At 40.7% G+C, this 60,948-nt stretch overlaps 4 protein-coding genes, 1 non-coding gene and 1 pseudogene across 6 annotated transcripts; 3 read left to right on the forward strand and 3 right to left on the reverse strand.

Moving 5' to 3' along the window:
- Positions 1–3,078: 3,078 nt before the first annotated feature.
- LOC133908383 (protein EXECUTER 2, chloroplastic-like) lies at positions 3,079–6,785 on the forward strand (annotated as a pseudogene).
- Positions 6,786–6,943: 158 nt separating this feature from the next.
- TRNAE-CUC (transfer RNA glutamic acid (anticodon CUC)) lies at positions 6,944–7,016 on the reverse strand. The gene has a single exon. It is a non-coding gene; the product is annotated as a tRNA-Glu (tRNA).
- A 205-nt stretch (positions 7,017–7,221) lies between these two features.
- LOC133908391 (probable glycosyltransferase At3g07620) lies at positions 7,222–11,310 on the reverse strand. 2 transcript variants are annotated; one of them, XM_062350405.1, is made up of 8 exons: positions 10,889–11,310; positions 10,362–10,478; positions 10,072–10,110; positions 9,907–9,996; positions 9,684–9,814; positions 8,879–9,227; positions 7,719–8,702; positions 7,222–7,638 (listed from the first exon to the last, which is right to left on the reverse strand). In XM_062350405.1, the coding sequence occupies exons 1-7, from the start codon at positions 11,156–11,158 to the stop codon at positions 8,022–8,024; spliced, it is 1,677 nt and encodes a 558-aa protein (XP_062206389.1). In that variant the 5' UTR covers positions 11,159–11,310; the 3' UTR covers positions 7,222–7,638; positions 7,719–8,021. The 2 variants fall into 2 exon arrangements, with proteins under 2 accessions (XP_062206389.1, XP_062206379.1); XM_062350395.1 differs by having other exon boundaries at positions 9,684–9,817.
- Positions 11,311–33,196: 21,886 nt separating this feature from the next.
- LOC133887498 (RNA exonuclease 4-like) lies at positions 33,197–34,831 on the reverse strand. Its single transcript, XM_062327479.1, has 2 exons — positions 34,806–34,831; positions 33,197–34,294 (listed from the first exon to the last, which is right to left on the reverse strand). Exons 1-2 carry the CDS (start codon positions 34,829–34,831, stop codon positions 33,274–33,276), a joined length of 1,047 nt encoding a protein of 348 aa, XP_062183463.1. The 3' UTR covers positions 33,197–33,273.
- Positions 34,067–36,896, forward strand: LOC133887507 (large ribosomal subunit protein eL42z/eL42y-like). Its single transcript, XM_062327490.1, has 5 exons — positions 34,067–34,096; positions 36,182–36,340; positions 36,464–36,500; positions 36,711–36,748; positions 36,837–36,896. Exons 1-5 carry the CDS (start codon positions 34,067–34,069, stop codon positions 36,894–36,896), a joined length of 324 nt encoding a protein of 107 aa, XP_062183474.1.
- A 17,981-nt stretch (positions 36,897–54,877) lies between these two features.
- Positions 54,878–58,856, forward strand: LOC133908402 (serine/threonine/tyrosine-protein kinase HT1-like). Its single transcript, XM_062350417.1, has 3 exons — positions 54,878–55,785; positions 57,619–58,074; positions 58,203–58,856. Exons 1-3 carry the CDS (start codon positions 55,405–55,407, stop codon positions 58,476–58,478), a joined length of 1,113 nt encoding a protein of 370 aa, XP_062206401.1. The 5' UTR covers positions 54,878–55,404; the 3' UTR covers positions 58,479–58,856.
- Positions 58,857–60,948: the final 2,092 nt, after the last annotated feature.

Consider the following 60,948-nt stretch of genomic DNA (forward strand, 5'->3'; position numbering starts at 1 on the left):
GGTTATCTCCTTGTGTTGGATGTTGGCGGTCTTGCTTAGACCATATTAAGGAGCGGTTTGTGGAGCGACCACCCAGGTTAAACAGTACAACCACAAGCCTAATATGGGACGCGCCTAGCCAAGTAATTCGTTTTCTCTCAACTTGGTGAAGATCACTTGGTGGTGCAGGGACAGAAGGGTTACTTCTTGAAACCATAAGGTGCAAGAGGGGGCTTCTGAGGTGGAGGGGTACTCCACTTACGTACGGTGATGAAACCTCAGCGGATCGACATGTGCTGAGAGAGGCGTTAGGAAGGCTTTGTAGTGGAATCCTGGCTGCACACCTCGGGAGTGTGTAAGTGTTTGATCAACACAGGTAAAAAGGAGGACACATCTTGTGGGTAAAGTATACGACCTCTGCAGAGTGAAAACTGATATATCAGTCGTACTTATGGTTATGAGTAGCATGGACCCTCATATGATTAGCAGGTGTTTTAGTTGGGTTGGCTCATTGAGTTAAATGTTGGTTGATGTTGTTTGGCTTGGGTAAAGCCAGGAACAGTTGGTGGTAGATTTGTTTTACTAAGTTCTATTCCACTTAGAAAATAGGTTGCCTTTAAAATGGTTTGCAACTAAAATGGCTCTTATGCAAATAAACTTCGGGCTGAGCCTTTTCTTGACTTAAGCTCCATGTCATGCTTTCACACACTTGTGGAGTACGATATGTACTCATACTTACTATTTTCAATAATAAATGCTGCTCAGGAGATCAAGGAAGCTGAAGGCTATAATAAAGATGTTTCGTCCTAGGTCGCGTTGCCTCCAGTCGATTGCTTGTGATATGCCCAGAAGATCTATAGGAGTCCTCTTCTGTTCTTCCACTACTGCCTTGTAAACTCTGTCATTTATTTCAATATAGTTGTTTTATTCGATATAGAACTGTATATCACTTATAATGTCACCGCATATATGATGAAATTGATCCTGACATACATGTGGAATGCACCTGGTTATTCTTTTGAAAAACTGGGTGTGACATCACCAACCTAACAACATGATTCCTAGCACAAAACTCATATGAATCCTCTCTTTTTGCTTCAAAGCTCAAGAACTTGAGAACTCCGCAAACTTAGCTCCAAACTCGGAATTTATCCAACCAAAACGCGCATCCTTGACATGGGAGCCTAGGAGACTCACCCAAGATTCTTTGCCGAGCTTGGTGACCATCGGTGGAAGGTGGAAAAGCTCAGGAAGAGGAAGAATGTCGGTACTCCTCATGCTTCAACTAAGAACACCAAAAGACATCAAAACCGGCTCGAATCCTTGGGGAAAACGAAAATTAATTGGATGGATGACGAGCATAGGAGCTAAGGATCATATGAGTAACACATGCATACCTCGATTTCTTTTCTTGAGGTGGGATTTTGGGGAGGAGAGAGTGCTTGAGAGAGGGAGGGGGGCTCCTTTGGCTTGGCCGGTTGGAGAAGAGAGAGAGAGAGCTCGGGTGGGAGTGGGGGAGAGAGAGAGAGAGAGAGAGAGAGAGAGGGGCAGGTGGGCTACTGCCCAAGAGAGTGAGGGGTGGTTGGCCCAACGGGTGGGACTCATATATTAGAGAATATGTCCATTTCAACTGCGAATTTATTTCTTTTCTCTCTCGAATTACTTTCTCTCATCCAATTGACTCAAAATCAAATGCTTTAATGCTCCGAAACAAAATTACTCAAAATGAAACATAATGCTTATGAAATATGATTTTAATTACGTAATTACAACTTTGGGACGTGACAATTCCCTATCCCCATCCTCGTTTCCCCGCGGGCCCCGAATATATAGGCTTTACACACCCACCCTCAATTTAGTACCCAGCCTATAGAACTACCCTAAGTTAAATAACCTACAAGTCTATCTGTTCATGGGCTAAAAAATTGAACCTATCATCCCGTTACTCACTAACTCGCTCCCAGTCAGCTCGCACCAAGCCCAACCAACGTCACTCTTCGTCTGCTCAACTTTTAGCGGGGACGAGTTCCCCGTTGGGTCCCATTCCCCGTGCGGGGATGAAGATGGGCAAAAATAGTCCTCGTGAGCAGGGTGGAGATGAGGACAGAGATTTTTACTTCGTTCTGGGACGGGGATGGGGTGCTATTCCCTAATAGGGAATTCCCTATTGACATCTCTAGTTTGGAATCACATCCTATAATTTGTAGGTGGGGAGCGTGATTCGTGGGTAGAGGGACAACATAATCTTGGCCATTGATTGCAAAGTCTCTTTTGAAGGAAATGTGCAACAATGATTATAGAAAGCAAATTAACGAAAATCAATGATTTTTCAACGAATGAGAGGAGGATGGATGGACAACCCAATCTGGATCCTTGGATTCAGATACGAGGATTAGGGTGTTTTTCATGAACATTTGTTGGAGTGGATATAGGATTTCTAACAATTGATGACAAATCATTCTCGGCTATTGGATTCAATAAAACACCATCAAACAATCTCAATTATTAGATTAGTTGGTTATTGACATATCTGAAAGTCCTAATTATTCAGTATACATTTTTAGATGGACCTATGATTGTTTCATACGTGCTTCTATAGTTTAGATTAGATGATTCTGTGCTATCACTCTTTGTAAAGAGTATACGCAAAAATTTTGTGTCCATACGCTGCAACCGCAACTTCGTTGAAGTAAAAAAAACAATTAAATCCGTTTCTGTTTCGAAAAAACAGAAGGAAAAGACGGTAGCAACAGCGGACCCCGTTTGGCAGAGTGCGGGCCCCGCCCCTCGCGAGCCGCGCTCACTCGCTCGCTCGCCACTTCTCAAATCAAAGGCAGGTGAGGAGGTCTTCCTTGCTCACGGCGCCTCTCCTGAGAGACTTTTTTTATTTTTGGATTTTAAAAAAATTAGCAAAATTTTCTCATTAACTTTTATTTAATAAATTTCTTGTCAACTTATTTAGAAAACTTATCTAAGATAATTATTTGGACAATTTTTTCAAAAAAGTTACGGAGGATTTTTTTTAAAATGGAAAGATGGGAGGGACTATTTGAAAGTTGATATTTTTGTAGTCGGTGGTGCAGTGAATTAGAAATCCCTCTCTGCCTGCCGTGCCCACGACCGAGATCCCTAATTGCACCGTTGATCACTGACGAACCGAGCTCACGCGTGACGAAGTCATCGCGACTTCGACGTCAGCGGATCCCGTCCCCGTGCCCCACGCCCCGCACGCACCCCACCCCCATGTCCCCCGCGGCCACCGCGTGCGCCACGCCGGCGGCGGCGCGCCCGCCCCTCTCCGTCCCGACCCGCCGCTCGCCGCCGTCGGCCGCCCCCCTGCCGATATCCGCCGCCCAATCCCCCGCCCGCCGCGCCACCTGCTGCTTCTGCACCGCCGCCTCCGCGTCGCCCTCCACGTGGGACTGGACCCGATGGAGCCACCACTTCGACGATGTCGACCAAGCAGAGAGCTACGCCTCCCTCCTTAAGGTAATCGTAAATTCATCATCGCCGAGCTACTAATCGAACCAATCTAATGATCGCTCCTGCTCCGACCGCGCAGTTCCAGCTAGAGGAGGCGGTGGAGAACGAAGACTTTGCGGAGGCTGCCAAGCTCAAGAGGGCCATCCTTGAGGTCACCGGCAACGACGCCGTCGCCCACGTCTTGTCCGAGCTCAAGGTCCGTTACTGCTGCTGCTGCTTGACATACTGTTTCATCACTGATTTCGCCATTTTGGATTGAGATGTATCAGCTCTGATGTTCTATGTTCTAGCCCCCCCCCCCCCCCCCATTTTTGGATTGGGATGTATAACTGTAGGATTTGTTTTCTCTGATTTCTCTCTCTCTCTCTCTCTCTCTCTCTCTCTCTCTCTCAGAGCGCTATAGAAGAACAGCGGTATCAGGACGCGTCGAGGTTGACAAGGCTTGCCGGAACTAGCTTGGTAATTATTGAGTCTCTCATCACAGATTACTATTTCTCGGTGCCTTTCAATCTGCCGAGGTGCATTCAATGGTATAATTGTTAGCCATGTAAAGTTAGTTTTATCACCTGCCATGCTAAACAAACTATTTATATGTCATATCACCAGTCTCCTGCTAGCATCGTAATGGGCCTAATATCAAAGCATGACCGATGATAGTGCCCCTTGTCCTTTGATCATTCTAAACGAAAAAGGTATCACCATGGCTGAACCAAAATTGGCCAAAACCATCAATTGTCATTAAGAAAGACACTTTTGATGTGATCCCACAGGAATTGTTGTTGGAATGGAATGGATTCTAACCATTTCTGTTTCAGGTAGGTTGGTGGGTGGGATACGCTAAGGACACAGATGATTCCATTGGGAGAATTGTACGAATAAGCCCTGGTGTCGGGAGATATGTGGCTAAGAGCTATAGTCCAAGGTGTTTTTCTTGCAGTTTGTAACTTATCCTAAATCAGGAATTGTTGTTGGAATGGAATGGATTCTAACCATTTCTGTTTCAGGTAGGTTGGTGGGTGGGATACGCTAAGGACACAGATGATTCCATTGGGGAAATTGTACGGATAAGCCCTGGTGTTGGGAGATATGTGGCTAAGAGCTATAGTCCAAGGTGTTTTTCTTGCAGTTTGTAACTTATCCTAAATCAGGCAAGTGTCTAGATGTTCTGCAGTTACAACTCACCAAATACTCCTTTATGTGTAGGCAATTGGTCACTGCATCTTCAGGGACTCCACTATTTGAAATTTCCTCGTTAGAGATGACAATGAGACATATACAATGAAGGTGCACTGATGAAACTGATATTCATCTGTACTACAATCTTTATGCGCTAACCACATAAAAAATATATGTTATGCCCAGATTTGGTATTTGTATTCACGAAAAACTTAGACAGGTGGTACCCTTGCGACCAACAAAAGGAACTTCAAGTGCATCATCCATGTCATTAACAACTACAGAAGGTCCAACAAAAGTAGAGATTGAGAATTCTTCAGAAAGTAATCCTATATCTGATAGTTTTGCAGAGGAAGCAAATACAGATACTAGGTAAAAAGAAAATGAGAATGTTGAGGAGAAAGAACAAGATATTGGTGGCACCAAGGATAGTAGTGTTGAAGGATTGAAAAGTGTTTTGAATTTTCTCAAGTCTCGGATTCCCGAATTCAAAGTTCAAGTGATAAATGTAGATGTATCTGAGGAAACTGAACTAGCTGCAAATTCGTCAGAAGAATTAGTGCAAGATGATGTGAAGAGCACATCAGAAAACTCGTTGGAAGAGCCTGCCACTGAGGAGCTCCAGCAGGAAGATGTATCAGAAGAAGATATGGATGAAGAAAGTAAAAGTACGGAGGTGAAGCTTTTCATCAGTGGAATGGTTCACAAGAAAGAAGATGCTGGAGTAAAATCATATATTCGAGTTCCAGCTGAAATAAATAACATGGTAAAGGACTCCTTTGAACTGTACATTCCAGGGAAAGGTTCTGATCGAGATCTGGCTGAAACAAAGGCTGCAAAACAGAAAGTTGCAGATATGGCTGCTAAATTAGCATCAGAGCTTATGCCATTTGATGTTGCAAAAGCATTATGGGGCACAACCAAGAGTTCGTCAAAGGTACGAATGACATTGTTTTAGCTATATATGTCTGCAACTTTGAATATTTTGTGAATATGAGATACACTCAAGTATACCAATGTTTGTTCACTGTTGGGTGAAATCTTATCACCTCTTTACAAAAATCCTGAAAGTTTCTAAGCATTAAGGCCACTCATGCCATTCTAAAGGTGTTTATCCCTAGTTGCTAGATGTGCTAGTTTAGGAGCTTTTTAAGTCTTTATATGATGTACTTCTACATCAGTAATCTTGCATGCCTTCCAATATAAGCAAATGTAAGTGTGTTGCCCTGTATAAAAAAGTTAAAGCTGGGAGGCCCCAGGAACTGGCTGGACACGGGTTCCAACAACCTGATGGTTTCTGGATTTGTAACTTTTTTAACAAAACGACTAGTAATTGCTGTTAGCACCAATTAGTGTTCAACATCTTATTTCCTCCTTATATTTGGGTAATATCAGATGCTATGTGCTGCTAAGTTTTCAAACAGCACCTTCCAGTCACCAATTTCATCTTATCCCAATTTAGTATAGTCCGATACATCTGTTATAGTAACTATCCATTGCCACCCGTTCTTCAAACCATGTTACATTCTTGCAAGCAAGTTAACTGACAAATGACAGAATAACTGCAGATAAATAAAGAGGTTCAGGAGCTTTTAAGGCTCACATTAAGCAAGGCCCGAGTCAAGCTGACCGAGAATACAATTTTCAATCGGATCATTATGGACACTAACAGCACAGATCCATTTAACGGTGAAGTTTGCTCAGTTAAATTGATGACCTGTTTTTTTAATTAGTCTGACAGTTTGATTCCTGGCTACATGTAGGTTTCTATGTGGGAGCATTTAGTCCATATCGACCAGAAATTGTGCAGCTCCGTCGGAAGTTTGGACACTGGAACAGTACCGCCGACGTGGAGTTTTTCGAGTACGTTGAAGCAGTAATGTTGACTGGTGATCTGAGCGTCGTTTCAGAGTATAAGGGAAACCTGACCTCATTGGTCTAAATTAACGGAACCGAGTTGTCATATGATATACCATGTTATGCTCCTGACGAGCGATGACGCAGTATAGTTGTATTCGGTGTGAGCGTGACAGTGTTGCGAGTTTGTTCTTCGTTGTTGCTTTTAATAAATAATGTTCTGGTAAACAAACCCGTTCTGGTATTTTCGTGATGTTACAGATAAATAAAGTTTATGTTGAGTTGTGACTTATGACCCATCAACCGTTGTGTGTTCCAACTCTAATAATTCGGGCATGTTCCGTCCTAAATTTTGATGTCGAACTCTGGAAAGGCTAAGAATAAAGAATACGAGATGCCGGGAATCCCATAGTCCGTTAACCGGAAAAAGAAAAGAGTGCAAAAAAACTTCCGTTGCCGGGACTCGAACCCGGGTCTCTCGGGTGAGAGCCGAGTATCCTAACCAGCTAGACTACAACGGAATGCTGTACTGATGGAAGAGACTTACACTGATTAAATGGATTTCGTCCAACATACATGATCTGATAAATCGATGGATATGTTTTGGAGCACCAAAAGCTCACTGTACCATTCGGAGACATAACTTATTATGACCGTTTATTTAAGTTGAAATTTATATTAAAAATATAGATAAAAAATATAAAAAAATTTGAGAATCAACATATAAATAAATATTAGGTAAAAGAGATAAACATCTAGGATTAGCTATACATGCACAAAGGTATGCAGAGTTATATTTTCCGATATGTCTGTCTTGTTGCACCTGGAAGCTCAATGAACGCTGGGCGAGCGAATTTATGCGAGGATTAATCACAGTTGTCTGGGTCTAATTTCAGTGGACGGGAGGGATGTTCAGTGGATAATAAGCAATAACACGCTTTTAACGCACACTTGCAGCACAACTTGAACCGAACGGCGGCAGAGATCACGGGAGATGATGCATTTCGCCTAGCAAGGCACCAGTTTCCCCTCAAAAGGTGAAACAAAAAGCAAGTTGACACGCATTTACATTCTCGCAAAAACAAACTTCCCTCCTTTCGCCAGTTATAATGTTTCCAGATCTCAACGTCTTTTCTCATGCCCCTGTAAAACGGATGAACGAAATTTACGATCAATCATACAGAAAAGGAACATTCTTACATGAATACCAGGATGAGACCTACCTTCGCTTCTTCAGCTTTTCCTCCACAAGTATGCCAAACTGATCGATCAGGAAAATTAACAACAATGTGAAACTCACAAACTCTAAACCGGTTCTAAATCCAACTGTCTATTATCCACAGATTATGTCAGCTTCTCCTGTCAGATCGACATCTCCATTCAATGCCTAAGAGAGGAACCAAGCTGGAACAACCAGACTAAATCCAAATCAGACCACAACAGCTCATTCCTTCAGACCAAGGCCAAACCAGAAATGGATCAGCCAACAACCATCACATGCAATTCAGGCATGTGGACGACAGGTGCTACTCTACTTGGATCTGATTTACCCTACTAAACCAAATTGAGTGTAGTATCATGTGGAAAATGTCATACTTGACCGGATTTGCGTGCCATAGAAAATGCTTCTGCACCCTTTTCACATTTGACTGCATGGTTATGTATCGACTCTCAGGTATTGCCAACAGGATCTCCTTCAGCTTAGGTACATCTCTCTCCGGTACGACCACAGAGAATGTGCTCCAGTTGAGTACATCGTCGAATGGAAGCACAAAATTATCAGCAATTATCACAGGAACACACTCATAATATATTGCCTCAACTATTCTTGGACTGTTTACCTCGTATCCCATGGGACAAATACAGTACTTGCTCGACTTCATATGCTGAACATAATTCCTCCTCCTAGTGATTCGGTGTGGCAGCCGACTATATATTCTCATATCTGCATCCTTTCCTCCCCAATATTTGAGAAGTATAGGTCGAACTCGACCATGCATCTGCCCTGCAAAGAAGGTAAGGATAGTTCTCTGTGCAACTGGTTTTCCCCCAATATCTCTCAGAGGTCTTCTTGGTGATCTAAGAAATGTTTCTGGAAGGGATACATCTTTTCCACGGATGAAAACTCCTTCCGAGAGATCTGCATTACAGAGAGCCTTGATTGTGTTTTTCCGCAATTCATCGTGCAATTTGGTTGTGTATGGCCCCTGCAAGAGAAGACAAAGTCAAGAACAAAAACTAGCTTCTTTTTTATTATGTAAATCTCTGGTCTCCGACATAACCAAATAACTGATCAAAATGCAAGTAAAAATATGCTATTAACTAATATTTTTACTTTACATGACCATTCAAAGATGAAAAATATGCAAGGAAGGAAACATACCCAGTCATGGCAGGCAACCAAAAAATGATCAGCCCCTTTTGTCCTATTCCAATATGGGTACTTGGCAGAGATCATATCTATGTAACTTTTTATAAAGATCGACAGTGGCTCAATTGTATTCGAGCCAGTCACATAAAGATTGTGCTCCATTTGTCGAGAGCTATACGGGAGATAGAATAAATGGGCTCTTTTTGGGTCTCTCACAACAAAATTATGGTTCCCCTCCATCAATTTCATAAACCATCCCTCAGATGCATAAATGCCTTTCAACTCTGGAGAATGGAAAATAGGTTTGGCTCCATCATGATATATAAAAACCTTAAGAAGTCTCTCCATCAGTTCATAACTCCTGGAAGCATAAGTTAAAAGCTTTTAATAAGCCATCTTCTGAAGTGAAACAGGCAAGGAACAGTCCAACATAAAACAGTGGCATGATAAATTAGAAATAGAAGGTGTCGTATTAGGAACTTAAGTTATCATTGCGGCTTCCTTTATTTGGTATTTCTGGTCACATACTACAGAAAAGGAATGGTGGGGTGGAAAATTGCACGTCATAAATGGCAAAGCCAAGAAACGATGTACTCCAGTAAGATATACAAATCTAACTTGATAAAAGGGAAGAAACTACTCTACTGAGTGATTATTGTGTCGAGAAAATTAAAAACTCATCCTTTTTATTTACAAAAGGACAAATAAAAACACAATTTACGATATAATTGGTCATTAGGTTCTCGGCTAGGAATCATGAATCACATTAACACACCAATTGCTAGCCAGACAATGTGAAGCCAAACCAGCACCTTACCTTTTAAAGACGGATACATTCCGGAACAGGGGTGCATACAGATCAGGGTCATTGGATATCAATGGTGCATTAGCAATCTCTTTCTTTGCATATATAAGCTCTTCATCAGCTGCTGTTAACCAAAGTGGTGCCTGCTAAATTGACAAGCCAAGGAAGATTTTTACGGTTTTGACTCCAAACACTAGGAATTGAAATCATATCCTAAGAAAGGTAAAGCATCAACCTCTGATCTCAGAGGCAGAACAGATTTGTTATTCATGTCATGTTCACCATTGACATCAGAGCTCCTTGAAGGCAAACCACTAGAAATGGGCTTCACAAGTAAGGTGGTTAAGAAAAATAAACATTAGTTGCTACAGGACAAGTCTATCAAGCACAAGATATGTACCTTTTGGAGAAAAGGGGCCGATTCCTTCAGTGGATTTCCCTAAAGTATCAGTAACCTTTCATTAGAATTTAGAGGCCATTAGAGAACATATGGGTTCCTATTTGCACGAAAACATATCACAACATGCAAACAATTCAATATGTTTGTACTCCCAATAGATTCTGTTAGAAAGGAACTCATGCATAAGTGGACTACCTAGAGCAATTCACAACATGCAATGTCATTTCTCGAAGAAATGTTAAATTCTGCAGCGATGAATGCCATTATCTTGTCCACTCAAAAAAGAATACCTTTATCTCGGGATGTTCGGTTTCCTCCATTGAACCATCATCAAAATTCTCCGCAGGTGAAGGTGAAGGGACCAGAAATACGGAGGGGCCTGGTGCAATCCTAGATGACAAATTATCCTGCAAAACAAACGGTTTTTTTGTGCACTCATATCCAACTATAGCCCATTCTCCTATCCTAGATGCGTTCTGAGAACAGAAGATACTTTATAAATTTATTACTGAACTAAAACTCGTCCAAATTACCAAAAATTATTTTAAAAGTTACCACTATTAGATCAGGGTTCGCATCTAATGTACTCAAGACTTTAAAATATTGGCCACAAATTAGAGCATGGTGTCACATTTGCACTAGAAATTTCTCACAGGTTGGCCAAATTTCTCCAAGTAGATCAAAATTAACTGAATTTCGAAATAAGCGAAGAGAAACAAACGCCACTTAACCATAAAAAGGTCCCATTTTTCTTGCCAACCTCCATATTACGAACGCAGAAAACCTCAAATCATTACAACAGAAGCTCAGCGCGCACCTCGAGAAGGGAAAGAAGCGGCGCTTCGGCGGGCGACGGCGAGGAGTTGGCGTCCACGAAGCGCCCCGCCGCAGCCGCCTCTGCCTCCTCGCGGGTCCCGTCAGGTAGGGGTCCCACGGGGTAGGCACGCCGGCGGCTGGGGTCCTCCGTGGTCGGGGCGATAAGGAGGAGCGCGAGCGCCGCGACGGCGGCGCAGGCGACGACCACGCGGCGCCGGGAGAGGAGCTTGCGCGGAAACAGAGGCTGCAGGGAGGAGGGGTGGTGAGGCATTTCGGGGGCAGCGGCCGCTGGAGGCGGGGTACGGGCGGCGGGGTTGGGAGAAGAGCGTGGAGTGGAGTGGACGGCGAGGGGTTTCTCTATCGTTTGCGTGTGCGTCGGGGACTTGGGGAAAGAGATGGTTGAGCAATGATGGTGTTACCCTCGGTGCCACATGGTCAGTTTGTTCCTCATCCAAAATTCCCAGCTAACAATTTTTCTTTTATTATATGCAGGAAGCACATAATTGATCTTTTATGGATTTGTGATTTTTTTTCCTGGTAAGGTCAATTGGAACAAATTTAAAAAATTAATTATAAAAATACTTTACAACAAAATAAAATATTAGATTTGTTGAACCTACGAGAAAAAAATTATATGAGACTGTTTACAACCGCTATCCAATAATTGTTCACTAATTAACTGAGTAGTAAACACTTTCTGACTTTAAACTAGTGAAACTTTCAGCTCGAAATTCAAACTATTACTCTATTAGGACTTTCAAGTAGAACTAATACTTAATTATAACCAAATATTTAAACTTTCAATTCTAGATTTCAACTTCTAGGAAACACCGGGGAAAATATTCACTAGCTAGCTAACTAGTGTGATGCAACCACAATAATTTTTGACTCTTTATTCTAGATGTTTATGTGTCATATTGTTTTCATTTTAGATGTCGAGACCAGACAAAAAACAATATAATCTCTACTATGCATTGAGTCAGAAATCAGCCTTAATACATAATGATTTTATCGATGATAAATATTGCAATATCCATTAACTTAAATGTACATTCGTTATTACATCAGGGACCAACGAGGATCAAAAAAAGCAAATAAAACAATAGTGGAACTTACGTGAAGTCTTTAATTTTTCTGGGCAACTCCATAGGCAATCAACAAAGATCACACCTAGAATGTATGATCTTTCGCAAAGTCGTCAAAATCTTCCCTAGCTGAGCAGCATGAATTTTACAACAAGTGTGAGTACATATCGTACTCTGCAAGTTATGATAAAAATATGTATGTAGGCTTAAACAATAATGAAGTTGGCATGGGTCTCTTTACATAAAAGCATTCTTTATTTAGGAATAATCTTTAGTGAGTAATTGAATTAAATGAACATTATTCAAACCATCTTGACTTAGCCAAGGTTCCAACCACATTGGCCATAGCTCCCACCACTATGGTTAACCAAGCCAAATTGATTAACAAGTTAATTCTAAACATGTGTGGCATTCCTCGTTGCTCTTGACTGTGAGCATGACTGATTAATCAGTTTTACATTTTGCAGAAGTCATACACTTTACACACAAGTCGTGTCTTCATGTTTTATTGAGTATCCTTTGACCGACGGAAAACTCTTACACATTTATGATGTGTGCTCTAGAAATCCACTACAAGGCATTTGCAAAGCACTTCTTAACATATGTTTGACTGATAAGATTTCACCGTCATAGGAGTACATCCTCCACTCCAGAAGCCCCCTCCTGCACCAAATACTTTTGAAAAGTACATCATTTCGTCCCTACACCACCACCTAGTCTATACTATGTTGGGAAAACAACTAATTAATTAGCCATGTCAATCCCATACATAGCTTATGGTTATACTATTAAACTTAGTCTGGTCATACCATGAAATGGTCCTTAATTGACTTAAGCAAGACTACCACTAATCCAATCCATGCAACATGCACCAGTCTCCACCAATCACTTGCTCAAATCCTAACGAATGTTGCCAACAAAAATTATTTCACCAAATTTTATTATCATTACATAAGATCATTATCATATTTGGTTGAATATGATTACCAACATCCTAAGCAAGGCTAAGCATAAAACCACCCATCCATATATCCCATCATAACCATGGCAACCAGGAAAATCAGAAATATCTAAGGTATAGCCTAACTTATGTTTTTCGAAAGATTATTAGGATGTAAATTTTTTAAACAAAGACATTTCAAAAATATAGGTACAATATGTTCAAGTACAAATTGCCTTCCTGATGCTCAGCGGGGTCTTCGAGTTCATGGTCCTAAAATCCTTCAAGCTCCTTGGGACGTCAGCGTCTACGCATGCAAACAAGCGAAAAGACAAGTGAATAAACACCAAGAACCAATAAGAACCAAATACACTCAAAATTAACTTAATTAGATAGATTAAGATTTTTTATGAAAGAATTGATTAAATCGGAGTTAAGACAGACAAGATAGGGCTCCTAGAAGATTGAAACAGGGTAAAGGGATAAATGACATGAGATTCTAGATGAATATGAATTTTCTGGAATTTTTCGGAGTGATCTGGATTTTTCTAGAATTCATTGCATTTATTTAGAATAATTCTTCTAATGAAAAAATAAATATGATATTAACTGATTATTTACCAATTTCTAGATTTATCAGAATTATTTTTCTACTAGAATCTACTCTTACTGCATCAGCATGATGTCATTATAAGGTCAGCAGAGGAAAATAAAACAAAACTAAAAGGTTGAGCTTACTGGGCGACAATAGAGCTACAGACTAGGTGACACATGGATGAAAAAGGCCAACATGGCAGCTGAGGTGGTTGGGTGATGTGGTGGCTGATTGAGATTATGAAGGATTGAATCTAGAGCATCAATCTAACTTTGGACGGCGGAGATTTAAATAGTGGAACTGGTATTGATCTTCTAATCCTAATCATAGATATTAAACTAGACGATGGCTAGCAAACTTGGTACAACTCCGACACACAATTGACGGCGGTGACTTCCTCCTATAGTGGTGCGCTATCGAAGATGGGTGAAAACACACTGCAACAGTTGCAAAGCTCCAACGAGCGATGTATCACAATTGGGGACGGACGATGGTCTCATTTTGTGCAGAGATGGATGATGAGGTGACTTGCTTGAGTGTGGCAACGGTGAAGAACCATGGTGGGGTTTGGTGCTTGATGTAGGTTGTGTTCTTGCAGACTATTATGATAGAGGAGGGGTGGAAGGTGTTTGGTGTGCGATGGAAATGGCCCTGGGATGACTATTTATAACTGAGGGCGAGAGGGAACTTGTGCTCCGATCGCTTAGGGTTTGGTGGAGGCAAGATCGCTCTATCATGAGATGTATTCGTGTGTTTGAAAATGATTTGGTTAGGGATAAGAGGGGGAAATCAGTTGAGGAGAGCTTATCCGATCCATTTTGATGGCTTCTAGATGCTCTTCGTTCCCTATTCATCCAAGGTTTGGCATGTGATATGTTGTTGCTTGCTCGGATTTGGTGAGTGAAGATTTTGGCTCAAGGTTGAAGAAAAGCTCCCGGGGCGCGGGGCTTGTGGTGTGTGTGTGTGTATATAGAAAGAGGGGTACAACTAGCTGGGCTGATGACAGGGTTAGGTTCAACCTAGACAAGACAAGGAAAGACATGCACGGGGCTTTGTCGTAGAAGAGAGAAGCCGAGAGAGCCGACCCTGGGAGCGATGGCCTACTACTGGGGATGGCCGGGGGAAGAGAGAAGGGGGAATTGAATTTCAGCCCAATGGAGAAGTTTTGCATTTTCTTTTTCTTTATTCTTTTCCTTTTATCTTCTTTGTTGAATATTTCTCGATTAGATTTTCTACTGGATTAGTTAATTAATTAGTTTCCCATTAAAAAACTCAGAAAAAAAGTAAACCCTACAAACAATACTAGACAAAGACTAACACTGCAATAAAAAACTTAATACAATAATATTAGCCTAAGGTTTTTTCTCTGGTTATTCTAAGCCATTCTTAATTGATTATTTTTCGTCGTTGTTTCTCAATAATTTATTCAAGCTCAAATAATTTGGGAAAAAGGAAAATTGGGCTGTTACATAGAAAAATAGGAAGGATGGGTGGACCGTGTGTGTCACATGGTTCCAGTGTACCTGCATGTGGCCAAGCATGCCATGGCGTGTATACATGCAAAAGAGAAATCTGAGTTCCAATTGTACGTTGCCAGCAGAAGAAAATTGCCTGGAAAGAGATAAAGGTGAGCAAATCATATTTTGAGGAGATATTTTTAGAGGAAAACTTATAGATAAAGAAGAAAATGATTCAAATGAAAGAAGTATTCCCTGTTTATATTTCTACCGTGCAAGAAACATGATCTGTTGGCATACCATTACGCCCCGCAGCAAGACCAGGAAAATCTCGACGACCCTTTCTTTCTTTGCATGCTCTTGGGTGCGGACCGTGCGGTCCACCTGGCAGCTGAAGACAAATCTAAGGGAATAAAAATGACGGACCACAAGTTTTGTTTAATCAGGCAATGCATACCTAATTAAATGCCTATTTATCGGAGTTTCAACTTAAGAATTCTTAAGCTAGTTATTTTTAATTTTAAAAATTTATAGAGCTAGAGCTATAGCTATATTAAAGATGTTTAGATGAGTTATTTTATTTCTATTTTAATCTAAAAATAGAGAATTAAATCATTTTATCTTAGACTATATACGTAAGATGCAAAGATCTAACATATAGCTGGAGCTATAGCTTTGCCAAATAAAATCTAAGTGGTGTTTGGTTTAAAATCTATAACGCAAACACAAACGTAATCAGGAAATACTGGGATTGCTAAGAGAATGGCTGAAACCTGAATTTGTTTGGACCATGCTTGGAACTGTAATAGAAACGGGACACTCCATTGCTCAACTAGAGTTAGTCCATCACAGTCCATATGTCCTCGCAGGTCGGAGTTGCACCACCGCCGAGCGCGGCGCTCGCATCGCCACGACAAACAAAATTGCAACCACCAAGCATGTATAGGCTGTGCGAATTACTCTCTGGCGGTTGTCTCGTTGATGAGGTCACTCTTGCTGTCGGTGTTCTGCGGCGGCCGTTGCACGCACCGTCAGTGAGGAGCTTTTGCCATAGGGTTTGTCCGCACGTCAGCTGCTCTCACCATGGATGGGTTCGAGGCAGTGGGGGTGGGGTTAGAGGTGAGGATGGAGCAGAGGAGGAGCTCGATGGGGAGGCGAGAACACAAGGGCTGGGAAGGACGGGATTCGATTGCGGTCGATTTGGTGCGGAATGACATTTGAACTAGTCCGCTATCAGGTCCCCTCGGTAGATGATTACAGCAGATTCGGACCAAACATCAAACAACGTAATCGTTTTACGCTATAATCGGTTTGCATTACAAATACCCAAACCAAACACTATCTAAGTTGGATCATAATATGTTATTCCTATTGCACTATCTAAGTTGGATCATAATATGTTATTCCTATTGTTCTAGTGTGGTTACAATTATAGTTGGTTAGCGTCTTATCACTACTACAGAAACTATTTTTTTCAAGACAGTTAGATATCATTTCTACATACGATTTATATGACAAACCGCCTAATTAGTAGGTTGCGGCACCGTGCAGTTATGGATCGTCTATAGAAATAGCTCTATTTCTATAGACGTTTCACGTAAAAAAATGTCTATAGAAATGAAAATTTTCACAAGCGATTCATATAAGAAACTGTATGTGAAAATTAGGTGGTTCATTATGTAAACCATCTGTGATAATCTCTTTATAAACAGTACCTCATAGCGAGGAGCTCTATTCAGACAGAGAGCTCACTGTCCAAACAGTAGAGCTCAAAGACAGCCACGGATTTTGAAAACAAAGGGGAAATGTTTTGTTTTTTAATTCCTTGAAGGAGCCATCTAAGATAAAGATATCTCATCTCTAGCTAGCATCTTTTTGAAATTTAGATTTAAATTTAATGCTTAATTAGCATGATCAAAAGGTGATCGATGCTCAAAAGGTGATCGATACTGAAAAACTAGGTGCTCTACATAGTTACTTGGTAGAGACTCAATGTCAACTTAAGATGTGCTTCTCTCCATCCTTTTTCGTTGTCATAGTATACCTCTTGGTTCACATTATGAATGAGATAATTGTACAGGATCCTGTATTCTTACATCAGATGTATGTGTTTGAGCAGTATATGGGCATTTTTAATGGCTATGTATGGAATCGTGCTTACCTAGAGCGTTCTATGATCAAGGGCTATAGTACCGAGGAAGTTGTTGAGTATTGCATCGATTACATAAAAGATATTAAACCGATTGGTGTACCTGTATCTCGATATGAGGGGAGGTTGTCTGGGAGAGGGACCAAAGGAAAGAAAAGATTTATCGATCATGATTACAAAGCAGTGGAAGAAACACATTTTACCATCTTGCAACAGCTCCAGATAGTGACGTCGTATGTCGAGCAACACCTAAATGAGCTTCACACAGAAAATCAAGGCTGCTCATATGATTGGATTTTAAAAAAGCACAAACGTTGCTTCACCACATGGTCCAAGAATCAAAACCTTCCAGATGGTGAATATGTAGATAAAAAGAATAAAAATATTGGCTTGTTGCTCATCATATTTAGTTACGTCATGGCAAGCGTATGACATTAATGGGTACACATTTTATATTAAAGCAAAGGACAAGAAGAGCACGACCCAAAACAGCAGCGTTTGGATAGAAGCCTATGACACAACAACGGAAAAGATCATCTATTATGGGTTCATAGATGAAATCTGAGAACTCGACTATGGAGTGAATCTGCAGATCCACGTTTTTTGGTGGAAATGGGTCAAACACCCAAATGGTGTGGTGGTGGATAGTGATGAGTTTACAACTATCGACCTCAGCATTGTAGGCCACAAAGATGATTCGTGGGTACTCGTTGATCGCGTCGCACAAGTTTTCTATATAAATGACCCCGCGAATAAAAAGAAACACATAGTTGTTGACGAAAAATAAAGAATTATCGGAGTTGAGAATGTGGAGGATGAGGAAGCATACAATCAGTTCGACGATGTTCCACCTTTCGGAGATCCAGAAAAGATCAAACTTGTAGAAGCAACCCTCGATAGATCTATGATACCCTACATACACTTTGATGGTGTAGGAAAAATAATTCAAAATAAATAGTACCATATTAGGTAACTTAGTTTTCAATATGATTTTTATGTCATGCAATTTCTTTTCCAATGTGACATACATGTTATATAACTTAATACCGAGGGCATGTATAGAGTACTAAAATGCTTTAATTAATATATGAGATTGTATTAAAGATATGTACTAAATATATACATCTAGAATAATTTTGCCCAGGAAAATATAAAAAAACATATTTAAGACAATTTTCATAGGTGGTTCATTGAGTCAACTGCCTGTGGAAATGATTTCTACTGGCAGTTGACTTAAGAAATCGCATGTGAAAATACATTTTCATAGGCGGTTTCTTAAGCCAACCGCCTGTGAAAATCAGACTGTTGGCTTAAGAAACCACCTGTGAAAATGTATTTTCACAGACGGTTTCTTAATTCAACCGTATGTGGAAATGCATTCTATATATATAGTAGTGCGATACCCCTAAAACCACGGTCCCATTGACGAGCACATCGCCACGCGCTCACGCCGTCAAGCTGCCTCGTTTCGCAGCCATGCCCCTACGTCCTCCATTCCGCCGTCGAGCCCTCTCCCTCCGGCCACTATTCTATCATCGTCCGCTACCACCGACACCGTCCCGGAGTCCGAGCGTCGCGCCCCTTCCAGCATCGAACCCTAGTCCCCTCCTCCTAGCGGTGTGCCCTCTCCCTCCGGCCTCCGTTTCGCCGTCGTCTGCCACCGCCAACACCTATGCTGACGCCATCCCAGAGTTCGAGCTACGCGCCTCCCCTTCCCCGCGCTGGTAAGCTATCTTTCTCCCCTCCTCCCCTTCCCCACGCTAGTTCATTTCATATGTGAGAGATTTTGTATGTCTCTAGTTTGTTTCATATGTGAGATTGTGTATGTCTCTTTCTGTTCAGATGTGAGATTGTGTGTGTCTCTTAGTTCTTTCCATATGTGAGATATGTGATTGTAGCATGTGCAACCACAGTTTATGGCAAGGAGCACATAGCAAATGCTGACATGGTGTCAAGACCTGCAATGTGCAACAGTTCTCTTGTCATTACAATGGATTCATGTGATATAACACCGATCAGCAAATGGAGTACACACAAGTTTCTCTGGCAATTTAACCCATAAGGTATATACACATGGAGCAATTGTCATTATGATATTCAAAGTAGGCAAATAAACAAGCTATTCCTAAAAATTGGACAGTGAATTCACTCAAACATAATGCAAAGGCAATATATGTTAGCAAAGGGAGATGAGATAAGTGGGGGAAATAGTAAGAGATAGCAGCAGCTAGGCCAAATGCCTTCGCCATGCGATCCAGTGGTCGACTTTGCTTGGGCATGGGTGGTTCAGTTGAACCCCCAAAATTTTATTTGTTCTTTCAGAAAATAAGCTACACTTGTGATCGTTGTTAGATTTGTCATGTGTGAGATTTGCACATGCTGCAATATGTACCCTAATTTTAATTTCATTTTTTGTTGTAGAAAAAGATAGGTAAAGCTTTACCTTTATAATAGAAAACTTTAAGTTTTTGAAGTGGTTTAAATAATCACCGAGCATATGAATAGTTTTTTCATGACAATATTTTGTAAACGGAAAAGGTAATGAAGGGATAGGAAAACATGGCTATTTTTTTGTCAACTTTTGTCATCCTACCTATAATGAAGTGTAATTATGACATTTGTTATGATCGTATCATTCTTCTCCTTTTGATTGTGTTGGTGCTCAAATCAACTTACGATAGTCTGTTTCTCAACTTTCCAAATGAATAGTGCATTCAGTATGCACGTTTGTATTGTTATTCTTTGTGAGCATGCGTGTTCTAATATCTTCATATGATTATATGGAAAGATTTTTTTTTATATTCATGCACCCTAGACAAGATGTTGACATACAAATCAATTAGCAGTAGAGTGTGCCTATAGTGAAAGGCGTATGCACTAATCCTAATGATAAACACTATATTGATGTTACTTTTGGATAATGTACTAATAGAAAGACTTGGATAAACACTATATTGATTTTAAGGACATGCACGCTTTGTTCCGTCGCGATAAACTCGACATCAATCTCATAAGTGTGTGGTGCCAGTAAGTGCATATAATCTATCTCTATGTTCATATATCTATTAATATATGCTATAGAAACTAATAACTAGTAACTTGTTCTGTAGAATGCAATTTTAACGATACGGAAAAATTGAAGTTACCGATCGGATTTATTAATCCACAAAGAATTTCCCAGCGCAACTTGATCGTAAAGTTGAGAACTGATGACCCCCAGATTAAGAAGAAGAGTAACAAGAAGAAAGCAAGAGTCATAAAGAAATGACCACATCACACATGCTTGAAATGTCAACCTACGTAGTAAGAGCTATGCTAAAAATACAAGATAAGGACTACATCATAGCTCCCTATACCTTTAAGTAAGTGTGATACGTCAAGAACCTAACATAAATATTCAACTTAATTGGTCGATCAAGAACCTAACATAAAGATTTATGTAGCGATCATTTTATTTGTATAATGTTGATGCCGAAGTCGAGCAGACTCGTAGTCCTTGACTCAGCCGATCTCCCCTAAAAATCTTACCAAGATCTCATCGATGTTATACAGAGGTAAAGAAAATCCTCATCTGGAAATTTCTTATAAATTATTTATGAATTGATAATTACTTATTGGTATTTGAATAAGGTCTCCAAGTGGTACGTAACGAAAGGTGGGATACACGATATGGTCAAGCCGAATGCGATGATGGTCCATACATACTTTCTGGTAATAACACACTTCTAATGCTTGTATCTCACTATTTATGACTAAGAGTCTTATTGAACTAACAAATACATTGCATTTTTATTTGAAGTGCCCCAAAAAAGGTTTCGACATCATTCTTTGTGGCTATTATGTTTGCTAGTTTCTTATGGTAAACGGGAGGTACATAACGAAATCTGAGGACGTAAGTCATTATTGCACTTACATATTCTTATTTGGTTATGTTTTCATTGTCAGTAGTATTTTAGCTCTTTTAGTGTTTTTATATTAGGCATGGATGATCAAATGTGCTCACACCTCACTCAAAGATAAAGATATTCAAAACTTCCAACGTGACATGTGTCGGTTCATCATGCATAAAGTCATTCACAAGAGTGGCAGATTCTTTGATCTTGGAGGTGAATTGGCTAGTCATCCGAAGTTTTGTGAGTAGGAGATGAAAGAATACTTATGTTGAATATTTGGCTTGTGATGTAAAAATATTATATTTATTAATATTATTGTATTTGTGTTAAATATAAGACTCGTGTTGATTCAAATATTGTTAAAATCTGTGATGTTGAACTATGTCTTGAAAATATGTTGAAATCTAAATGGACTAAAATATATACTCATTATTAATTTTTAAATGAAATACATATCACAGACGAGTCCTTATGTCACCCGCTTATGGAAATCTATCTATCTATATGTAGATGCTAAAGTGTGTCACCTATAGAAATCTATTTTCACATGCGGTTCACTTAAGAAACCTCATGTGGTATTAGTTTTCATAGACGGTTGCTTAAATGAACCGCATGCGAAAATAGATTTTCGCAAATGGTTCTCTTAAGGTACCGCCTGTGAAAATCACATGCGGTTTATTTTACGTATGTAGAAATCGTTTATTTTCATAGGTCTTCGATCATAGATGGTTGCGCTAAACATCTACGAAAACCGGTTATGAACCGTCTCTGTAAATAGTTTTTATAGTAGTGTGTTAAGAATTGAACTTTTAGTCAGTCAAAAAATTATACATGTTTGTGTGTCTATCATGGCTAGAAAGCTTGGACAATGCGCCATGTAAAGGCCCGATTTTTGATAACTAATTAAATCACAGTGTTTGTTCCGGCTTTGCACCGTTAGGGTTGAGTCCTCTGTTATCGGGTTTGCAAATTTTTATTAAAAATTTGGCATTTTGTGGCTGGATCATGTTGTGCCGGATCATGTTCTGTTCAGAACCGTTTGTACATATCATTACATTGCTTTATCGACTAACACTATTACACAAAAGGACTGTTATAGTCGGTTCAAAAATATTTGTGTTCTAACTGTAATCAATCAATTAGAATAATCTCCAATTATCATAGTCGGTTTAAACACATAACTGACTGGGATGCCTGTTTTCCGAGAAAAAATCATGTAGGCATCTCTTCGGGCACGCGGCCATCTTGGATGAAATTAGAGTGTGATTGGTTGTTTATATAAGTCGTATATACAGGTTGAGTAGAGTTATATTTATTGAAAAAAAAATTATTTAGTTAGTTTTATCTGTCTGAGCAGACTAAGCTAAATCTTTATTTGGTTGCTCGAATCTAAGGCAGCATGAGCGGTATGAATGTGATTTTGTGGCACTGATACGTGAGTCCGCTTGCCTAAAACAATGTAGGAGGACAACCAAATATGTTTCTTACTGAGATTTTCGTTAGGCCAGATTACTCTTGTACATGCAACTAATCATACCCCCGCTTAGCTGGTGGTCGTGTGCCTTTCTCTCGCCCTCTTCATGCTCAAGATGGATGCCAGCCCTAACAAGTCCATGCGCGAGCTCACTGCCGAGCACCTCCATATCTCCGGGTATGCGGTGAGGATGCTCGAGCAACTCCTGTGCAGGGTCATCGCCCCCGTCGCGTGGGAGTTGAGGTGACCCAAGGCATGAGACATGATTGCTCCACTGGCAGAGTACAATAAAACGGGTCAGCTATGGGGATGGGGAGATGTAGATTTGTGTGTATGAGAGAGAAACTTGCGAGAAAGAGAGAGGAGAGAATGGGTGGAGATGGAAACAGTGGATGAGGGCGAAAGATGATAAGAATGGGGATTTCAGATTTCGCCTGCCTTTTCCAAAGTTTCGATCTCCCAGTAGTTGTGTCTCCACTATTTTCAGACGGTTCGCTGCCTAAGTCACGATTGTAATAATCATGTTATTTTAGTTGGTTCCTTACACTAACCTTAGGACATATCATCCTATGTTTACAAATACGGGGTAACTTTGACTTTTACTATTTACACTTTGACTAACTCTAATTTTTTTTAAATATTTAGTTGATTGATATAACATAAGTATCACTTGATATGCTATCAAAAGTACTTTCATAACATTATACACTTATAAATGTTTGCTCATGTATTTGTGAAAAAATCAATGGTCAAACTTTAAATAGTAAAGTAAAAGTTATCAATTATTTATAAATTGGTTCCTATAACACCTCGGATTTCTACAAATTCGGAGGCTACCATCTCTCATCTAAACTTACACTAAGTATGGAATTTATTAGAAATTTACACGGAGTTTTTCATGTATTAGTCGCTTTCCTGGACAAACAAGAATTTCACACAATTCACATACATTATATTTATGAGCAGAAAGTAAACATCACAACCCAATTTTAAATCCCGACACAACCCAATGACTCGATACGTCTCTAAGACCCAATACACATGACCAACTTATCCAATTAACCTTTTAACCAACCAACTAGCAAATATTGTTTCAAAGCTTTAAGGAATAAATTGATTATAGATGTGCGTGAGCTCCATCGTGATACTTACTCTGATCCCATGCCATACATATCGCGATCATTTGGTACTAAAAACCAAAAAAACACAAGTGTGAGTAAAAATTCTCAGCAAGTACAATATAGAACTAGAAGAACAAAACAGTGAATTAGGATTCAATAGAAAAGCATAATCGAGTGAAGTATTTCTTGTCTTTTGAAAAAAATCAAAAAATAGTAGTTTCCGTTTGAAACAAACAACATCTGAATACATCCTTAACATTTAATGCCAAGCAAATAGAGTCAACAATTACTCACGAGAATATGAATATAAGAAACAAACAACACATTTGGTTCTACCGGAATATGAATGATTTGAAAGGAATAACTTGAAACTTTTAATAGGAACATAGTCACATAACTTGAATCACATGAACACAAAAGAAATACAATTAATGAATAGACTTAATTGAAAGGTCCAAGAAAACATTCCACAAGGCAAACCATGTCATCACACAAGTTCGTCATACAGTTACTTTAACCTTGATGGAAACCCAGTGTCACATCGTCGGCACCGGAACTCTCCAAACCTGAAGAGCAAAGCTACACTTAGAAACTATCCTAAGATAACCTCAGGTGTAAGTAATGAATACCCGAACTAGTTTCTCAAGAAAACCCTAAAAACTCCAATCTTGTTTTATTCGAAAATTCGTCCAACTTTCTGCGTTGCTCGCTGTTTTGTTCGTATCTTTCAATTTGCTTAACCAATTGCGGAAAAAAAATGCATCTAGGAAATCTACAAGAAATTTACTACAACTTTACTATTATGGTTTTCGACAAAATCCTTCTCCAACTATATCAAAAACAGACAAACAAAGTACTGCATAGATTAAACTTAACTTGACAGCAGCACTGTTTTGACCTTTTCTCCTAAACTGCTTATACAAATTGAACAAGATCAGTTCCATTAGAAAGATATCGACGAGACCTACAACTTTGGTTTTAATCTTATGATCGAAATTAGCACCAATTAATCTCAGTCTTCAAATAGAAGTGCTGCACATAAATCAGATTAACAAATCCTGAACTTCGACACTATATCTTCAATCTAAGTTGATCTATCATCATCTAGGGACTAATTAGGATAAATCACCAATGAATTTTTGATGAGCCCGCAAAAATTCCCCTTTTTTTTTCTTTTCCTCTTTCTTCTTTTATCCGTTCTTCTTGTTCCATTGACCGACACTGTATCAATCAGCTACTGTATATTGCACAGTACAAACAGAACAGCAGCCTTCCTATCTCTTCCTTTCTTTCTGTTCTCAATCCTGTGCCGGCCCCTCTCTTTTCTTCCGGATCTGATTTGGCTCCCCAGCTCTAGGCATCCCGATCCTATATAGTGGAGAAAGCAATGTATTTTACTGTAGCAGTTAAAATAGTAAAATATGAGTATATGAACAACAATTTGCAGTGGAACTGTAGCCAAAATATTGCAGCAACAGTATTTTAGCGACGATTTTTACTGTTCACTGGTTACTGTAGTATCAGATCTGATCTATTGATTTTGATCTCACGGTTGAGAAGATGACCTAATACATTTTACTGTACCCTCTGCACTTGCTAATCCCGATCGGCAGGCCCTGCACGGCTGCGCCTAACTGCAGAAGGAACAGCCACCCGCAGCAGGGCTTCCTGCGGCAGCCACACTTGCAAAACGCAGCAAGAACAGCCACAAACACTGCAGGTCCGCCACACAACCATACAAGGGGCGACAGCGCAGGAGCCGGCGTGGCAGCAGGAGCAGGAGGCAACAGCGGCTCGCGGTAGGAGCAAAAACGACAATGGCTTTGGTGAAGAATTGGTAGCCGCCTCAACACGACAGGGACCGACTCTATTTTATGCAGGGTAGATTTTTTTTATCTAGGATATAACAGAGGATTCACATAATTAGTATATATCATACTCATGCCTCACGAATACACACGTATCCACGCTATAACCATACGTTGAAGACATATTAAAAGGTCTTAGATTCTTAGTGTATGAACATGAACATCCTACTTAACGCGTACATGTGTGTACCTTATATTGTGCTCAAAAGCAACTAGAGGATAAACCTTTGCTGAGACCCTGAGTTCAATCTGAGGGATCGAACTCGGGTGGCAGCGCTCAAACCCGAGCAGTTGACCAACCGAGCTATGGCTCGTTTTGGGTAGACCTAATTGTTCACGAGATGTGTTCTGTTTTTTTCTAGATTCAATGGTTTAAATTTTGACTCGCTATGTATTTATGTGGTGTCTAAAGAAGGCGTTTGAATAGTCAAGGATCATCCATCTAAGCTATGATTCAAAAAGTCAAAAAAATTTACATCCTCTTAGCTTTATCTGGCCACGGAACTATTTTCATAATATTTGCATTGAGTTTTCTATAATTGGGTATTACAGTTCCACTCTAGAATCGAGAGATAATACATTATCCAATTTGGCCATGTTTGAGGGCCTGAGCTAAGAAACCGATTATGTTAACGATATCTACAATTATTTTTTAAAAAAATTGATTGTGATAACGGTTTTGGAACTGGCTAGATTTACAGCTTTTTTATAGTGTAAGTAGATCATGACATCCTTCATATTTCATGAATCTTTGAGGTTTTATCTTTGGTACTATAGAGGATAATGACATCATTCACATAAAAATCATGAATTTTTATGTGTTGCTTTAGTACTATAAAAGATGGTGGACATTCGAGTGTTCCACCTTCCATCGTTGCAACAAACCACACAAAATGAGATGGTGATACCATTATCTGTTTATCGGTACCAATCCGGCATTGAAGGAGTAGTATATATATTGACGGAATGTTTGCATGGGGATCGATGTAGTACTGATATAGGAGTAACACTAATATAAGCATTAATCATACTGATTTTAGCTGACATAATAGTAACACTCATACTAATCTCGGCTAGAGCGAGATCAAGTGTGCTTGGGTGCATGGCCGCATACATACACACTCATGGATGCAACGATGCATCGTACTCGTAGATGAGTATATATGCATTGAATGAATCGGAATCCAATCCAGATAACTCTTTTGAGTCAAAGCTGCTACTAAAAAAAATAGTCATCAGTATCGACTTAAAAACATCATCGGTGACGATTTTTAAATCGACACTGATAATGAGTATCAATATCGGTTCATAAGAACGAACCGGCACTGATACTCAGACTATCAATGCCGTTCCATAAGAACGAACCAATACTGGTAGTTTGAGTATCAGTGCTGGCTAGTGTGACAAGTCGGCACTGATGCTTTTATAGGTATAAATAAATTATGAATATAATAATACTATTCAAAATTCGATTTCAAATTTATATTCAAATATATGTAAGCATTCATCATAAAAAGATATATACGCATAGATCATAAATAGTTCATCCAAATCCACATATAATCATGAGTTCATCAACATGCACACATAAATATTATCATAGTTCACATCATAGGTTAAACACATTGTAAATGCACTCATCTCAGATTCTACGGTGCACGTCGAATCATATATTCTTCATAGTTGGCATCTATGATATTAACTTCGTATATCTCTTTCAAATAGCATAGAGCATAAACGAACGCACTATCTTGAGCAAGAAAAGACAGATCCATCATAGTTCTATAAACAGCGAAAGCTCTTCCACTAAACTCGACATAAGCTTGATATCTACCTTTATGAACTCTTTTGACTTCCGGGTCAAACATTGTGAAACCTAGCCGCTTCATGACATAACGTAAGAGTGAACCCAAGAAAACATCCAAATGCATCATGTTGTTCTAGTAAAAATCCTACAGGCAAAGAGCATGAATATGAAGAGAAAATTTGATAATATATGAAACAATACTATAAACTTAAATTCGTGTCACCAACCATGTCAAGTGCATGTAACCGCGACATACTAATAGTCATTGAAGCCACATCCTCCACATTCTGCTCAAGCGCTTTCAATTTAAAATAGATGTAGTCAGGTAAATATACCTAACTTGATCCTCAATCTCTTGCAAAACCATTGCCACCGCATTTTTTTATCCACATGGATCTCAAGTGATTGGATGATAGAGACAATACTATTGATAGATTCTTCATTTGCCGATATTTGAAAACTAATTGATATCTTCCTTGTACCACTATCACCTATAATGGTAGTCACAACAGGTTGTGTATAATCCTCTATGTTAGCAATCATTCTATTTAACTAAACTAGAGGAGGAATCACTTATATCAATACATACATATCTTTAACAACTACACATTTTTCAATTATCAGTTGTCCAATCAAAATAGATGCGAGGTATACTGCACATTTTTCAATTATTGCTTTCGTTCTTCAACAAACTAAGGGCACAATTAAACTAATACTATTTAAAGATCATTAGTTCCTTCAACCACCAAATTGTCGTCTGATTACACAATAAAGTAACCACATTTCTTTATCGAATCGGAGCGACGGGAATGAGAACAATGGGGAGATGGTGTGAGAAACCATCCAAATAGTATTCCAATTAATCATCAGGATAATCATTTGCTTAATCATGACCATGATGATTAACCGGAATACCATCCCGGTAGTCCCGATACGTGTTTTGTGTACAAGATTGGAACACGTCTTTCCAACATATAGCATTACAACAAAGCTTAAGAAATAATGAGTAATTAAATTATATTACAAGTTCTTAAGCAATCAGCCATTTACAATAATTTATATCAAAAGAAATCTAGAAGGATAAATAACATATCACATCCTAACAAAAACTAGAAACTACGCAGTGAAAGATTAACATCTATGAACCAACAAAAGCGAGGTGAAGCCATATGCCCTTAGGCTCCACTGTAGTGAAAATGACCCTATTAGATCATGATTTGTGATCTTGGTGATTAATGACAACACAATCAATAGGATTAACATGTTTGTCAAGAATATATGTTAGTACGTCTCATGGATGTAATTTATAAAGAAGCCACCGAAACCGGAACAAAGTTTGATTGAATTAGAGAAATCCCGTGGAAAATGACTACACATGATAGTCCGGTGATGCCACAAGTGTACACACCAAAGCATTTTCCAAAAGGATGGAAAACTGAGCTAAAATGAGATTATACTAACCGGTAGGTCAGGTGATCAGAATCAGTGTACACTAGAGCATTTAACAGACGCTCTGTAACTGTCGAATACTGAAGATCAATACACAAGAATGTCCAGTGATAAAAAGACAATGCACACTGGAATGTTTTCCAGAACTTAGAGAAGATGAAGCTATATACACCAGATGGTCAGGTGATCAATGCTGTGTGCACCGAAGATTCACACCGGAGCATTTAAACATAGTGTGTGAAAAATCCTAAGAAGATGAAGCTATACACACCGGAAGGTCTGGTGATCAAAAGATCAATACACCAGATAGTTGAACAGTGAAAAAGTTGGATCGGTCAGGCTCAAGTATACACACCAGATAGTTCGATGATGGAGATAAAGTATACACCAAACAATCCAGTGTTCAGAAGTGGTTCTGAGTGGATTCTAACAGCTAGTTTCTGATATTGTACATACCGGATGGTCCGGTGCTTGTACTACTGTTGTCACCGGATCATCCGGTGTTTACAGTAAAGTTAAGCCGGTGGAGCAACGGCTAATTGGTGAGTTTGAGACTATAAATACCTACCCACTCGGCCATTTGAAGGTGCTAGAGTCTAGAGAATTCCATATACACTTGAGAAGACATCTAATCCATTAAAATACTAAAAGTGTTCGTCTAAGGCAATTACACACTATTAGAGAGTGATTAGTACTTATAAGTCTAGAGAGAAGTGTTGTTAGGTGTTGTAACCTAGAGAGTGGATCAAGGAGTGATCCAACTGTATACCAAGATGTACGTCGGTGTCTTGGAGTCATTGTGGCTCGCCGGTAACTTGTTAACCCTCTAACTTGGTATGGAGCAACAATAAGAAGATTGTACGAGGACGCGAAGGCTCTTGTCTTTGTGACTAAAGCTCCGAAGTGAAGACGACGCACAAGTGACCGGAAGAGAGGTTAGTGGTGAGACCTCGCCTTGGTGGCTCATTTTGCTTGAGGTCTTGTCTTAGTGACTTGGTAGCTCAAGAGTCGTGACCGAAAAAAACTTGACGACCGGAAGCATATCCTTTCTGGAGCTCTAACATGGACTAGAGGTGGCTTGTGTGTCACCGATATCATGAGATAAAAATCTCTTGTGCCGAGTTTGTCTCTCTAGCTTATTTAAGTTTCCGCATTTACATACTTGCAATTTACCTTACTAGAGTAAGTTGCAATCCTCTTGACCGATAGAGTAGACACACTAGATAAACCTAGAGCACATTTAGATAGAAATTAAGATATGTTTATTTTGTGGAGTTTTTAGAGCCATTTTTAAGTATCCTAATTCACCCCCTCTTAGGACGTCATTGTTCCTCACATCCATCCAAAAGTCTCGCCACACAAGTAGCTTGCACTACTCATTCCATCCACCTACATCGATAGGTATGAAGTAGCTAAACACGAGCTCCTTCTCACCGGTAGAACCTGAAAGAGCAGCGTGAATACGAAGATACTCGCAAGACTTAATCCATAATGGGTACATATAATTACCCAACTCCAAGTATTATGTATTGAGTCAGTACCAAGGAGTAGGCCACAAAGTTAAGTAAATTCATATGCGTAAGCAACCTAAATTTCTATGTGTGAGTATCTATACTTAACTCAAGGCATAGCTACCCTGCAACATCAACTTGCACATAAATGTAAAAGAAACCATCTCCTGTAATCAATAAACCTCAACGACCACACCCAACATACCATACCAATTAACCCAAATCTGGAAACTCTACGACCGATACGGATGAACAGAAGCATGCTCATGACCGAGAGCGCGGTAATTCGAATTGATTTTACACCCTGCAGTGGGTATAACTTTACCCATATGACCCGGGTCCATCCTCTTGACCCTCGAGACAGTCTTTCTTATACCCGGAACTACCCACTTGCACATACTCCTATGGCACTAGGGTTACAGCGAGCGTGTCCCGAGCACCTCCAGCAACTGCCCGCGACCTTGCTTCTCCTTTATTCTTCTTTCGTGTCATAGGGCCACAAGACAAGCAACAACACGATGTATGATACTCAGCTCATTTGTCAATTATCCGAATATTTAGTTGTACGAAAAGTGCTAAAGCCAACGGCACCGACGGATGGTGCTTAAACAATATAAGCGGTCTATGGTATTCGAGCTCCTCTCTCAACCTACCCCTAGCACCGCCCACACCTCGCCTTATCCTCACATCTCATACAACTCACATCAGTGTCATTGTGTTCGTAAACAATAAGTAAGCCTTAAGCTCGTGAACAACAGTTAAACCAATGCTCGACTTCTAAAAAAGTCAAGGACCTAAGCATTGCTAAGCCTATCAAATAAACTTGTAAGTTAGACATCAACAATGTTATCAAATCTACAAGATATAAATCATCAACAAGTCAAGGTAGAGGTAATACAAATCAACATAGGTTCTACCCATCTAAACCCGACAATGGACCCACTACTCATGTAAACATACATAAAGCGTAATTTATAAAGTTTTACAATACGAGATCCAAAATAGTAGATTGAGTATGCTTAGATGCTTGCCTTGCTACTCTGGCAGTTGTCTGATACTCCCGACGCAATACACATAGAACTCTGGTAGATTGGCGTCGCCTTCACCGATGACTAGGTTGAACGGGATGCGCTCGAGGAAGCCTTCGAGGAGTTCGAGAAAGTCCCCTCCATCGATCTCCGGTCGTCGTGGATGTCAAGGTGGTCTCTCCCTCTTTCTTGGTGTGGGTGAAGGAGTGAGTGAGAGTGAGAGTGTGAGAGAGAGTGAGTGTGAGAGAGTTGACTTATTTCCTTAAGTGAAGCCTATGCATTGTGGCAGTCAGATCGCGGGAAGCCCACGTGGCAAGCCCCATGGTGGTCATACCGCGGGGAATCCTGGTCAGACCGTGAGAGCGGTCTTGTGCTGAAAAAACTTGATTTTATTCCCCTTTTCTACTATTCTTCATCTCTAATGCATTTAGGGTTTTCCTAAAAGGCTCTAAACTACCTCCAAGTATTTTTGAAACATGTTTAAACTCATGTTATCAAACGAATATGTATAAACATAACGCCATGATGATTATGAATGCTTAATCACGTGTTTAGCGTTTTGGGATGCGACAACAACGTTGGCTCCAGGGACGGCGACATGGATGAGGACGATGGGGAGGCAGCGTCAGCTCTAGGGACAGCGACGACGGAGAGGCGGCGTCGACTTCGAGAACTGCGACGGGGATGAGGATAGCGGGGATGCGTTGTTGGCTCCGGGGATGGCGATGAAGGGGAGGCAACATCGGCTCCGGGGATGCTGACAACAGGGAGGCAGCGTTGGCTCCGGGGACGACGATGGGGATGAAGACGGTGGGGCTCTGGGGACGACGATGGGGAGGCAACGTCGACTCCAGGGAGGCAGCATCGACTTCGTGGACAACAACGTTGGTGAGATAGCGGGAATCGGTAGTCACACAAGGGAGGAATGGAGAGGCTATGGCTAAGTATTGCTTGTATAGGGATAGAGTATCAGTGTCGGATGTGATCTATACCGACACTAATACTAGAATCAGTGCTAGTTGTATAACCCAACCGGTACTTATAGTTGGACTATCAGTGTAGATTTTGAACCCCCAGGTGATACTGATAGTTGGCTATCAGTGGCAGTGTTAAACTCCAATCGGCATTGATAGTTGTACTATGAGTGTTGGTTTTTTCCTAGAACCGGTACTGATATTGTTTTTCTTTTTTTAACAGAATATTTTGTTGTATATCTAGGTCTGTAATTTATTTTACATTAGGGTTTATATTAGATATATAATTTGTGTAGTATTTAATTATTATTTTTATAGGAACTAATTTATTGTATATTTAGGTTTGTAATTTATTATATATTAGGTAATTAAAACTTTTTACTCAATAGAAATTAAGATATATTCTTAGTAGATACAAATTACATCTATAACTATCATATAACTGCTCAAGAAATGAATTATTATTTTGAAATCTCAGTGCTCAAACTCGAGCTTCGGTGAAGTATGAAGAAAGTGAAAATTAACTAGAGTATCTTCACATAGTATAAGAAATATACTTTTAAAGAGGGGCAGAAAAGGGTGGTCAGTGTCGAGAAAGTTTGGAGAAGAGGAAGATAACTTTTATATACAGTAGATTTATTAGTGCTGGTCCGTAATATAAATTATCTCTTATTATCCGTGTCGGCTCATGGTTACCAATTGTCACTGAAGTATCAGTACTAATTTGCTCTAAAAACCTACACTGATATCGACTATCAGTGTCGATTCAACCCAACTTGATCGTTTGATGGAGAGCAAAAAGTTATGAACTGGTACTGATACTTCATCAATATCGGTTCTATCGTAACAGATATTAATAGGTGGTATGAATGACTATTTCTATTGTAGGGAGCTGACGCAAGTATGACTGTTTTTATTGTAGCGAGCTGACGCACGCATGAGTCATGACTGAACGGTGCAGAATCCTATATCCATGCCGTCGTGCACTCATGCGACACGGCATGATGCGCTCTGGTTCTGTTGGAGCTAGCCAGCTTAGTCGTCGAGGCACCAGCAGTAGTAGTCCGGCGTGGAGATCTGGAGGAGCTCCTCGGGAGTCATGCGCTCCAGCTCCCGCTGCCTCCACGCCGGGAACGCCTGGTCCGCGCCGGCGGCGTCGGCGTCGTCCTTGGGGTGCGGCTGCGCGCGCATCCTGCGGTAAAGGCGCATGGCCGCGACGCAGCTGCCCTCGTAGGGGTCTTGGTGCCCCGTCTGGATGTCGTAGCCGAGGTACGTCTGCGTGAGGAACCTGAGCGAGTTGCTGAGCTTGCTCGTCTTCATCAGCGGCGGGTACGTGGCGGTGTCCCGCTTGAGGAAGGCCGGGTAGTCCATGCCGAGCGCATCGAGGTCGTGGTCCAGGCCGTGGCCGACCAGCACCCTGGCCCTGCCGCGGCTGGTCCGTACCTTCCACGGTTGTTCGCCGTTGAGCAGAAGGTCTTGCACCCGCCGCTGCGCCTGCTTCACCGTCATGCCGTCGCGGAGGTGCTCCGGCAGGATCCCCGTCATCTCGTACCGGTAGTGCGTCACCGGGATGAGGGGCTTGACGAAGGTCTCGAACAGGACGTTCTCCCGCTCGTCCACAACGCATACCCGCGCGCACACGTCCAGGGTACCGTCGCTCCCGGCGCCGACCATCTTGCAGCCCAGCGCGAGCGCGCCTCCTCCTTGCGGCGGTGGTTGGTGGTGCCGCGTGCTGATGTGCAGTCTGGACATGTGAATCGTCGAAGTGCGCGAGAACTGGCAACGGGTGCGGTGGGCTCTGAGCTCGGCGGCGGTGGGGAAGACGCCAATGCACAGCGTGCAGCCTTGCGCGGCGAAGGCGGTGGCGCAGTGGAAGGCCTTGGGCAGCGACGAGGCACCGACGCCGAGGTGGTCCCTGAGCGCCTCGAAGGAGCGACAGTGCTTGCCGCAGACGGCGCAGCGGGGGTCGTGCGCCGAGTGCCGCGCCGACCGCATGTGCTCCACCAGGTGCTCCATCCTGTTGAACTGCCGGAAGCATGCCGCGCACTTATGACGCCTGCGAGAAACAATAAGGATTAGTTAGACATGCATGCATGTTTAACGCATGTGTCAACGACAAATATGGCGGTTGCTAAACTTCATACGCCTGAAATTGGCCCTCTTTTCAGCCTACAAGTTCATCGGTTCATGGACTAAATATTTGAGCTCATCGTCCCACCAATCACTAACTCAACGCGCTCCCAGCTAATCCACATCGGGTATAACTGGCATCACTCTCTGTTTGCTCAATTTTTAGTAGTGATAGTTCCCATCAAGTCTCCATTCCCGCGTGAGGATAGGGATGGGTAAAAAATAGTTCTTGTGAGCGGGATAGGGATAGGAATTTTTCCTTCGTTCGGGGTCGGAATGGGCCCGATGGGGAATTCCCATTAACATCCCTAATCGGAATGCACTTTTGTTTTGGCGAGTCATTCAGAACATGCAGAGGCAGAAAGCAAAGCTGTGACCTGATCTGAGAGCAGGACAGAGAGGGCGAGAGAAGGGAGAGCAGTAACCATGCAACTCACCCATGAGCATCTGAAGAAGCAGCCATCGTCAGTTGGCCACCAACACACCTACCTGAACTACTCAACTGGCCGAGGCCGATCGATCGAGCTGTCGGTGAAGGCTGCACACTTCTGGTGCTTATTTATACGCACGCAGCAACCGGATGGAATAGGATTCTTTCTCGGAAGTGCATGGTGTCATTCTGATCTATCTATACATCGATCGATCAATGTTCCTTCGCTGCCAGCGACAACCACTGCGTGTTCGCTAGCTTTCTGCAGTGTGTGGCAGGTAAACATTGCTCTGATATATACATTGTCATGCTGCTATCTGCAACTGCACATCACGCTTTATATATTTTTCATGAGATGCTCAGTACCGGCATTATCGATGAAGTACTTCTTAACGCACCTTATCGGCTATCACTACACTTGTTTGTTCTTGTCAGTCTTTAGTTGCTGGCTGCAAAGGTATGAAATATATCTGGAAAAAAAAAAGTGCATGGTTGATTAAAAGAAATACAGTTGCTCTCTGCAGGATTTGGATTTCACATATAGCATCACAACCTTAATTCGTCTGCAACGTGTCACCATAATAACTCCGGTTGCCTTTTGTCAGTAATTCAGTCTTCACCACACCTTTGTTTTCTTCTCTCAAGTTGCAGACTGCATGCAAAACAGTTAGTGACAAGCACGATTTTTTTTTTCTCTCTTGAAAATATATGATAGCTGCGTATCTTTGTATTAAATAGAGATGAAAGAAACAGCCACAGTTCATTTAACAAAGATAAAAAAGAATTTCTTTTAATAGATTGCAAACGGCAAAGTTCAGTCACCTTTTGGGGTTGGGTTTTATAATCGTCTGCAACTGAAGCCTGCTTGTCCGGGAGATGCAATACAATCTGGGCTGGGAATGCAGCGAGCATGTAACCTCACTTGGTTTAGGAAGAGAAAAAAAAAAAGAGAGATTCCCCGGTCAAAATGAACGGTTTGAAAAAGGCAAGAACAGAGATGGATGGAGATATTCGAGGATTCAGATGCAATTCCCATCCGAAATCTTTCTGTCCGAAAGAAAGAAAGAAAGAAGGCAAAGAATACCCTTGTGACAAATCATTGGCTCGATACTTTGGGCCCGAGGGGATCGATCCACACGGGATGATATATTGTGAACATATCCGTGCCATGCGCTTTGGGGGTGTTGTGATGGATCTAGATGGAAACCGGGCGAGGATTCAGGATGCAAAGATATTTGATCGGATTGCAACGTGACGCAAGTACAAGCTTCAGTGAGCAATGTTATTCCTTGCTCATATGCTTATTCAGTATGTATTTCTGCTCATGTGTATCTTGATTCTTGACTCTTCTTTTTGGACTACATATGCATATTCATTCTGTAGGTGAACGTTCCGAAAACCAAGAAGACCTACTGCAAGAACAAGGACAAGGTAAGCCAGTACAAGAAGGGAAAGGGTAGTCTCTCTGCTGAGGGGAAGCATCGTTATGACCGCAAGCAGTCAGGATATGGAGGGCAGACGAAGCCTGTTTTCCACAAGAAGGTTTGATCGTGATTTCTCTAGTTTGGCAGACTGCCAGGGTAGCTGCAAGCTGCTTCGAGAATCCAACACATTGGGCATTTCATTACCTCTGGTTAAAAAAAAAAATACTTTGGTGGATTTCAGGCCAAGACAACAAAGAAGATTGTGCTGAAGCTGCAGTGCCAGAGGAACACGAAAATTTCATTATGACATGCAGATACATGGTTTATCAAGATCGTTCATTGAAGTTGAGATTCTTGTTGGAGGGATATGTGAAAAAAAACATGAAATGGATGAGAGAATCAACGGATTAACGAATATCATGTAAGAAAAATAGATGACCGAGATATACCTTGTGTGAGCAAGGATATATGAAATTGCATTTCCCAGCGCCAGAGCTGCAAGCTCTACTCTCAGCAAGTGATCAAGGTATTTCTGCCACTCGCTTGTCATCATTTTTCAGCTTTCCTCTGCATTTGGCGTCCTGAGGAATCTAACACTTCCATTGCAGCTTCAGAGGTGCAAGCACTTCAAAATCAGTGGAGACAAGAAGGGCAAAGGAACCTCTCTCTTCTGATGTAATCATAGGCATGTTGTCCCACTATCAAGTTGTGTGTCAGAAGTTACTATTTTTTCAAAACGACGGCATAAGACCTACCGATTTTATTATAGAAAAAGAGAGTTAATTTAGTTTATGAGAAAATTTGGACCCAAAAATCATACAACCGCACGGTTAATTAGGGAAAACCGGCCAATACCTTAACTTTGGGAACACCACGACCACCATAAACCAAGACGATGCACTACCACACACCCGAACAAACACAACCAATAGGGTCCGACGTGAGTCATCGTTGCCAAGGTTGTCGCGTTAGCAGCACAACAACTCCGACTTCCCACCAAGAACGACGACCTCAGACTCTATGTCGTCACGTCTCTGCCCACGACCACCACTGAAACACGCAAGAGTCCCGCTTCGTGCCATGATTGCCAAGCTCGTTGCCCACCTCACGACAAAGCAGCTCCGACTCCACCTTCGCCGACACAACCAAGCCTGTCAATTGTCCATCATGGACCTGAGATGCAGCTCCAAAGAGGCAAATCCTCGCTGCAACAAGCCCCTAACGAGGTTAGGTGTGTACAAACTTCGCCATCGATTGCAACCGCGTAGTACCCAAGTTGACAGCCACCATATCACAGTGAGGGTCCTCCAAGGCGATGCCTCCAAGAAGGATGTGATGCCAATGGCGCCGCCATCGTCGGTCCAAAGAATAGACTAGGTTTTCACCCGAAAGGGCCCATTGGGTGGGAAGGGAAGCCACATCGACAGAAGCCTCCATGGAGGGGATGATGCCCGAGGGTGTCATTGTCGTTGGTATTGGCAAAACCGGGCTAGGCTTTCGCCTTAGGCTCCCCCAGCCCACCTACTGTGAAGATAGCCCGTCAGCAGTTGTGTCGCCTCTGCTGCTCCCACCGTCAACACGAGAGCGCACCGTCCCACAGCCTCCCGCACACCAAAAGGCTCCCCGCAAGCCAGATCTGGGAGGAATAGGTAGGTCTAGCAAGGGGAGGAGCCCTAGCATCAGGGAGACGGGGGTGGCAACACAATCAGGGAGACCAGCAGTCGAAGTAGCATATGGCCAACATGCACAAGGTGGCCACGCATAAGGTCAAGCTCAGGGCCAACGCATAAGGTCAAGCTCAGGGCCATCGCTTCAAGGCGCCGAAACGCCGCCTGCACACACCTCATCGGCGGATTCCTAGCCATCTCCATGTAGAGCCACGTGGTGTGCTGCATGCGCCCTCCCTGGGCATGGACCCTGCTAGAGACCCAAGGCTGAGAGAGCACGGTCGTTGTCGAAGGCGAGCATATCGCGCATGGGTGGAGTGCCAACTGCATAGCCCAACCGAGTGTCGCAACTGCGCGCATCACCGCCAACCTCCTAGCGCCAGATCCATGTCGCACACGTGAAATGACCACGCCCTTGGGGGCCCTCATGCATCAGCAAAGAACACATTGAAATCCGGCTGCCACCGCATGACGGCCTAAACCCGCAGATCCGACCTCCAAAACTGCAAACCAGGCCAGACCTTGCGCCGATCTGCCGTATCTCGTTGGTGTTCAGCTGGAGGAGAGAGAGAGTAGAGCAGAGGGAGAGGGGGGAAGAGGGGAAGGGAGGAGCATCACGGCGGCCACCGCTTGGCGTTGTTGTCGACCACAGCTGCGTCTTCTGCCATCTCCAGCAGATGGGTGGCGGCACTGACCGCTCCAAGACACATCGGGGAGGGCCTCTTGCGGCGGTGGTGATGTCACCCCTGTGTCACCTCTCAGGAGACAATGCGGTAGGGGGGTTAATGAAATTGAAAGTTGGAGTTAATAACTATTAAGAATGTTTTATCTTGTTTTTCTCATGAGATGCATCAGATGGGCTTGTCTATCTGGAATAGTATATTGTACCCTATGTTTATCGTTTGCATCGGCTATTTTTGCAGATCCAGTTGGTAGTAGATCGGGAAATCCATGTTTATGCAGTTGCGTTCTGATCCTCTGTAATCTTGATTTATGGTGGTGATATGCGTAGAGTACTATATTAGTTTTGTGGACTTTTGGTGTGTGAGCCATTGTATTCCTTATTGAGCGAGTAACCAATGATTTCTAAGATCACTGTGAAGCATGTAAAGAGGGAGCAGAATTTAGTAGCACACTAGCTCGCTCAGCAATCCGAACATATATGTCATAAGTACAACATGACATGATCGGTTGTTAGCGTGCGTCGAGCAATTAATTGCTCATAATTGTAATCTAACTTTAAGTAACTAATAAAACTCTCTACTCAGAAAAAAACTAATAATTTATAAAGCTGCCTCTGGTGGTCATGATTCATGAATGAACTAGCTAGCGTACTTACAGGTAGAAACAGAGAGGTGATTAAATGATAAACCCTTTGAGAGTTGAGCATATTTTAAAGACAGTCGGTGTACTTTACTAAGAAAATGATCCAGTCTTAGAGGTCGCAGCTGTTAAAACATGGAGGTTTGGAATGTAGATGCCATAGTTGCATGGCAATGATATGTAGTTGCATGGCAATGATATGTATAGACATCCTTCGTTGCGATGTCTGAGGTTTATATAGCGATCATAACGTTATATAAGTTGTAGTTGGAAATTTGTCGTATAGACTTGTTCATCAACCCATCCTTCATGTGGCAAGTTTGCCACAGCTGCGGCTAAGATGTGTCAATCGTGGATGGGCTTCTCCCGGAAGGCCGGAAGAATGAATGGGTTGGAGGCCCATCGCACTGGGCTACTTGTCTGGAGTTCAGTTCAGCAGTACTCCAACAACACCCTGAAGCAAGTGATTCATACGAAGAATTTTTTATTTTTTAAATAAAAATTGCAAATATATTCATCCATTTTGAAATCTTGCAATTCTATCGATAGGCAATCTATCGCCGTTCTAACGGACGACAAATTTAAAAAAATGAAAATGCATTGTTCCAGTGTTTTCGAAATTCAAAACACTATCATCTAGCTCTCCAAAAATATTTAGACAAAAATATAACATGTACAATGAGAAAAAAGAAATATTTCAGGATCCCTGAAAGTTTTTTTAAAGCTAGACAATAGCATCTTTCACACCATATTATGTTTAAAAAAATATTCATAATCATTTTAATATTATTTTGAATTTTGAGATCAATGGAATGCAATATTTTTTAATATATCACTCATTGAAAGGGTGACAGGAACCAAGTTAAAAAAATAAAAATCCAGTGTTTCGTTGCTCTTAAAATTCAAAACAAACACATATATTTACAATTTCCGGATTTAAAAATAAAAAAAGGTCTCCATAAGAGGACGACAGCACATGAGTCAGTTTGATTCCGTCACACGACCCGATCACCCGATCGAGAAAGGGACGCGGAACATGCATGCCAGGACAAGTGAAGGCTCTCACAAATTGCATGCTGCTTGGATTAATCAAGCCGAGAAGCCAGCCCGTGAGCTCCCAACCTGTCAATGAAAGCCGCCGCCACCTCCTCCTCCTCCTTTTGTCCTGTCGTGCCGTGCCATCGTCTCGGTTCACAAGCAAAACTGAAACCTTGGAAGTGCTGCTGCTGGATGGAGCGATCGACCGAGCTGCAGCTAGCTTAATTAGGGCACGAGCAACGCTCCATGCTGCATGGTAGCGCCGTCAGGCCACGTAGGCTCGGATGCCACTTGGAGGAGAGAGTGAACGAGATGGTGTCAGAGAGAACTCTGCTCAGAGGTAGCACTCGCCTCACCTGACCGAGAGCAGTTCCAGAAGTTCCTGGCGGACGACGTGCAGCTTGGAGGTCTTAGGGCGTAGACCGCATAGTGTTAGTTCCATGGCTGCGTTGTTGGTTGTAGGACGTAATTGGTATCACGACTAGTAGCATTTCGTCTCGGTGTGCTGTCGCTTGGTGTTTAGGTCAAGTTGGAGTGAGAGTCGATATAACGTTGTACGCCCCTTCTTAATAAGATATGTATATTGCATGTCAGGAAAGAAAGATTTGATAGAGATAGATTTGAATATAGTGTTGCTCATTTATCTTTTCCAACAACCTGCACCGCCTGCTTGAGCTCATGAGGATACAAAAAGATTGCAGAGGGTCTTGTCATCCAACAAACCACAAGGGTGGGGCTCTCTGAAAAGCAAATTCTATGAAATCGATTCCTATGAAAAATTTTCTTCTCTATGATGACACATGTATCTTTCCTCTCTCTCTTCTTTAGTCTAGTTGTTGGATCAGAGAATATGTAGCTGAATCAGAGTCTCATGGAGATCTTTCATAAGAAGATCCTATAAAATTTACTTCTCGCTCTCCAGTGTTCCACCCATCTTCAAATCCATCGTCATCTCGATATGTCACCCAGCACCACCTGAATTGAATGAATAAATCGGTCATCCCATCAGCCAACCCAGCACTATGACTAGTATCATCTAGATATTTTGAAATACTAGCAACTGTTAAAATCAATATAGGATATAGTAATCTGAAGAAAAGAATATAGTATACCAAAAGAGAAATTTACATACACGATGATTGAATTTAGGTGGGCGTGTAACACGGAGATAGATGGTGTTAAGAAGATTATCGTATTCGACCAATGGAGGTGGCCGGTGTTGATGAGGTGGGTGTGAGCCGATGAGCAGAGGTAGCTAACACCCATTCATGGAGGTGATCGACATGTGACTGGAGTTGAAATTATTTCCTGTCGATCCGTGTAGATAGTAGTAAGGATCATGATTGGATTTTGAAAATAGACTGAGAGAAGAAAAGATATCATAATTGTTATAAATCTTGTTGTAGTTTTAAAAGAGAGGAAGACAAGGACACGATGTTGATTGGTTTTAGCCTTTCATTATATAATGATCATTTATCTTAATTTAAGTTTTATAAATAGAGCGACAGAATGAAAGAGAGCATATTGCAATTAAGAAGGTGATTAAGGATAACGTATGTGGAGTATGTTGATTGTTAATCGGATAATTGATTATGACTTTCCATACTATAAGAGATGGGAGGAGATGAAGGACTGACTTTAATTACAAATTATTTGATCGTATAAGATATATGGTGGAGATCGTTTGAATCTATTATAACTTGTTTATTTTATAATAGTATAGATAAAAAATTTTACTGACTTACTACGAGAATGCTGTATATGAAAATGACGGAAAGTTTCCATGTCGCAAACAAGAGCACGTGATTTTTTTTCTAAAAAAAAAAACAAGAGCGCATTCTAGAGCAGTGGCAAATCCATGGGCAAGAAGATACCGGGTACGTGTTGTTGTTCAATGTTTACTGTAGCTCGAAACTGTACTAGAACACACGTGGTGTCAAACTAACCATCTATCACAATCATGAATCATCAGTAATTATTAATTACTCTGCAGGATAATCACTGGATTTTAACTTCAAATTTCAACATACCGGCTCGCTTGCAGTGCCTTCTAGAACAGTTACGGTTGTGGCGCGTGAGTGAGCCGTTCAGTCCGTGAGCCTTCTCTAGTCTTTCTCCAAGGAAAGCATAGCGCACCGTCGATCTGTCAGTTTTTGTCTAACGAACATCGTACTGGTGCCTTGGATATTCTGCTCCTTAATTTCAGGGCATGTTTGCGTATCTGGATTCAAATATCTATGTTTTAGTTCAATTTTAAATTAGATCGTAAAAGTTTCTGCAGCAATCCTTTAGAGCATGTTTGCATATATAGGCATACATGGATTCGAATGCTTAGTATTTTGTCTAACAAACATCATACTGTGCATGTACGCTGCCATGGATATTGTGCTCCTTTAGTTCTTTACGGGATGTTCAAATGAATGGTGTTTCGTTGGAACGTATAATATTTTGGTTTAAATTTGAACTAAATTCTGAACTCTCCAAAGAAACACCACCGGTCCGGACAGGATCTTCGGGCATGTTTGTGAGGGTTTTTTTATTCAAATTCAAATATATAGAATTTTAAAAAATTCCTATAGTAACCCCTTAGAGCATGTCTGCATAGATGTACGTACTTAGATTTTAAATCCTCAGGATTTTATTTAACTTGGTACTAGATCTCGGAAATTCAAAGGACAATCCACTCCCAAACACCCCTCTTGGATTACTTTACCTTTCAATCACGTTTACATCATTAACCAGCCCTACTAGGAGCAGGAGGACTGCTTTGCAATTAGCACATTCATCTCCTCACGCATCGATCGCCACCGCATCCGACCATTCAAAGCATGGCCGGTCTTCTCGTGACCACGAGCATTACGGATCGCAAGACCATCAGCTGGCAATATCCATAGCATCGCTGAAAAGATCAAGCCGCGGTGCCTTGCACTTTGCTCTATCTTTTTTATGCAGCCGAAAGTGATCTGCATGATGTATACGTGATATGCAGAAGTCGGGATAGAACCTTTATATGGTTATATTGAGAAATTAAATTGAAATATGTTTTTATTTATATATGATGGGTGATTAATAAGATGTCGATTTAGTGTGTTGAGTTTTAGATTGTTTGGGTTTGATTTGAGCATTTTGATTATGGACTAACTAGAGTTGGAGTTAAAGAAATATGTTTGCTTGTCTCATGGTGTGCAGGTGACGAATGCAATTTGACAGTCGATGGCGGGTGATTCGGGCTAAGCGGATACTTGATGTCGAACAATTAAGAAGGCTAGATGAAGTCACTGGGTGATCCTAGTTGTACACATGAAGGTCAAGCAAAGTATGAAGACGATGTGTTGACATAGTTAAGCGAAAGTGATGTCGGTGCAAGTGACAAGGCGGTCCGAGTGATCGGGAGCTGGAGCGACTTGCCAGCGATTAGGATCACAAGATAAAATATACGCGTTGATATCAGAACTCTTGCTTAAGGTGTAAGGAAGTGACGAGTCACGCTTTGAGAAACGTGTAAAGGGTTTTACGGTTGAATCTCAAAACTGTGAAAGGATTAGAGGAGTATGTGACATTATCACGAAGTTTGCGTCGAGAGGAAGCTAAGTTATGAAGACGTCGTGACCGTTCGATGGACAGAGCAAAAAATGAAACAAAATGCCATCGATGATAAGTAAAAGCGTACTACAAGAGAGAAGTATTTTGTAACAAGTTAGGAAATTTATAGGTCAAATATTCTAAATCTATAAATAGAAGGGTATGACTATAGGAGAGTTGGAACCAACCACTTAAGCTTCTTGTGCTACTCATTTGAGAGTATAGTGTTAGAGTTTTAAAGGAGAGGAAAATAAGTGCTTAGTTTATGTAATATGTGAGATTTTTTGAGAGAATTTTTTTTAATTCATTTAAAATAGGGCTGATATCTTTGAGTAATAAAGTTTATATTTTTTGCATATGCTTGAATTCCCCTCCTTCTATTTTCTCTCTATTGATTCTCTTACAAGTTTATAAGTTTTTCTTTTTTATTATGATTTTCTTGTTGATTTTTATTTTTATTTTTGAGCTAGGATTTTTTAACCTTAGAAAAATTATTTTTCTAGTTGCTAGAGGTATAAATGTTCATATACTCATGTATTTGATAGAGTATTAAATCTCCTTGCCTCTATATTATCAACTTGTAGAGTTAGTTCTTTCGATGATTGTCTTTTTTGCTTTGTTATTCATTTCAGTTTCAAATTTTTGTGCACAAAGACATATAAAATGGTTTTGAATAGGGCATATGGTTCATATTCCATCCGTAGAGTCATATTGTCTTAAAATTTTCTTTCTCGTTTTATCTCTCTAAAGGTTAAGGTTATGCTTCTGTTTGTGCGTCTTTTAAGAGCGTTGGGTGAACTTTAATCGCTTATCTCAATCCTACATATATCATCTTAATATAATACTAAAAATTAATAAAGTTTCTATTTTTTAAAAAAATTAAGTGACCTCTACGACCTTGATCGTTCTTCCTGAAAATAACAGAGCTTACGCTCGATCGGATCACACCCTAATTTCATGTATTATGCTTTTCATGTGTCTATGCTTTATCTGGCCGGTAAGTAATCAGCGATTGCAAATGGGTAACCCTGCGTCACATTCAGATTACATATTGGTAATACGTCCTATGGTTTCGGAAAAATCAAACGATGTTGCAACTACTGTTTTCAATTTTTGCAGTTTTTTGTTAATATTGTGCACCTTTTGGATGCTTCAAACATTGTCCTTCGATGATAGATGTCGATGATGTTTTCTTTGGATGTTGCGACGGAGAGTCCGATGGAAAGTTTCACATCGGATGTCGGGGGATTAACAGCGCCCATCACATATAAGTAAGGCCATCCATTAGCACAGCCATCGTAAAAAGGCGAAGCCAAGATGGAGCCCGCTTGAAACGGCACAACTACATGTGTTGTTACGAAGACAAAATGAAAATTCACACATTTTTTCGCACTACGTAAAAACAGATAAAATAGATACAAAATAAATGATGGGTTATAATATGATCTATCACTGATAATAAAAGTGACGGATCATTTTAAATCAGTCATAGGTAACAGATCATAGTTGTGACCCGTTAACTATTACGACTTATAAGTGACGGATCATCCTTGCCGGTCATTGATGACGAGTCAGGTTGTGACCCGTCACCAATAACTTGATCAATACATAGAGCTATCATTTTATCTATTATGTGTATATATACTTCTAGGTATTCATATATTTATATTTATGTACATATATACAGACAATATTTATGGTTATTTTTATAGATGTACATGATTGATATACAGAGATATCATCCATGTGGCGCAAAAGTGTATGTACTCCTTAATTATGCCATGGGTATATATATAGATATTAGTATGAACATATACTCATATATATGTGTATTCTATGTTATTTTTCCCTATTTATCAGGGGTGTATATATATAATATACAACCTCGGGAATATATATATACGTATATGATGCTAATTTTTTTATTTTTTTATTTTTCTCTTATTTTTTCTTACCTCAGCAGCACTAGAATAGGAATTATTGTATAATTTTGCTCAAGTTTGATGTAAGGGATGGAAGCTATGAACACAAACGCGCGTTTCGAAAACGGTACAGAAACTTCCGGGGGCGAGAACTTAATCTTTCAAGCCATTTTTTGCCTCAAAAAATTCTTCAAACCCAATAAAATAGGAGAGAAACATATGTAACTTTTTCTGTAGATATCCGTAGAGTAAAAAAAAACGTCGAAATCGGAGTCCGTATGCAAAAGTGATGCCCTTTTTACTAAACGCACTCTGGATCAATATTTTAGGAAAAATATCATCGGTGACGGTCATCACCTATGACTTGCATAAATGATAGGTCACAGTTATGATCCGTCACCTATGAACTTTGGTAGCAAAGGTTAAAAGGATAACATATCTGAGTTTCCTACCACAAACATGTTATAGCTGAGGTGGTCAGTGAGTCACGCGCGAGGCCTTGGGTGTGGGTTCGAGTCTTACAAAATACAAAGACCGAAATATGTTTAAAAATAATGTGGATTGGGTATATACGATATGCCATGTATTAGGATGGCTCTCGGGTGAAAAAAAATATTTTTTTTCAAAAAAATAGGAAAAATGTTCATCAGTCATAAGTGACGGGTCACAACTATGATCTGTCACTTATGATCTTAATAACTTGATCCGTCACTAATAAAGTCCTTACCTGTCACTTATGATTTGTCATCAATGACGTGTTTGAGGTGATAGGTGCAACACACATCACCCATGACTGTTATGATCCGTCGCTTTTAATTTTTTTTTTACGTAGTACCATCTATCTGCCTAAGACACCCTCGCACTAGAATACTAGATGGAGGTGCGACTACCTTGATCCTACCGAGCATACAAGTAAGTTGTCATGGGAGGCTCTATATGATGAACATTTCTGAAAAAAGTGACAAAAAATTATGAAACCTATTTGAACAATTACTGAAAACATGGTAGCAATTTCTAAATTCAGTTCAACAATATCTGAAACCTAATAACAATTTCTAAAACATAGTATTAACAATTTTGAAAACCTGAACACGATTTCTAAACCTAGCTTAACAATTCTTGAAACCTAGTTTAACAATTTAGGAAAAAACTGACGACAATTTTCAGTGAGTGTTCACTATAAGTAATCCTTTAGTTTTAATGCTGGCTGCCACCTGTCACGCCGATTAACAAATAGATAACAGAATGTTTTATTTAGAAAAGACCCAAGTTCAAATATTTTATTTATGCAAATCCGTTCAAATATTGTTTTAATCTGGATAATGTTTTTTATTAGCGAAAATGAATTAAATGATGCATCTTTGCATGTGATTGGTTGGAGGTCTTGAAGAGGCATGCACATGATGGATAATGATGTGTGCATGAATAGACGAGATAACGACATTCGGCTCGAGGGACTAGACAAAAAATATTTTGCCCCAAAGAACAAGAACGGAAAAGGAGATTATATATATATATATATATATATATATATATATATATATATATATATATATATATATATATATATGGTCTACTCCGTGTACCTAACACTTCTTAAAAAAACACACAAGCGGAAGAAAAAAAAGAAAAAGTTTAAAAGGAAGGTTTCGATGTAACATGATCATTCCTTTGACAGTAGGCGTAATGGTAAAATCTCTCGGGAGCTTGACTGCCGGTTACTTTTGTCTCTCTCACAGGGGCTATCATCTTAGGTTGTGGAGGTTTCTTGAGTTGCGGTGCGGGTTTCTTCTTGATAGGTTATGATGTAAGTTTCTTTTTGATGGGTGGTGGTGTAGCATCAATCTTAGAATTTTCAGCTTCTAGGGTAGTATGTTTGGTGAACATAATCTTACTTTCCCTATTATAAACTATCCTCTCAAAACTTAACCTAAAAGCTAAACTCACCTTGTCAGCACACATCTTGATCTTGGTCAAGATCAAATTCATTTTTCCCTCGCCCTTTGAGTAGTTCTCCACTAGAGAAAAGAGATATTCATTCTCTTTCAAAAGCTTTTGAACTTACCCTCTAATTCAACTGAGCTTGTCCTGAAAGACTATACTGGTGGAACAATTCTGTTGCACATCCTTTAAACACCTAGCACTCTCCAATGTAGATTCGAGCTCCTTAAGGCGCTTATCTTTCAGTTCAACATCCTTTGCAAGTAAATAGCAATTTTTGCAAACACCTAAGAGAGTAGACCTAGACTCTTCCTCAAGTAGCTTCTTCTTGACACTTTCAAGCCGACTGACGACTTGAACATGCATATTTCAAAACTCGGTAAGTTCAGCCATGACAATCAAACACACACTCTTCAACATCAGGTCTAGACATAAGCAATGCAAGTTCAGTGGATATAGACTCATACTTAGGCCTAAGATCCTTCAACTCACGCACAACTTTCTTAAGTAACATATCCTGGCTAACAAGAGCATCATCCAAGGTATTTGAATGAAAAGCTGGTCGTAGGAAGGTAATACCTCAAAAGGATTAAGCTTAGGGTCGTTGTCCTTGCCATCCGCTATGAAGCAGAGGCCGGTGAAATCCTTAGCCTTCTTCTTGCTCTTCACTTGCGGTTCCTCCTCCTCCAAGCTCTCCTTCTCGCTTGAAGAGGTGTCGATATCACCGAGAGCCACCACGAACATCCTAGAAGCAGCCTTGGCCACTTTCTTTGCCATCTTGTCGTGGTTCTTCTTGAAGAAGGGTTTTTTTTTTCTTCTTCTTGTGCTTGTTATAGTCGTGGTCGATGTCCTCTTTTTTCTTGATCTTGAGGCACTCCGTCTTAAATTGAGTGATTTCACCACACTCAAAACAAGCGTGAGAACCCTGTCTCCTTCGGTCTCTTTTGTTATTGTAGAAGCGAGTAAACTTCTTCACAATGAGCACAAGATCCTTATCATCCAGTGTATCCACTTGCTCCTCTGTGATAGAAACCAAAGAAGATAAAACAAATCCACTATGTAAAGTGTTAGCATAAGAAAAACTAGCTTTAGCCTGATTACCAGATTCAAAAACCAATGCCATATTCTGAGACAGGGGGTTTCGAGACCGATCCGAGCCACCTTGGCTGTCTCGGTGGACTCGAGTTTGCTGAAGAGTTCATCATAAGTTAACGTGTCGTAACTTGGTGACTCTTCAATGCTCGAGATCTTAACTTTCCATATACTATGATAAAGAGTATAGAGAAGCTTAATCGCTCTCTCGTGGTCAGAATAGGGCAAAACACTAATGGATCTAAGGTTGCTTACAATTTCATCAAAATAAGCAAATATAGCATTCAAAGACTCTCAAATGTTCTGTACAAACATTTGGTATTCCTGGTTGTACGTGCTCTGGTGCTTAGCCTTGATCTGGTTAGTGCCCTCATGAAAGGCACTAAGAGTGGACTAGATCTCTCGACTAGTACGAAAGTGCTGAACTCTGTCAAACTCATTACGACTCAAACTAGTGAATAATATATTGCGAGCCTTGTTGTTGGTCTCATATTGTTCAATCTGATCCGGAGAAGAATGAGCAACAAGAATCACATAGTTGGAGTCCACAATCTACCATATTGCACTTCCTTGGCTTAGGAGAGAAGCCTCCATGTGCACCTTCCAGTGCAAAAAGTCTCTTCCATCGAATAACGGAATCTTCTCGCTTCTCTCCATATCGCCTACGGATCACAAAATTGATTAAGATCAATAAGTTATCAAACCGGCTCTGATACCAATTGTAGAACCGAGATAGGCGACTAGAGGGGGTGAATAGGCACCTTACAAATTTCTTGCGAAATAGATAACATACTCCGTGTTCATCTAATGCTCCTAAAAAAATGCACAAACGAAAGTCAAATAGAGAGAAAGTTAAAAGGAAGGTTTCTAGGTAACATGACTTCATGGAAGGAATATGAACTCTAGTTTCCATTCAAGACTATTCTATGTATCTTAGCACTCGAAAGCTCTCAACTTGTAAAGAAACTAAAGAAGATGATCACTATAAAGAAACTCTCCAAATTAATGATCTAGAGGCAAAGGAACTCAAGACTCTCTCATATACATGAGCATGTGAATTTTATGCCTCTAACAATAGAAAGAACAACTACCCAGATGAAAAGATTGCAACTCAAAGGTAAAAACAAAAATCAACATAAAAATAGAAAACTTGTAAGAAAGGCAAATGAACCAAAAGAATGAGACTAGAAGGAGATGAATACGCACATATGCAAAAAAAAAAAAATCTTCATTAAGCATAGTAGTCAGCCCTATTTTTGGCAGATAACAAAGTTGTTTATCTCACAAAAGCTCTAGCCTATTACAAAGGCTAAGCTTATTTTCTCATTTCCTCAAAAATCTATCACTAGACTCTTAAATGGCTGGCTCAAGACTCTCCCACAATTATACCCCTCTATTTATAGGACTAGGGAGGTGCATTGACCCTTAAGTTTTCTTATTCTCAAAATACCCCTCACATGTAATGCACTCTTACCTACCACTATGATATTTTAGTCTATTTTCGCTCTATCCATCGAATGACTATGACTTCTTCACGACTTAGCTTCGCCTCGACGGAAGCTTCGCGATAATGCCACATGACCCTCCAGTCCTCCCACGATTTTGTGATCAAATCACGAAACACTAGCATGCTTTTCAAAGCGTGGCTAGTTGCAACTTGCTTTGACTCAAGCAAGCGCTTTGATATCGACACATGTCTTTCGTATTGCAATCTTGACCGTCGGCAAGTCTCTCCCGCTCTCGATCCCTCGGATTGCCTTATCACTTGCACCGACATCCCCTTCGCTTAACTTTGTCAACACGCCATCTTCATCAATCACCTTATGCTTCGATTGACCTTCACGTGTACTGCTAGGATCACCCTCGACTCCGTATGGCCTCCTTGATCATCTGGCACTAAGCACCCACTTGGCCCCGATCATCCTGCTGTCGACCGCCAAATTGCATCTATTACCTGGACACTATAAAACAAACAAACATATTTCTCCCACTCTAAAACCATCTCCAGGCTAGCTCAAAATAAAAATCCTCAAATAAAAGCACATAATGCAGAAATCGTGAACACTGGATGCTCCAGTGTATTCACCCTCTAAATACCAGACCATCCGGTGAGTATAGCTATTTCTTCACACTGAAAATTTGCACTCTGCAAGAATTACTCTGCTGCTATACTCCGGTGTGCACACTATCCACCACTGGACAATCCTATGCACAAAAGTCCCCCGTGCACTGAAAAATTACTCTCTGCAAGAAAATATCCGATGTACTTTCCGGTGTTCACACAGGTCATCACCAAACTGTCCAGTGAGTACAACTCACCAGAACTCAGTTTGGATCCCTCTCTGCTGGAAATAGTCCGGTGAACACAAGTAGCCAACACCGGATCATTCGATGTCTATTTTAAATTTTTCCACCAAACTAAAAACCACTGACGTCAGCATCAGCACCACACCGGATCATCCAATAAAGTCAATTTTCTAGACACCGAATAGTTCGGTGAGAACAAATCATCTGGACTCAGAGAAAATCATTCCAATTTCATTCTCCTTCAACTCGAGTTAGTCATGAATAAGAACAAACATCAATAAACATATCCTAATCAAGTCCAACTCAACTCAAGCATTGTCAATTACTCATCATATATATCAATCAAGTCACTTATCCACTTAATTTCTCAATATATATATAGATATAGAGAGAGAGTCGTGGCTGTTAATGGTTAATAACGGCACATCAAGAACAAGGAAATATTGACTTCACGTGAAAACAACAGACGCAATAACACGATTACAACGATCCTTCCCTCTGGCTTACAAGAGATATAGCGAAGTGCAAAAAAACAAAACACCTTAGAGTGAGTCAAAGACGGAAACGATCCGTCATTGTGGAATGATCAGAGGGTGCCCAGCTGCACCCCTTAGCGCTACCGGTCTGTCTCCGCTTCCAGGTCACTCGCTCTGACAAACCTACCTCACCGCAACTTGCAAAGAATTCTGATCATATATCATCCACGCGAGAGGCAAGAGGCTGTCGGTGGAAGAGGCCCCGAGAGTAAAATACTATCAGTTGTTGTGAGGTTTGTTAGGCAGGGAAGATTGCAGACTATACTTACCACGTGTAAACTTAGATTAGTCTTAATTTTGTATTTTGCCAAAATTTACCTGTTAATTAGTTAATTTTCTTATCATAAAAAAACAGTAAGACTAACCTTAAATAGCAATACGTGGTAAAATTAGTCCTAAACCAAATGAGCTCTTGCAGCCTGTAGATATGGTATGCACGGTACACTTCCGTTCCATCCGTATGCTACGGAGTTACGGAGACGGGTGGCAGCGCACGGCCGGCCGTCCCCCTCGCCGACAAGACGGAACAGACAAGACAGGGCCACCGCCACCTCCCTCCGCCTGCTGATCATGCGCTGCATGCGACCAACTCGCATATGGAGTTGTATGATTGATCGGTGTTCATCTTTTTCAGTTGTACCAGAAGATGATGCGCCGCGATCGCCCCCGTGCATGCATGCAGCAAACACTAACTCGTACTAACATGGATCTATCAACGGAGGAGAATATGCTCCATGTGGCATGGTCTACCTAATCTAGATTTGGAGTATCATTGCCGGTGAGGACTGGTCGAATGAGAGATGGCAGGGGCAAAAGAGGAATCCTAAAACATAATTCCTAGTTTGTTTAAAGCAAATATATATAGTCAGAAGGGGAGTCCTGAGTAGATGTAAATGTAAGGGACAGGGGTACCAACTGGCAGATCATAAGTTACAAATGTAGAAATGGCATGGTTAGGAGTGGCAGATGAATTGCTTCTACTTTTCTTTTCTGACTCTCTTCTTGCTGTCTTTCATAATGACTTATAAATTACAGACGAGGGAATAGAAGAGGGAGTCTCTGTTATCATATCACCGAAATAAAACTAAGATAATCTATTATATTATTATTTGAGTGTTAAAAGAAGTCATTATGTTCACTTCTAAAGTTATAAAATTACCACGTTAATAAAAAAATGATTTAGACCACCCATTGTTATGAACATCTAACGATTTATATTAAATAAAAAAGTTCATATCAAATACGATTAATAAATAGCTAAACTTAAAATAAAAAATTATAAAAAATTGGTAGTTCGATTTCCATATGGTTTAATAAACAAAATATTTAAATAAAGAGCCTAAATAAAATAAAATAAAATAAAAAAAATTAATCAAATATTATCATGATAAAATATTGTAACAAGAATAACCACACTATCAACCTGAGCCAACTTGCTAGTTCTGCCCTAAATCAGAGCAATCTGGATGGAACCAATGTCCAACAGGTCACCAATGGCAGAAATACTCGGGTTGATTAAGATTTTGAGGCTACAAGAAATGTAAGTCATCATTACACTAGTTTAAGGAATCAAACAACCATTTTAGTGGGCCTGCCATGTTACCTCGGTGTTTGATGACTATGATTTGAATGAAGTGGAAAGATTTGTTGCTTTGGTGCTAGAATTCCCTCTTCTCGAAGCAAAGCTTCCGAGGAGTAGAAGGCGAGGAAAGACTCCAAACTCTCGCCGTATGATGCTGAAGCTAAAAAATCATCTCAGGGTTAACCTTGAACGCACGATTTCAAAAGAAAATTCATAGGAGCTGTCACTTACAATAAGAGTGATTTTTCACAAAAAAAAAGGTTTCAAATGGGCCTTTGTTGTTCCAACTAATTCCTCCGAGTAGAGAAATTTATTGGATAATTGATGCAAATAGACTAATCTCACCTTGAAAGCACAGATGAGGAAAAGCGTTTGCTTTCCATATTTCGAGTTGTTACCAGGGTTTAACTTATCGACGGTTACCACTAAAAAATCACTATAACCGAGCTTACAGCTTCACATCGATAATAAAAACTAACCAGTTTTTGAATTTGAATTCAAAAATTCAAAAAAATAAAAACAATAAAAATAAAAAATCCTAAAAAGCTAGAGACAATACTAAGACCTTCTATGAAAATTGTTTTAAAAAAATATCGTTTGCATCATATTCTATATGGAGGAAGTTTGAAAAAAAAGAAAAAAATTGAAGCATACAGTTCATTTATTAACTTATAATAAGGAAAAGCTTAAAATATAAACACAAATTTTCCTCGCGTAGAGAGCATCTTAAGAGGATCTTTAAAATTGTTTCACTTCATTTAGAGTTTTATTAATTCCTCCATGATTTTTACAAAGTTCATAAGCATAAAGTGAATATGTTAAGAAACAGCACTGTAATTAACATTTTCACATCTATCATTATTTTTCCTATATAAAGCATAGTATAAGTAAACTAATAAAAATGGTTTCACTAATTTTGGTGGTATGATGTGTTAGTTATGAATTAATCTAGTTGCAACACATTTACACAATCCTGTATGTAACAATAACTATTTCATAAATTCATATATTTTAAAAAGATATATGATCATATAAGAAGACTAACAAATTCGGTTTCATGATTTTTGGATTAGCAAAAAGTAAACTATACATTTAACTAGGTTTAGCAAATACATCTTCTCACAAAAAATATTTAATTTTTTTATGAGTATAAATACTTTTGTCATGTAGATCTTATTACAAGGAAAAAAATGTTTCACTTGATTTGAAGCTCAGATAAATTAGTTATTAATTTTACAAAGTTGAGCAATTTTTTAGTTTTTTTAACTTCACTAAAATTCGAGAAAACCGTTCGATAAATCGTTAAAACCATATTATTACCGAATAATTCTAATGGTTACCGATAATTTGAAAAATGCAAAAAAAAAACTACTCGATCAATCGCTAAATGCGGTTGATAACCGTAACAAATCGATCGTTTACCGTCCAATCGATTCGATCTAAATTCTTACCAAATTTCAAATTTGATCAAATAAATTTTGAACGAATTCTTACAAAATTTACTCAATTATCATGATTTTTTATAACCATTGACGAGCGGCTTTCGAGATCCAAACAATTTTATGAACCTGAGTTGTTACAAGGCCACCAAGCTCTGTGTCCGTACGGAAATGTGTACTTCACCTTGTTTTGCTGCGCTGCCCCAAGTAGAAAAAGTCACAAGATGGTGGATAATCCATCGCTTGGTGCTTCCTTCCTCGGCCGGTAGTGGCAGTACGGCAATTTGAGCCCCAACTGATGGTCACACTCTCTCTCCTACTTGAATTGCATCTACCTGAACTCTCTCTCTCTCTACAGAAGGCAAAAACACCAAACCCATCAGTCCCCATCTGTTTCCTCCCCGATTGCAACCATCTGCTTTGTAGCTTCTTCTTCCTCTTCCATTTCCAGTCTCGTATCATCTTTCGGGTGTGAAATCTCCCGATCTCATGGTGACCTGAGCGAGTCCAGCTCCGGCTAGGGAGAGAAATGTAGGGCCAAGAACGGCGGCACAAATCCCCCCAACATCCGTGCTGTACCAAAAATCCAATCTTTTCCACCCATTCCCCTGCCATAAAGTTTGGATTTTGGAAGCTTTTCGACGTGCGAGGTTTCTGTTATTAATCTCCAGAGCCGGTTCGTCTGCACAAACTCTTCGGTTCGCATTGCTTCAAAGATTCACTCCCCCAGCAGCCAGCAGGCGTTCTTGGGAGATGAAAAGCCTGCAGTGCTTCAAGCAGAGCAGTGGCGGCGGCAATGGCGGGCATGGGAAGCGGCTGGAGCGGCGGCTGTCTCTGGGAGACTACAGGAGGGCGGTGTCGTGGTCCAAGTACCTGGTGGCCCCGCCGGGCGCCAGGATCCGCGGCGGCGGCGAGGAGCTGTGGAGCGCCGATCTGTCCAAACTAGTGATCCGGGGCAAGTTCGCCTCGGGCCGGCACAGCCGCGTGTACTCCGGCAGGTATGCCGGCCGCGAGGTGGCCATCAAGATGGTCAGCCAGCCCGAGGAGGACGCCGCCCTCGCCGCGGAGCTCGAGCGCCAGTTCGCCTCCGAGGTCGCGCTCCTCCTCCGCCTCCGCCACCCCAACATCATCTCGGTATGAACCAAGTTCTTGCTTTTTTTTCGCATTTTATTTTACTTTTACCGCTCAATCGTTCTTGTCATGGATCTAGATGAATCTGTTCCAGTTCCAGTCCACTTTGCCGCTTAGTACTGTGTGAGATAACCATCTTAGCATTTCTGGGTCATATCTCTTTGCCACTAGTGTGATGAATTCTGTCCTGGGATTCGTGGAATCTTGTGGGAACTGAATCTATGGTATGGAGCAATTGCTTGTGCAGTTAGTCCAGCTGAAATGAATTTATTGTCTCTGATGCATCCTGGTCCCGGTTGTTCATTTCTGGAGCCGACAGTGAAGGATCTGCCTCCCAACCACTGCATGATGGTACTCGATGATCACTGTTTATAAAAGCCTTGATTTACAGACTGAATTATGCAGATAGAAGAAAAAGGGGAAAAGATTTAGCACATGTGTGCGCAGATACTTGTTGGGTTCTTGGTTTGGTTGATTTTTATCTCTATGGGATGCTGAATTATTACTCGTCTGAACACGTTTTTTAGTCTAAATTGCCCGTCTCATGTCATTGTTCCTTTGTTGGTCCTATCCGTGCAGTAGGCTGTAGGAGTTGTTAGGCTAACTGATCTTCACATTAAAGTTCGAACCTTTATGCTTTGTTCGGATTGGAGGAAGGATGGGCCAAAGATAAGATAGTCTGGCATGAGAAGATTTGTGCTTACCTACACGGTAACCTGACGAACAGGGAGAGAACAGGGGAGAGAAACTTTTTCTATGGAACAGTATGAAATCGTTATTTGGGATAGTGAAATTGCTTACAAGTTTATAAACTCTAATTTCCCTACTGTATCCTTTTCCTTCTTTTATAATCAGCCCCTTTCTATCCATAAGTGGTGCTGTTAGTTGGTAATAGCACTTCGTACTTCTGTCTAGTGATGCCAGTTTGTTCCTGAATGCTTTTTGTGCACTATCTGCCCTACTACTTAGTGGAACTTCGCATTCATACGTTGTAAATAGTTAAGTATATGACAAAAAACTTTGACTTAGCTGTTGATTGAAGGTACTCGATGTAAAGATTTAATCTCTATGTTTGTTCGATACAGTCGATGGTGGTAAATCTGAATATTTTGCACACGAGTGTTGCAAAAGAACTAGTTAGTATTTAATTATTTGATTTGCTCAATCACTGTCTATGGTACCTTTTTGTTCAAAGGATTTGTGTTGGCTTCATTGTGAAGATGTTGGGTAAAGAGACCCATGGGATCGAGATTGTTATCCTATGCTTGATTAGTCATGCCATCTATTGCACCATAGGTGATGACATTAGATACTTGGTCGAGAAGTTATAGAAAAGATGATGTTTTTCATTAAATAGGTGGTGGACCATGGATAACATCCAGCTTAGTTGTTTTCATTTGTAGAGAGAAGTGCATCTTGTTAGCATTAAATAAGGAGAATTGACACGGAGAGTGATTAGTGATAGTTCATGCACAAATAAACATCAGTCTGACTTTTCACTTTACAAAGTCACATGGAAAAAGGTTGCTTTACAGAACCAACCAAAACTGAGTAAGCCCTTGGGAATTCAATTGATATTTATGCAAGTTGAAACTTGCAATTCCTTGTTTTCCAATGGCTGGCAAAGCTCTGCAAGAACCTTCTCTCTCGGTGAATCTGTCACGAAAATACATTAGTTTATATGAATTAAAGTGATATTTGCCTGCATATAATCACATAAATATTTTTTTGTTTCATGCTATGTCTTATATTGCATTCAGCTAGTTAAATCATGTGAACTCATTTTGTTGACTCTATTCGATATGGAATATGTTCTAATATCTTATTTTTTTGCAGTTTGTTGCAGCATGTAAGAAACCACCAGTATTCTGTATCATCACCGAGTTCATGGCAGGGGGTTCCCTTAGGAAATATCTACATCAGCAAGAGCCTCATTCAGTTCCCATTGAACTAGTGCTGAAATTAGCTTTAGATATCGCTCGTGGGCTGAGCTACCTACACTCGCAGGGTATACTTCATAGAGACCTGAAATCAGAGAATATACTTCTCGGGGAAGATATGTCAGTTAAAGTGGCAGACTTTGGGATTTCATGCTTAGAATCACAGTGTGGAAGTGGTAAGGGATTTACAGGTACCTATAGGTGGATGGCTCCAGAAATGATCAAAGAGAAACATCATACTAGGAAAGTTGATGTGTACAGCTTCGGAATCGTCATGTGGGAGATATTGACATCTTTGGTTCCATTCAGCGAGATGACTCCTGAGCAGGCTGCTGTTGCTGTTGCCCTGAAGGTATGGTTCTTGATGTACCTACCACCTATATCTTTATGTGCATATGTATTTATGTATGCATGGAGAAGGTTTTTTTCAGAATGCTGACATTCATCTGTCAGCCTCTTGTAACTAAAACTTTTTTGCAGAATGCTAGGCCACCACTGCCTGCTTCATGCCCTGTGGCAATAAGCCATCTGATAACGCAGTGCTGGGCAACCAACCCAGACAGAAGACCTCAGTTTGACGACATCGTTGCGATCCTTGAGAGCTACAAAGAAGCTCTAGATGAGGACCCATCGTTCTTCTTGTCATACATACCGCCTCCACTGCACCACCACCACCACCATCAGCATCAGCAGAGCCTTCTCCGGTGCTTCCCTCGCTGCATAACCTTGCGACGGTCTGCATCTTTGAAAGCATGAGGCCGGGATATGGCCTTTGTTCATTGATGCCGTGTACAATATGCACCTCCTTGTGACTTCTTTTTTCTATGCGCCGGCCCTCTATTATGTGGTATTAGCATGCTATGATTTAGTTTTTTTTGTTGGTAAATCATTTCCGTCATTGATGCCTTGAGTATGCCTTGAGTATGCAGTCAGGCAGGCAGGTTCCGGTTATTATCTATGGATGCCATTTGCTTTGAGTGACGGAAACATGAAAGAGCCTCAGTAATTGTAATATAATTTAGCACTTGAATTGTGTTTGTGCTTCCTCGCTTTCAGTTATTACCATACTCATTTCCATAGACATGAGGATGTAAATTTTTACATATGCAGGCAGTAGAGTGAGATTTGAATCGAGTTGGGCGTTTGGTCTGAACAGAAAAATGATATTGCTACCTGAATTGAAAACATTGAATGTGCAGTGGCTATAAGAAGCAAATGCAATCTGTCTGCCTTTGGCTCTACGATAGATTTCCCCTCCAAAGATTCAACAAAATGTTGCGAGAGAAGTCTAAAAATCTGAATGATTTAAAAGAAAGGTCCAAATCAAGACACGGGGTTGAACATGTGCTAGCTCCCAAATTGCATCAACATGCAGACATGGAGTTATACATCTGCACCGGTTCAGTGCAGTATCGATCGATCGACCAATGAATCAAGTGCTTGGAGAAAAAAAAATGACTCCGGAAAGCAAACCTACCTGCGCAATGGGCCTGCGTGCAACTAGAATTGGGCCGTGTAGTGCATTCAAGAATTCGGTGCTAATATATCGAGTGGGCTTTGGAGGAGTTAGAGCTTGGCCCGCTGCTTAATTAGATAAACTACGTGGATTGGTGCGCCTACTTTGTGCCCGTTTTTTATTGCACAGCTTATAATGAAAGAAGACTAAAAAATTAGGTTCACCAATTTTAGCATCTCAATATTTATTTAAGAATTTATCAATATTTAACATATTCATTTAAGTGTGCCTCCTCGACGTTCTCCCTGCCATGATCTCCAACTGGATATCTAAACCCCTCGTTACGCCTGCAACTGCCCTCGGATTCTACTTCCCTGGTCGCCTCACCGCTGCACACTGCCCGTTACCCCTTTGTCTCAAGTGTCGCCAAGCGGGTGGATTTTTTTTTTTTTGCCCAATCTGATGATTCAAAAGAGGTAGAGGAATGTGGCCCCTTCAAGCTCAATCCCAAGGCGCAGTAGATGTGTCACAGGGGTTGGTCCTTGTTCCCGCAGTCTTGTGGTTTAAGATGCTTAGAGGAGGGTGATGAAGAGTCTGGGATTGATCTCCAATACCGTTAGAGTCGACCAACAAGCACAAGGCCCTTATTGCAAACTTTTTGAGACGCCTCTATCTAGCTCGCATCTTTTAATTTTTGGCAGCAATCTTTGGATGGAAAACGAATGATGCTAATTAACTTCGATCAGCTGATCTATTGTTGAACTAGTGTTTCTGTTTTGTTGGTCATTTCTTTTCTACCCCCAATATCGCTTTCTACCATGTTGATCTGGAATGTGTGGATCTTCAATATGGTTGCTCAGCGCAATTCTGACCGTGATGTGGTTTTCTCCTCTAATTCAGATATTGTGTGCTTTCAAGAAACGAAGATTGCTCTGATGTCACGCCATCTCTTACTTTCGGTGCTCAGTTCAAATTTTGACCAATTTGTGTCTCTTCCTACTATTGGTTCAAGAGGCATCATTTTAATTGTGTGGAAGGGTGCAGTTTGTCAGGCAATTGGTTCTCATGTGGATTCTTATTCCATGTCAGTCTAATTCGCTGAGTAGGACGATTGAAATTGGTGGTTTTCTGGAGTATATGGTCCTCAGGAAGACAAGGCTAAACTGAATTGTCTGCAAAAGCTCAAGAATGTCCGAACTCTTTGCGCTGGCCCTTGGCTCTTGGCTGGGGACTTTAATCTGATTTATCAAGCGGTAGATAAGAATAATTTGAATCTTAATCGAGCTATGATGGGTCGCTTTTGACATCTTCTTGATGATATTGCTGTTGCAGAAATTCCTCTTTTGGGTCACAAATACACATGGTCTAATGAGTGCGATTCTCCTACACTTGTCAGGCTCGACCATGCCTTCTGTTCAGTCAATTGGGAGGATATTTTCCTAGACTCTTTGTTGCAAAGTTCAGCTTCTGGAGTCTCTAATCACTACCCTTTGTTGCTCGGCCTTAAGACCAACAGTCGGGGAAAGAGGCATTTCATTTTTGAGAGTTTTTGGCCCACCTTCATGGCTTTCAAGAGGCGATGCAGTCTATGTGGGAGGCTCCCGTTATGGTGTCATGTCCGGTGGAGCTTATGTACGCCAAATTTTAGCACTTCAGCAGTGGACTTCAAAGGTGGAGTCAGAAGAGAGTCAGCAATATTAAGATACAGCTTGCCATGTCTAGGGAGATTCTTCATCACCTTGAGGTTGATAGGGACTCTCGGCCTTTGTC

This window comes from Phragmites australis, chromosome 1, assembly GCF_958298935.1.
Source record: "Phragmites australis chromosome 1, lpPhrAust1.1, whole genome shotgun sequence".
NCBI classification, from domain to species: domain Eukaryota; kingdom Viridiplantae; phylum Streptophyta; class Magnoliopsida; order Poales; family Poaceae; genus Phragmites; species Phragmites australis.

Coding starts and splice junctions, on each gene's coding strand:
- LOC133908391 (XM_062350395.1), bottom strand. CDS start 11,158: ATGCCTCACCACCCCTCCTCCCTGCAGCCTCTGTTTCCGCGCAAGCTC. Junction 10,479..10,888: donor CGCTTCTTTCCCTTCTCGAG/GTGCGCGCTGAG, acceptor TTTGTTTTGCAG/GATAATTTGTCATCTAGGAT. Junction 9,997..10,071: donor CGGCCCCTTTTCTCCAAAAG/GTACATATCTTG, acceptor TTACTTGTGAAG/CCCATTTCTAGTGGTTTGCC.
- LOC133887507 (XM_062327490.1), top strand. CDS start 34,067: ATGCACAGCGTGCAGCCTTGCGCGGCGAAG. Junction 34,097..36,181: donor TGCAGCCTTGCGCGGCGAAG/GCGGTGGCGCAG, acceptor TTCATTCTGTAG/GTGAACGTTCCGAAAACCAA. Junction 36,341..36,463: donor AGCCTGTTTTCCACAAGAAG/GTTTGATCGTGA, acceptor GGTGGATTTCAG/GCCAAGACAACAAAGAAGAT.
- LOC133887498 (XM_062327479.1), bottom strand. CDS start 34,831: ATGGCTGCTTCTTCAGATGCTCATGG. Junction 34,295..34,805: donor GCTTCTTCAGATGCTCATGG/GTGAGTTGCATG, acceptor TGTTTCTCGCAG/GCGTCATAAGTGCGCGGCAT.
- LOC133908402 (XM_062350417.1), top strand. CDS start 55,405: ATGAAAAGCCTGCAGTGCTTCAAGCAGAGCAGTGGCGGCGGCAATGGC. Junction 55,786..57,618: donor GCCACCCCAACATCATCTCG/GTATGAACCAAG, acceptor ATTTTTTTGCAG/TTTGTTGCAGCATGTAAGAA. Junction 58,075..58,202: donor CTGTTGCTGTTGCCCTGAAG/GTATGGTTCTTG, acceptor ACTTTTTTGCAG/AATGCTAGGCCACCACTGCC.